The sequence below is a fragment of the Sorex araneus genome, chromosome 3 (assembly GCF_027595985.1).
Source record: "Sorex araneus isolate mSorAra2 chromosome 3, mSorAra2.pri, whole genome shotgun sequence".
NCBI classification, from domain to species: Eukaryota; Metazoa; Chordata; class Mammalia; order Eulipotyphla; family Soricidae; genus Sorex; species Sorex araneus.
Window position 1 is genome coordinate 221,234,301 of NC_073304.1, and position 57,915 is coordinate 221,292,215.

Sequence of the window (57,915 nt, forward strand, 5' to 3'; positions counted from 1 at the left end):
AGAGTTCCATCCCCAATGCCCCATCGCACATGCCCCAGCATGGACCCCCAGCAAGGTAACAGAGTGCGGTGTCTGGCTCACAGCCAGATGAGTGCGTGTACAGAAACTAAAGCCTGTACAACCCCTGCTGGGCGCCACGGCCAGGAGTGGGTCCCCAGGGGGCACTCACCTAAGCGCCAGAATGTGCGTACGGCCCCTGTGAGCACTGACACCCTTATGACGCTTGGATGCCCATGCTAGCTCTGGCCCTAAGGGTTGCAGGGTGCAGCCCTGGAGTGACAGCAACAGCAGCCACAGTAGGGAGAAAGGAGGAGCGGCAAGCGACACAGAGGCAGAAAGCACACGACCTTCCAAAGCCTCCTTTCCGAGAACTGGCCCAGGCGCCACGGCCTCGTCAGTGTCCCCCCGGTGCCCGGTCTATTCTGCAATGTCACGTGCTTAGCTCCATGACTTCTTTCTCCCACTTACTGGCACGCAGTGAAGTTCCCTGCGCGTATCCCCCTGCCTGGCTTGCTAGCTCATTTCTTTTTCGTGCTGAATAATAGCTCATTGTCTGCATGTATCACAATTTGCTTACTCGTTACCATGGAGATGGTAAAAGGATCAAGCGCTTGCCAGGGGCTTGGGGGGTGAGAAGGAGTGAACTGGCAGAGCCCGGGCTTCTGGGGACAGTGGGAGCACTCTGGGTGACACTGATGGATGTCTGCCGTGACACGTTTGACATTCCCAGAGAGCGTCCAGCGCTGAGCGTGAACCCCGTGTGAACTGTGGGGGTGATGACGTGCCTGTGTGGGTTCAGAGTCATGAAACGCCCCTCCTCTGGGGGCTGCTGATAACAGCGGCGGCTGTGCGTGTTGGGGGAGCGGGCGCGTGGGAAACCTCTACACAGCCTCTTTCACTTTGCTGGGAACCCAGAGCTGATCCTAAGCAACAATAAGTATTATATACATACATACATATATGTATATATATATACATATATATCACTATATCACTGTCATCCTGTTGTTCATCGATTTACTCGAGCGGGCACCAGTAACGTCTCTATTCCTCCCAGCCCTGAGATTTTAGCAATCTCTCCTTACTCGTTTTTCCCAACGATTGGAGGCTCTTTCAGGGTCAGGGGAATGAGTCCTATTGTTACTGTTTTTGGCAATATTGAATATGCCACGGGGAGCTTGCCAGACTCTGCTGTGTGGGTGAGATACTCTCGGTAGCTTGCTGGACTCTCCGAGAGGGACGGAGGAATCGAACCTGGGTCGGCCGCCTGCAAAGCAAACGCCCTACCCATTGTGCTATCGCTCCAGTCTTAAGTTTATATTTTTTAAAGTGTTCTTAAAAGATAAACACCAGGGAGGGGCTGAAGAAAGCACAGGGGGTCAGGTCTTGCCTTGCACATTGCCAGTGTGGGTTCGATCCCCAGCACCCTGTATATCCTCCCGAGCCTGAGGAGTGACCCTTGAGTGTAGAGTCCATGAGTCAGGGGCTGGAGCGATAGCACAAAGGGAAGGGTGTTCGCCTTGCATGGCCAACCCGGGGGTTTGATCTCCAGTATTCCATCTGGTCCCCGAGCACCGCCAGGAGTAGTTCCTGAGTGCAGAGCCAGAAGTAACCCCTGTGCATCGCTGGGTATGACCCCCCCCCAAAAAAAAAAAAAAAAAGCAAAAAAAAACAACAACAACAACAGAGTCTAGGAGTCAGCCCTGAGCACCTGAGCACTCCCAGGGGTGGAAAATAAAAAATGTTTTAAATGGGATTTCTGGGATTATTCTTTCCAGCGACAACCCTTCAACCAGCGGGGTCTCGTGAGACCTCCCACTGCTCCATGTCTCTGCTGGGCTTTGCACTGGTGACTGGCCCCTGCAGGGCCCCTGGATTCCCAGGCCCTCTGGCAGGGGCCCTGTGGGCAGAAGGTGGAAGAGAATCGCATCCTTCCCTGTCCTGGGTGGGGTCTAGAGGTGGTGGTGTATCTGCTGTGGTCCCAATGCTTTTCACCTGGCCAGGCCTCTGGCCACGGAGCCGCTGCTACCTCTCTTGTCTGCTGGGTTCCTCAGTACCTCACGACCTCAGTCCACTCTTTGGCTCTCCCATTCTCTGGGAATTCATTTCTTGCATGAAAGCCCATGTTCAGAACCCCAAGTGTGGAACAAGGAAGGTATTTTAGCAAATAGGGTGCTTGCCTTGCATGTGGCTGACCCAGGTTTGATCCCCAGCATCACATATGGTCCCTCAAGCACCTCCAGGTGTGGCCCTTAATGCAGAGCCGGGAGTAAGCCCCGAGCACTGCTGGGTGTGGTCCCCAAAGGAAACCAAACCAAACCCAGAGTGATCATTCACTCCAGTCTTTATGGGAAACAATACAATTTCTCCAAAAAGTAAGACTAGAGCTCTCATAGGATAGAGCAGTTGCACTTCTTGGCATCTCACCCCCACCCAAAAAAGAAAAAAGAAATACAAGCATTAATTCAAACACACACACACACACACACACACACACACACACACACACACACACACACCTATGTTCACGGCAGTGCTTGATATAATACCCAATGGTGCTCAGAGCTTATTCTTGGCCCCTATGCTCAGAGGACCATTCTGTGGTGCCTGGGATCTAACCTGGGTCGGCTGTGTGTAGAGTAAGCACCTAACCTACTGCACCATCTCTGGCCCCCTTAGCCATATTCTTCTCTGACTCCGAAACCTTCACAGGGAGCCCTGCATTAAGTCTCAGTCACTTCCTACCTCACCTCCCCACCAAGACTCTCTCCACACCATCCTCAACCAAGGTCCCATCAGCCCTGTCTCAGCCCAATACCCAACCTCACCTGTCCTTCACCTCCTCTTTTAGCTTCTTCCTCTCAAACTCCAAATAAGTCGAGTCCCTCCGACTGAAAACAGACAGATTTAGGGCTCGGTGAGAGCGACTTAGCAGAGAACCCCTCCCCCTACACCCCTGCCATTCCACCCTCTAACAGCCAGCTACAAATGTGATGCTCTGAGCATTGGCTCTGCGTGGGGCCGTGGGGAACCGCCAGACTAGACCCTGCCCTTGGGAGGATCCACTTCACAGGCAGGCATAGGAGACAACAGAGATGGACCGAAGACACTGATGGTGACAGGAATGAGGACAGGATGGAGTTCTGGGGTTGAGGCACGTCTTGTGGTGGGGGTCGTGCTCTGGTGGCAGTGCTCCCACAGTGGGACGGGCATCCACACTCGGGACTGTGAGTTTCTGGGATGGCACACTTCAACGTGTGACAGAGTCTACAGTGTCACAGGGTCACACGTGGCACGGGGGTGCTGGGAGAGAAGGGGCAGATTGTGTTCTGTGGGATTGAACCGCCAGATTTCTCAGCTGGGGATACTTTTGCTCGCCTAGGACAACTGGCAATGTTGGAAACACTTTTTTGTTGTCACAACTGGGCATATAGAGAGTGGGGTCACTGGCAGCTCGTGGGGAGAGACCAGAGTGCTCAGAAACATCCCATAATGCACGAGAGCCCCCACCACTAAGAATCATTCAACCCAAAGTGTCTGTAAGGGTCAAGTTGAGAAACCTTGGAATGCTCAGGAAGGTCACACATGTGAAGCACTTAGAAGCCTCTAGTTGTTTGTTCGTTTTTTAATTTCCTAAAGATTTGTTGATAGGTGGGTGCAGTTTAGGCCCCATCTAGCAGTGCACCAGGGCTACTCCTGGCAAGGATCACTCGCCACATGCAAGGCAAATGCCTAACCTCTACACTCTCTCTCTGGCCCCCACGAGGTCTCAAACAAGAAACAAACAAGCACAGAAGCACCCACCCCTGCTTGTGCAAAGCCGGTCCTTAGCTTCCACCTCCAGAGGCGAGCTGCCGGGATGGGTGCGGGAAGCCTCAGGTGCTGAGAACCTGGCTCCCAGGGCCAGGCGTGAGTCACCCTGTAAATGTCAGTTGGTTTCATAAAAAGCAGAACCAAGGCTGCTCACGTGACCCAGGGCTAGAAGTCGTCCCCCTATTGGGACTTAGCTGGCCTGGCAGAAGGAACTCATCGGACCTTGAAGTCCTCTTTCCAGAGGGGGGCGGAGGCAAGCCTTTTAAGGCTTGGAACCCAACATGCTTAGTGCAAGTGAGCCTTACAATCTCACCAGGAGCACCTGGAAAAAAGCTGAAACTTCCCAGCCTATCTCATTCCAAATCTCTCCCTCATGAGTTTGGGGTGGTTTGTTCCATCCTGACCCCCTGATGTGAAATTCCTTTTGGGGAGCCAGAGTTTTGGGTGAACTTAGTTCCCTGTCCCCCACCAGAACACATTGGCATCTGTGGGCAGATTTTAAGGTGGTTCATCTTGGGGGCCAGAGAGATAATAGAACAGGTAAGGTACTTGCCTTGGGCGCAGTTGACCTGGGATCTATCCCCAGCATCCCATATGGTCCCCCTGAGCACCACCAGAAATGATTCCTGAGAGCAGAGTCAGGGGTAACCTCAGATCACAGCCAGGTGTGGGTCCCCCAAAAAACAACTCCCAGAAAAAGACAGTTTTGATGAGTTGGAAGGGGGTCACACAAGGGGACCAAGAACAAGGCTTAAGTGTCAAGAGAAGCTGTGTCATATTCCTGGGCACTGGAGGAGGAATGGGGAGAGAGGGAGAAGCAAAGGCAAGGCCCAGAATGTCTGCAGGCACTGGGCCTGTGCCCACGTTTTTCCTGAGAAGTGCTGTGCCCAGAGGCACGCAGGTGGTGGGAGAGAGAAGACGGGCATCCAGGCTTGCTAATGCCAACCTGTTACCTACCACCGTGCCAAGCTCCACCTTCCTCTGAGTCACTGAACCAAAACCCCTGCTGCTGAACGATGTTTCAGGGGCCCCCCAGTTCCTTCCTGACCACCAGCCTCCAAGCTAGTCAACAGCCCAGCCAGGGATCATGTACCGGCCACTGAGCAGCACCAAGCAAGGCTTGATCTGTGCCATGATATCAAATGCTTCACGGGCTAGATGGCTTCAGATGACACTGTTTCACATAAGGTAACAGGTAGGGACTGAGGGGAACTGCAGGCTCTGTGCTCAGTCCTCTGAATTCAGATGTGAAAAATGGGTGCAGTCAGGCAAAAGAGAATGATAGCCAAAGCGAGTGAATTTGCCGCCTGCCTAAAGGATTGGTCCTCCCATAGCTCCCCCACCACCCCCCCACAAAAAAACCCAGAGAGATCTTTAGGGTACAGAGATAGACCCCCAGCTATCAAGGACCATCTAAAAAAAGGTTCTGGCCTTTGCTCAATCATTTTGGGAGATGTTGGTGCTCCTTCTCAGGACAGCCTTGGATGGGGTCAATATACCTCTCCCATGAACTGCATTGCTAACTTCTCTGTGACTGGGCCTGATGACAGTACAATCCCCAGGGTGGCAATGCATCTTCTTGTTTTGTTTTGTTTTGGGGCCACACCCAGTAATGCCCAGCGGTTACTCCTGGCTCTGCACTCAGGAATTACTCCTGACGGTACTCAGGGGACCATAAGAGGTGTCCTGTACTATCTCTCCAGCCCCTATGATGCAGACTTAAAAAAAAAAAAGCTGGATCAACCAGATAATACAGGAGCTCAAGGTCTGCCTTGAGCTGTACATAGCAGACCTAGGTTTAACTTCCCGAATTACACGAGTCCCCTGAGCACCAGCAGGAGTGACCCTGAGCACAGGGCCAGGAATAAGCCCCTGAGCACCGCTGGTGTGATTTTTGGGGTGCGATTCCCCCCCGGAAAAAAATTGAAATAAGGCTGGAGTCTTGTTACAAATAAGATACAGACGATTCTCACTGTAGAAACACTGGCAAATAAGCAAAAGTAAGAAAACTATCCATAGCCCTTGTCCCGCAGTTTAAAAAGCACTGTTGACACTTCAGTAGAATTCAAACTCGAAGGTCCTTCGTCTTCTCCCCCGCTCTGCAAACCGTGGGCCCAGCGAGAAGACGCTTTGCGGGTTGCTTACACACGTGACTTCTCAGCCAGGACAGCAGCACGTTTCCATGGGACATCGGTCTCCCCGCGGAGGCCTGGGCACCCGGAGCTTCTCCAGGGCAGCACGACAACGGTCCTACTCGTCCTCAGAGACCACCCTCCGCCCCCAGGGTTGGGCACCCAACAATATTCAATAAATAATGTTTCCTGCATTATTATCCGAGCAGGACCTGATTCCGGAGCTACAGCGCCTCGCGGTCTCCAAGGCAACGACGTCGACGGCACGCACGCGCACACTCGTCCTTCCTGACCCGACCCTCCCCCCCCCAAAAAAAAAACACGGGCCGGAGCGAACGAGCATGCGCGGCTCCATCCCCGCCCCGCCGCCTGCGTCCTGTCAGCCTGTCCGCCGGGCCTTCGCTTCCTCTAGAAACACCACCCGGAAGTGATGCCCATTTCTGGAAACGAGTTCCCCCGTTAACCAATCGCTGATATAGGGGAAAAAAATAGCGCCCAGACTCACTGCCTCATTGGTTAAAAAGGTTGGGTGGTGGGCGGGGCAGAGGGTGGAGGGCGTGGCCAGAGCAGGGAGGCGCGAAGCGAGACAAAGTTGCAGCCGCCGGGGGAGGCGTGGCCCCGGGGGCGGCCGGGCCGCGGGCAAGGGGGCGGGCCCGGGCCGGGGCGGGGCCTCGGCGGGCCCTGGGCGCCGCGACCCGCCGCCAACCGCGGGAGAGAGCGCGCGGGCGTGGGGAGCGCGACGCTGTGGCTGAACCGGTCGGCGCCTCGCCGGTAGGTGACGGGACCCCGGAGCGCGGACGTGGTGGGGAGCGGCCAGGGTGGGTCGCGCGCCCGCCGGGCTGAGCTGAGGCCTTGGCGGGCCATTGGCGGCGCGGGGCCGGGGGCCGGGGTGTTCGCCGCAATCGCCGTGGGCGCGGCCCGGGGTGCGCGCGAGGGCGCCCCGCTCCCAAACTCCCACCGCACCCAGTGCCTCCGCGCGCAGCGGCCCCGCCGCCAGGTCTGTGCCCGGGGGTGGACGCTTCTGCACAGGCGCCCCGTCCCGCCGGCGAGACCTTGGGGCCTTCCCTGGTGCGCGTGGCACACCCCGAGGCTGGGAGAAGGAGCGGAGCCGGCCCTTGGCACCGAAGGGGCAGTGCTGGACATGCAGGGTCGTCCCGCCACCCCCCCCCTCCAAGTCCTTCTTCCTCCTCCCCACAGGACTCTTTCTGGGCTCAGATACTGTATCCCCGTCTCGGAAGTTCTGCGGGGCTGCGCGCGCGTAGTGCCCGGGCACCCGCCAGGGAGGCCACCTGCCAGGGAGGCCACCTGTCCAGCGCAGAGTCCCTGCCTCCCCTCGGCCTCCCGGGTGATGCATAACTTGAGGAACTGCCCCGCTTCCCACTGGGATTTCATGTGTTGCCGCCAGACCCAAAGAGGGGCCCTGAGCAGTGAGGTGGGGAGGAAGGCGGAGAGCAGGAAAGGCATAGAACTAAGTGCAGAGCTGGAGCCATAGTACAGCGGCCAGGGCGCTTGACTTGTACGCGGGCGACCTGGGTTCGATTCCCGATATCCCACATGGTCCTCCGCCCTCCTCCCCAGCCTGCCAGGAGTGATTCCTGAGTGCAGAGCCAGAAATAACCCCAGAGCATGGCCCAAAAACAAACAGAAAGAAATCAGTGGTGTAGATGGTCAACCATGAATGTCAAGAACTTAAGGACCTTAAAAGCCAAGTGAAAGCGAATGATGGAAGAGGTGGGCCACTACAAAACTGGTAACTGAAGTTTGCTCCAGGGAAAAGGCTGAACCCAGAGCCAGAGAGAGCCAGAGAAATAGTACCGCAGGTAAAGTGCCTTACACTTAGCTTGCTCTTGGCTAACCTATGTTCAATCCCTGCACTGCACATGATCCCCTGAGCATTGGCAGTAGTGATAACTGAACACCACTGGGTGTGGCCCGAAAAACAAAACTTAAGAAAAGGTTGGACAGCCCCCCACACACACTAGAAATAGATAGGGTCTGTCTGAATTAGGAGATAATAATTAACCACCGTCTGTATTTTTACAGTGTCTGTATGTTGGGCCCCAAGAGATGATAGTACAGCAGGCGAAGTGTTTGCCTCACCTGCCACTGACCCAGGTTCTAGCCCTAACACCCAGGAGAGTTCCCCAAGCCCACCAGGAGTGATCCCTGAGCACGGAACCAGGAGTAAACTCTGAAGAGCCCTGGGTGTGGCCCCAAAACAAAAACATAAAAAGTTCTGCACGGCTCTAACCCTTTATCCCTCAGAAGTCTGGGTGTAATACTATTGGGGCAAGAGCAGAGGGACAGTGAGGAGGGCATGTGTCTTGCACAGTGTCAACCGAGTTCGATCCCCAGCACCCCACATGGTCCCCCGAGCCCCACCAGGAGTGATCCCTGAGTGCAGAGCCAGGATCAAGTCCTGATCATCGCCAGGTGTGGCAAAAAAAGAAAAAGATTCTGTGCTAGTGTCGTGTCCTGTTTTATAATGGGGCTCTGGAGTGCGGGTGGGGGGACTCTCTTCCTGATGGCCCAGGGCTAAGCTTGGGTAAGGAGCCGGCCTGGCATCTTCCTCGGGCTTCTGCGCTGGACCACCTCGTAGGTCTTGGCTGCAGGGAGGTGTGTTTGCACCTGGTGTGGGAGAGCTTTCGCTTGTCCCACTCGGGGCACGGTTGGATTTCCTCAGGACATTTCCTTACTGGTGTGAAAGTGCCATTCAGCAGTGCAAGGGTGCCAGACCTGAGCCGCCTGGAGGACCTTCTCCTCCTCCCTTTATTTTGAAGGGCGTGGTGAGCTTCTCAGAAAGTCTCAAAATAAAAGTAACAGTCGCCGGGTTTAATTTTAGAAAGAAGAACCCAGGTATCTGTTTCAGAGCTTCTGTGAAGTCAGACAGCAGTAGGTGGCCAAGCCCTCGGTCCTCTCGGGCTGTTTGCAGACCATAAGGAGCAGCCGGGAAGGGGGGTTTTTTGGCCCCTGGTCTTGTCTGTTAGAGCCTGTGGGAGCGGCCCCACAGCAGAGACCCTGCCAAAGAGCCTTTCCTAGGCAACAGAAATGTCTGCTTGGCCCTGGTGCCTCAACAGACGGAGGGTTGGTTCCTCATTTTAGTTCTCCTGTTGAACACTGGTTTCTTTGTGATCGGCCTGGCGTGTTGGGCTGTCATCTGAGGGTGGAAGAAGCAACCTTGCCCCTGACTGGTTGTCCAGTTCTAAACAACCATTGGTGATTTGGGGATGGGTCTGTGTGTGTGTGTGTGTGTGTGTATGTGTGTGTGTGTGTGTGTATAGTATGATAATTCCATCTCTGGCTGGAATCTGGGAGAGATCTGTAGAAATGAAGGAGTCCAACTGAAGGAGTCCGTGGTGTGTGTGTGTGTGTGTGTGTGTGTGTAGTATGATTCCATCTCTGGCTGGAATCTGGGAGTGATCTGTAGAACTGAAGGAGTCTGTGGTGTGTGTGTGTGTGTGTGTGTGTGTGTGTGTGTGTGTGTGTGTGTGTGTGTGTGTGTAGTATGATAATTCCATCTCTTGGCTGGAATCTGGGGGAGATCTGTAGAACTGAAGGAGTCCAACTGAAGGAGTCCGTGGTGTGTGTGTGTGTGTGTGTGTGTGTGTGTGTGTGTGTGTGTGTGTGTAGTATGATTCCATCTCTGGCTGGAATCTGGGAGTGATCTGTAGAACTGAAGGAGTCTGTGGTGTGTGTGTGTGTGTGTGTGTGTGTGTGTGTGTGTGTGTGTAGTATGATAATTCCATCTCTTGGCTGGAATCTGGGGGAGATCTGTAGAACTGAAGGAGTCCAACTGAAGGAGTCCGTGGGGTGTGTGTGTGTGTGTGTGTGTGTGTGTGTGTGTGTGTGTGTGTGTGTGTGTGTGTGTGTGTGTGTGTGTAGTATGATAATTCCATCTCTGGCTGGAATCTGGGGGAGATCTGTAAAACTGAAGGAGTCAGTCCGGAGTGTTTTCATTTTCATTGCTGGCCCCTTTCCTCAGAGCGCTCGAACATTTTGACCTGTGAAGTCACTTTGAATTTCCTCTTTTCTTTCCTGTCCCAGTGGCAGCGTGGCGAAGGGCTGACAGATTCATATGGGGCTTCTCTCTGGTTCTGAAACCATACGTCGCGCTGCAGGCCTGAATCAAAAGGGGCCGCCACATCGGCGCTTAAGGCTGCCACCATCACAGGCTTTTTTCTTTTTCCTGGCAAAAGGTTAAAATGCAACTAAAATTCTGCTTTCATGATTAATAAGTCACTACCGCAGTTGTGTCTGATGCTTCCTGTTTGCCCCATTTTAGTATTTCAGTTAAACTGGTAAACCTCGGCGTCGTAGGGGCCCTTTTGGTGGCACCAGCGTGAACGTGGCAGGAAGGGGGGGCTAATGTCGTGACCCTGCATTTGGGGAGCTTTAGGGACAGGCCAGCCCCTCTGGCCTCTGCATACCTAGAGCCCCCCCGGAGCAGAAGGCCTGGGGTTGAGTATTGGGGGTACTGCACTTGGGGAACTCAGCTCGGCTTGGGGGCGGGGGGAGGGGTGCTGGGAAAGCGGCAGGCAGAAGCACATGGCCACACGCGGGGCCACTGAGACGCGAGCATTGTTGGCCGAGGGTCTTCCCGTGTGACCTGGCCTTGGGTTTGAGTGACAGTGCAGAGAGAGTCATCTTTCCTCAGAGGCTGAAAGATCCTCTTTCCTTGCTGGCCTCCATCCTTTCACGCCTCACCGGCCTGGTCCGAGTAAAAGATGTGCCGGGCCAGTCATGGTCCTTTGCGGGCAGCTCTTGTGCCTTTTCACACAATTCCTCTACGGACAAGGACAGTCAGGAAAGTGGCGCCCCCGAAAGAGAAACAGAAGGGATGAGAGAACTCAGAAATCCGTGTCAGATCCAGATTCCTTTTTTGTTTGTTTGTTTGAGCGGGGGGCCTCCCGAGCAGAGCTTTGGGGCTCGGCCACCCCTCTGGGGATGCTCCCCTCGCCCCCCAGAGGTGCTGGCGGCCCCCAGGCCAGCCATGTGGTCTTGGCCACGGAACCCAGGAACTCAGCCTGAGCCTGCGAAGCTTGAGACCTGGAGCCCTTTGGGCTGACTCGGGGCCTCGGAACTCTTGTTTCCTGGCTGCTAGTTCAGTGTTTTCCTACTAACTTACCCATGATAGGATAAGTTAGTTGTTTTTTTTTTCCCTCCAAACCATGTCTGTTTTGAATGTAGCTAAACCAAGGGAGTTTCTTCCTCCTTCCTCCGGGAGTGATTAGTGGGTATTAATAAAGGTGAGCAGTTATGGGTGTGTATTGATTCATCACAGGAAGAAGAGACAAAAGGCCGAGTGTTGAGTAGCAATGCACTCTGGGCGCTCGCCCCCTTGACAGGTGCTGATGTGGAGGCAGAGGGGGTCAGGGGCTGCCCCGAGCAGAGATGGTCAGGGGCCGCCCCAAGCACGGAGCCTCTGTCTCAAAGGAGGGGGCTCGGCCCTCTCTGCCTTGGTGACCTCGGGCAGGTCACTGCCCCGAGCGCCAGTGCCTTCTGTAGCTGGTGTGAGAAATCTTCGCTGGGTGGTTTGGAGTGGAAAAGGAGAGGTCGAAGTAGGTGCCGAGCTCTGATGCCTGACCCCTGAGCGGGCGGCTGGGAGTGGCCTTGCTGGGTAATCGATGGTGGTAGCGGTGGTGGCGGGGAATTGCCGGTACCACATTGCTCAGGCCTGTTTTCTGTAAGGATGTTGGGGTCAGGCCACCAGGGTCGGGGGGAGGGGGGTTGGTAATGGGGTGGGGGGGCCCGTCATCTTCTCAGGAGGCTCTCCAGGGCACATAACAGCTGACTAGAGAGGTTTTAACTCTCGAGTTCTCCTTGTCTGATGATAAATGCAGCCTGCCTCACATCTGAATGGGTCCAAAATGCCTCCCCTCTACTCAGAGACCCAGAATTGGTCCTCCTACACCAGGGGTCCCCACTGCCCTCCCAGCCCTCTGAGCTAGAAAGAGCTGGTCTCCCTCCTGCCCCCTCCTTCCCAGCCTTAACTGTGGCTGCTGAAAAGGGAAGGTATTTGTAGGCTAGAAGTCAGCAAGGTGACTGCCCTTCATTGCTTGGTACCGTCGCATAAGCGTCTCCGCTAAGGCAGTGTCCTTCCCTCTCCTCCCCGCGTCCTCATCCGCTTCTCCCCAGCCCCTGGGAGGGAGCCTGGATCTACACTCAGAGACTCGCAGGTTTCCCTTTAAATCACCCCTGAGGGGGAACAAAGACAGTTTCATAATAGATTTTTAAATTCTTATTTCCCCTTCTTTGTACAAAACAAAAATATAGGCTCCCTCCCGGCTGACGGTTCCCTTTAAATAACATTTTGTTTTCTCTTGGGGAAGCTGTCTCGATGGCCTGAGAGTCATTTCTAAAGTGAACCTAGTTTTTAGAAAAAATAGATCACCGGATGTCAAGCCTCGTGTTCAGAAGAAAATGAAACCGGCATGCTGGAGGGGCCGCCTGGCTGCTGGAGTCTGGAGGGGAGGGCAGAACCCGCGGGCGGGTGGCTTTGTGACTGGCCGCAGGCCCCCGACGGCATTTGATCCGGGCCTTAGTCATTGGCGCGGCGGCTCTGCTTAGGTGAGAGGAGCACTTTCTCTGGAAGGTGAGTCACTGCGCAGGGGTGTGTGTGCCAGGAGAGTCAGCCCTCGGCGGGGCTGCAGAGGAAGACTTGAGCCGACCTTGGGGAGAAAACCTCTGCCAGAGCTCTGGCTCCTTCCCCACAAGGCCTCTGGAGGCAGCAGGAAGAAAGCAAACGGCTTTCCTGGAAGAGCTGGAGCCCGCCCCGGCACGGGGAGCAGGGCCGGGGAGCAGGGCCGCGCCGGCACCCCTGATTCCCACCTTGAGGGCGGGAAATGGCCCGCTGCCAGGGACAATCAGCAAAGAGGCAGGAGGGGCACGCCGGCGCGGGGAGCTGGGAAATCCCTTGGCAAAGAGCAGCAAGCTAGAGACCGTGCTTCAGGGTGAGAGCCCCCTGGGGGACCCTCTTCTGCCTCACGCCACCCAAGTGGGAGGCTCTGACGGTCAGTGTGATCGGAGACTTGGGAACACACGGCCCGCCACACCGGGAGGGCCAGCGTTTGGACTCCTAGGAAGCGGCTGTTCCAGCCCCTCGGTTTCTGGTTTCAGCTTCTCTCCAGAGCCCTGCCTAGGGTGTCCCTCAAGGCAGAGAGGTGAGCGCCGTTAGCACTGGTGGGCAGGGACATCTGTCCCCCGGCGAGCAGGAAAGAGCTCCTGTCACTATGTCAGGTGCCTTGGAGCCGGGGTTTGCCACACACCGCTGCCCAGACCCCCGCGCACACTCCCCCCAGCCCTCACCAGCCAGCGTTCTCTGCCGCCCGCCTGGCCTCACTGGACTTAGCAGCCATGACCATCGGCCAAAGCGGGGGTGACAGCCCCAGCCACCCATGTTCCCGGTGGAATCACAGTGCAGGCCCCGCTCCTCACCGAGGGACAGGGGAGTGGCCCCTGGAGCAGGAACTGAGCTTCGCTATGCCTCCTTTGTTCCCCCTCCTGGACCCCGGGCCTCTCAGCCTCCCCGAAGGCTCCGCCAGACCTGGGCAGGGTGGAGCCAGAGCCCACAGCTGCTCAGAGTAAAGTCAACAGAAAGTTGTTTATCCGACACTCTCCTGTACCATCAGGCCTGTGGAACCCAAAGGAGGTCAAGGTTGATAAGAAAATACAATTCTGGGCAGGGTTGCCCGGAAGTCTCAAAGGTGGCCTGTCCCCTCGGGCACCTTTCTACCTTGCCAAGCAGCGTCCTGCCCACAGTGGGTGTTCAAGACTCCTGATGACTGATGGCTTGCCACCGAAGGCTCCTCCACCTCTTTCCCTGGGAAGAGACCTTTGCCCAGCTCCTGCGGGTGGGCAGAGCACACCCCAGCCGCATCCGCCTCGCCCCTTAACGAAGAGAGCCAAGCTTGATGTCACGTCTGGACAGTGACTCCAGGGTGTGCAAAGACCTGTCTCTTCTGAGATACCCCTCTCCTGCCGACTCGGACGTGTCCTTCTGCTGGGACAGTCTCCTGGTCAGTACCGGGCTATGGGGGGGAGCTTGAAAGGAGAGCCCAGCCTTGCCAGTTTTCCACGAGGACTCGGCCATTGACAGGAGTGGACTCCTCTAGCACCAGACGTTACTTGGATGTGCCAGGCTCCTAGAGGCCCAGCATGGCCGTGGTGGCAGTCACATGCTCGGCTCTGAGAAGCAGGACTCGTTCCTCAGGGATGAGAGGAAGAGCAGGAGGTGTACCCCGCCTCCCACCTAGCACCTCCCTGCAGATCGGCTCCCCAGTGGATACTGTCCAGGGCTGAGATGGTTCATCGTTCAGCGTTCTCTGCCGCCCGCCTGGCCTCACTGGACTTAGCAGCCACGACCATTTGCAAAGAATTGGGTCTCTTAGGAGAGCATTTTTTTAAGAGGAGGTGGATGGGACTCAAGAGATAGAACAGCGGGTGAAACACTTGGCTTGCACGCGGCCAGCATGGGTTTGAGCTCCAGCTCCCCATGTGGTCCCCCACATCCCACCAGGAGTGAACCCTGAGTGCAGAGTCAGAAGTAAATCCTGAGCACCTCTGGGTAGGGCCCAAAGACCAAAAAAAAAAGGTGGTGGTGTTGAAATGATGCAGGCATGGAAAATGGAAATACTGTTAACAGTATTCTAAATCGTGGTGGGGGCCAGAGAGATGATAGGACCGCCGGCAGGGCACTTGTCTTGCACGCAGCTGACATCCCATCTGGTTCCCCGAGCACCACCAGGAGTAATTCCCAAGCACAGAGCCAGAAGTAACACCTGAGCATCACCAGATGTGGCCCCAAAACAAAAATAGGCAAAGAATATTCTGAGTCGCGATGTATCCATCAAAAACGAGAGGGGAGAGAAAGGGATAGAATGGAAGGCCAAGGACGCATCTCAAAGGGCGGGAGGCCTGGCCTTGCATGCAGAGCCCAGGAGTCCGTTTCCAGTGCCACATGGTCCCCCAAGCAGCAGGAACCCCGGGGAACCCTGAGCACTGCTTGGGGGACCCAGAACAAGAACGGGGGATGCCATGGGTGTCTCGGTGGCTCTCGCTGGGCATGTGCAGAAGGTAGCCGCCGTGCCTCAGTCCAGCATGCACCGCTCTGGCTCTGCCCCCTCCTGCTGGGCAGCCGGGAACTCACCTGCCAGTTCTGCCAGACGCTCGTGGGTCCCTTGCGCCCAGATGCTGGAGGGAGAGGCAAGACAGGTGCTGAATGGGGAAGCACCCTTGAGTTCAGCAGGGCTGGGGGGGGGGGCATTTGGGGCCATAGTCACCCCAGAATTCCTGGGGACGGTGGAGTCAGCTCTGAGCAGGCACACCCCAGTCTTTCTTACCCTGAGGTCCTGTACCCGCCCTCCCCCATCAACTTCCTGTAGGAGCTGGGGAGCCACGTGGGAACTCGGGCCATGGGAAAGGTGCCTCTCAGAGGTGGAGGCCTGGGCAGCGCCCCACGGGCACCCCCGGGGACTGGTCCTGGGAGACAGAAGCCAGACTGGGACTTCTTAGTCAGGCGCTCGGGGAGGCATCGGGTGAGATGGTGGGAGCCCCTTCTCCTGACCTTGTCCCGACCTCGCCTGTCCTGCACCCCCTTTCCCACTCCTCGGCACAGCACCTGCAGCCAGGGACCCCTGGCTAGCTGTCTACTCCCCCTGCCGGGACCGGCTGGCTGGAGGGCAAAGGAGCCCCCAAAGAAGAGGCCTGAGATCTCTGCAAATGTTCCTGTGCCCCTCTTTCCTTTGGGGGGCTGGGGGCAAGAGCAGGGCTCTTGGTTGTGCCTGGCCGCTCAACCCCCTCAAGCTGGTCCCTGGGGCAGTGCCTGTGAGGACGTCACCATCAGGGCCTGGGCTGGCAGCCTGCAGGGAGGCAGCTCTGGGCTGCTCGTTAGTTCTGCGTTTCCTCAAACCAGTTCCTCTGTTTCGGCCCCCGTCACCAGGGATGCTGTGATCTCCAGCCTCCTTCCTGCCAGGGAGCCCCGCTCTCTGCCCTGTCTTCCCTCGACACAGGCAGAGCCTGCTGAAAGCCGGGGCTGCCGTGACCAGCGCGGTGACAGGAAAGGAATGAGCATGGCTTTCTTTTCTTTTACAGGGGCGGGGGGGTGGGGGCTTTGACGCAGGCCAGTGTCCAGTCCAGAAGATGAGGGGGAGCTCCTTATCCCAAGCACGTCTGCTCGCAGAGACCACCCTTGGGCCTGCCTGCATCCCGCATGGCGCAGCAAGCCAAGGGGCGGGCACGGTTTCAGTTTCAGCGTCATCTCGGGAAGCTGTCTGTACGGAATGCTCTCCCCTTGCAGCCCCCACGTGCTCGGAGTCTGCAGGGATACAGAACGCCCCAACCTGCAGGCATCGGGGAGACCCGACTCCTGTTTTTCTTTTTGGTTTTGGTGCCACACCGAGTAGTGCCCAAAGCTTAACTCTTGGCTCTGCGCTCAGGGATCACTCCTGGCTCAAGGGTTGCCAGGGAGCAAACCTGAGTTGGCTGCGTACAAGATAAGCACCCCACCTGCTGGACTAATTCTCCAGTTGTCCCCGTCTCCCCTCCACCCCCCCCCCGCCCCTGCCCCTCACTGACTTTTACTTTTCATTTTGGGTTTTGGGCCATACCCAGCCGTGCTTGGAGATTGCTCCCTGCAGTTGTCAGTGGGGCAGGAAGTCCCAGGAGTCAAACCCGGGGCCCCACACATGCAAGGCTAAGAGCTCTCCTACTTTTTTTTTTTTTTTTTGGGTCACAGGGGTTACTCCTGGCTCTGCACTCAGAAATCATCTCTGGCAGTGCTCAGAGGACCATATGGGATGCTGGGAATCAAACCCGGGTGGGCCGAGTGCAAGGCAAATGCCCTACCCGCTGTGCTATTGCTCCAGCCCCGAGCTCTCCTACTCTTAAGCCAGGTGCCCCACCTGAGATTTGGCTTTTTTTAGGGCATAACACATTTAAAAATCCTCTGCTTACAGCAGAAGCATAAAGCACGCCTGCGGTTGGCTCTGATTCCGTCTCGGTTGCTGCCCATCACTCACGCCCCCGGCATCTTTTCCTTTTGCTCTTGGCTCTCGTAGTGCAAAAGATTCAGCTGAAATCTGGGCGTGGGTGGCCGATGCCCACAGCAGGTCCCCATCGGTCCAACTTGGAGGTTTGGCTCCTTTGCTGTTTTTAAAATTGCTTTTTCCAGAATTTAGGCAGAATTCAGGTTCTTGTTTCCTGATGAGGTGATCCCTCCTGGGTCAATGTCTAGGTTTCTCTCTAACAGACCTGGCATTTGTGGTAGCATCTGCATTTGGACCCCAGTTTTGAAACATAGGTCTTTTTTTGTATTTTTAACTTGGGTATACAGTATTTGGGGTTAAGGGTCTGGACTTTGGACATAAAAACATCCCATCTGCTAACCTTGACTTGCACTTGGACAAATAACTTGGCGTAGCGTGTCTCAGTTTCTTACTCTGTGTAATGGGACAATCCTAGGGCCTTGCTCACAGAATTACTTTGATGATTCAAGAAACAGGAGCCCCTTCTCATACCTGCAAGGTCTGTGCTTGTTCTGGTAAACAGAGGATCTTTGTTTAACACTGACTTGGCAAGTTGTAGTCCTCCCTGTAGTTCCGCTATAAGGCGTTTTGGACACCCAGATGAAGCAATAATGATTTATACATGTTGAAGATTAGAGGCACACCAGGCTGCTATGCCCTGGGTAGAAGACGGCGCCTGACTACAAAGAATAAAACAGGGTAGGGGCTGGAGGGATAGTACAGTGGGGAGGGTGCTTGCATTGACCCGGGTTCAATCCCCAGCATCTCCTATGATCCCTGGGGCATCGCCAGGAATAGTTCCTGAGTGCAGAGTTAAGGAACTCCCGGAGGTAAGCCCTGAGCATTGCCAGGTGTGGTGCCCCCTCCCTTACTCTCCTCCCCCTCCAAAAAATAAAAAATAAAATAGAAGAGGAGAGGAGGAAGGTAAGAAGGAGGGAGGGAGGGAGGGAAGGACACATAGGTACATCACCTAATACATAGTGAGCAATAATAACCCCCATTCATATTTTAATTGTCAGCGACACCTGGCTTGTAGTCACGTTTGAGCATATAGCAGCTTACATCTCCCAAGGAACCGGCTGCCTCTCGCTGAGGGGCTCAGGGTTCTGGTCGTGGACTGCGGCAGCTCATTCTCCAGGAGCTTGGAGTTGAGGCAGTGCCAGGGCTGGTGTGTGGGCCTGGAGCACTGCCCAGGGCAGCCTCCTGGGGAGCGGTCTTTCTGACTGAACCCTCCGCTTCCCCTCAGGGACCCCACCCTTGGTCCCATGGCATTGCCCACTCAGGCCACGGTGGGCCGTGGGTTTCAGCTCTGTAGAGGTGAGGATGGACGAGCAAGCAGCGGCACTCCAGCCCCGGTCAGGCCCCCTCTACCCTGGCTCTGCCAGTGTTGATCGGGCAGCGCTGGGTGCCAGGCACTCTCCGGCCGCCTCAGTTCTTTCCCTTGTACTTAGCTGCCGTGTGAAAGCCTGTGGTGTTGACCCAGGCTCGCTGTTTCCTTGATGACACACTCACTCGCAGATTCCGTGGCCTGCCCGCAGCCACTCACCACATTGTGGAGGCACTGGGATTTGAACTCTGATCTTTTGATCCCAGTGCCCACTTATCCCGCTGTCATAGATGAGTGGCTCGTCCTCAGTTATTAAGTGACACATTGCAATAAGTGTTCTCCAAGGACACTTCTGGTCCCAAGATCATGCTGTGAATCTTTTTATCGTTTGTCGATCATTCTCCCCAACGAGGTGGCGAGGCCCTGGAGGCCTAGGTTCTTTCTAGCACCCAGCCGCCGTGTGAGCGATCTCCCCCACCTGCTCTTGCCTGCCGGGTGCTGCTGCGATGAGAGCTGCCGGGAGGCCGAGCCCCAGATTGCCAGCTCCCGGGATTTACCACCGTAATTACTTGGGGACAGGCACGGCGAAGTGACCAAAGTTGATCGTTTTTTGCATTACCCCTCAGAAGAGTGAAAAATTGGAAACGGCTTGCAAGTCCGTGCCCAGATAGGTGGGGACGGGGGGTTGGGGGGGCCTCTCCGGTGCCCTGCGGTCTCATGGTAGCGCTCGGCTGAGGGAGAGGCACACGCACCGACACGGGGCCGCATGCGTGGCAGCTGGCTGAGTGAAAGGAGCAGTTGTGGAATAGGAAGAATGTATAGTCCCATGTTTATTTTTGAAAGCATCCCAATCCCGGCTTGGGGAGAAAACTTAAAGGGCCAGAGCACATGCTTTGTCTGTTCCAGTTCCAGCACCACAGGGGCCCCCAAGTACCGCTGAGGATGGCCCCCAAATAAGACATCCCAGACTCTGTGTCCATGTATGGTATTATGGAACTGGAAGGATCTTCACCAAACTTATGTGTTTCTTTCTTTCTTTTCTTTTTTTTTTTTTTTTTTTTTTTTTTTTTTTTTTTGCTTTTTGGGTCACACCCCGCGATGCACAGGAGTTACTCCTGGCTCTGCTCAGGGGACCATATGGGGTGCTGGGACTCGAACCCGGAAGTGTTTCTTACATAGCACAGAGGAGGTAACCACGCAGGAACTTTGCTTCCCTCCCTCCCTCCCTCCTTCCTTTCTTCCTCCCTTCCTCCTCTCCTCCTCTCCTCCCTCCCTGCCCTTTCTCCCTCCTCCCTCCACCCCTTGACTTCCTCCCTCCCTTTCTCCCGTCCTTGTTCCTCCCATTCTCCTCCCCTCTTATCGTCCCTCCTCCTTTCCTTCCATTTTTCTCCCTCCTTCCCTCACTCCTGTTCTCCTTCCCTCCTTCTCTCCTTCCTCCTTCCCTCCCTCCCCCACTTCCCTTTGTTGTGATGACACTGGGTTGTGGGGGTCCCCAGAGAACATGCTACAGTGCTTACACGAGCACATGCTCCCCAGAAACTGCTCCTTTAGCTGTGTTCACGCCTACGAGGTTGTCGTGCACAGGGGGTGACTTGTGTCCCCAGCAGGGAGCTGCCGTGCTCACGCGCCCCCAGATGGCTGAGTGAAGGCGACCCACCCAGGTGGTGCTGGGGGTCCCGGCCAGCAGAGCTGCAGAGACCTCTCTCTGGCTAAGGCGGGTGTCACCCGGGGGCTGGCCGGGAGGCCTGGTGACCAGAGAGGGGCCCGCTCGCCCCTCGGTCTTGATCTCGGCTGTCCTTTCCCTTGCCTGCCCCCCTGGGGACTGTGGTTTCGAGGCAGCTGAGTCAGGACAGGGGTGTGGGGAGGAGGGGAGGTCCTCCCAGATGACTGTCCGTGACCTCTGTGATGAGGCCTCACAGCTTCTTTTTTGTGATCGGCCAAGGACACGCATATGGTGCTACAGCCGGCGCTCGCGCTGGCGGTAAGAAAGGCAGAGGGTGGCGTGACAGGGCCCCAGACTCGGGGCGTCAGGGGACAGCCGGGGTTCCTTCCTCCTTCACTGCTTAAGTCTAGTGCTGGGATCTGAGGGCGGCCCCAATCCGGGAAGCCTAAACCAGGCGAGTTTTTCTGGCTCGTCGCTCCTACTCTCCTTATGTAATATCTGAGCAGCTCATCTTTATTTTCTTTCCAAATGCCAAAGTAATCCTTGTTCGCTCTCCCAATTTAAACCACATGCGCCTTCCGCTCAGCTGCCCCCCGGCCCCCGTTCCAGCCACCCTGCCCGAGTCCTTCAGGGCACGAGCTTCTCTCGGTTCTCTCTCCTTTATCAGCTCTGCTGAGGCTTCCGGTGAGGGGGGCGGGGAGAAGGAATGTAGGTCTTCAGCCCCACTGGCAAATGTGGACCAGATTCCTCTGAAACCCCCTACAAAGATTCCTGTATGAGTGAGGAGTTTTCGCTAAACCATAGTCGGTTGAGAAACCCCTGGCAGGTATGGTTTCAAACTGGTCACGGGGGTCCCCTCAGAGGTGTGGGGGAAGGCGACAAGGACGTGGACTTTTCACTGGATAACCTTGCCGTGTTCTTCTTAACCGCTTGGAAGTGTGGCCTGTTAAAGAAATGAAAACAGGGGCCGGGGCAATAGCACAGCGGGGAGGGCGTTTGCTTTGCATGCAGCCGACTCGAGCTCAATCCCCAGCATCCCATATGGCCCCCCAAGCACCGCCAGGAGTAATTCCTGAGTGCAGAGCCAGGAGTAACCCCAGAGCATCGCTGGGTGTGACCCAAAAAGCAAAAGAAGGAAGGAAGGAAGGAAGGAAGGAAGGAAGGAAGGAAGGAAGGAAGGAAGGAAGGAAGGAAGGAAGGAAGGAAGGCAGGCAGAGGACGCAGCTTGAGCAGTTGAGCGCCCACCTTGACTGTGTGAGGGTCCGAGCCCACCTGTGACAGACAGCCCAGAGGCGCAGGGAGGCCCTACAAGGTCAGGACATGCGGAGACCCACAGGGCTGAGTCAGCAGCAAGTGGTGAGATCAGACTGGCCAGAGCCCAGATCCAGCGTCCAGGGAAACAGTGGTCAGACGCCCAGGACCGCAGCGTCGGGGCTGGGCCCACAGGCAGCGCGGCCCAGCCGGAGGAGCCGGCGTTTGGAGATGAGCCTGGCAGCCGGTGGGCGGGAGGAACCGCAGTGAGGGTCGATGGGAGGCCAGCTGCCCTCAGCCTGCGAGGGGACCCGGAGGCGGCTGCGCCAGGCCGCCGTGGTGGCCCTTGGCGGCCAGTCACCAGTTGTCTTCCGTGCGTCTCACTCACCCCGCGGTCTGACCTGTGGACGGGGGTGGGGAGACTGAATTTTTGCGGGCAGGTGAGGGCTCTCTTCCATAATGGATCCGTGAGATTTTAGTGATCGATGCGCGCTCACATTTCACGTCCTCCTTAATGGGAAATGCTGAAACTGCTCCCCGGGGCCGCCGGCCGGGGGATGATGGTGAGCGAGGTGTCGAGACTGGCCCAGAGCCCTCGGGCTCTCGGCCTGGGGAAAGGCTGGCTCGGGCCTTCCAGAGGCCTTACCTGGAAAGAGTATCGCCACAGCAGGGCTCTCAACACCCACCCACATCCGCCCGGCTCCCAAGGGCTCCTCTGTTTGGGACGCCCCTTCGGGGATGTCTCCGGACCTCTCCCGTCCCCCTAGTCTGGGGCCAGAATTCTGCACAGCTTCTTCTCCCCAACTTAAGCTTTACCCAGCAGCACCTTGAAGCCAGCACAGACCCCTCCCTGGAGCACACGGGCCCCCCACCCGCCAGGCCCTCCCTTTTCTTGGCCCTCTCACCGGTCGCTCCACCCCAGCCCCCTGGCAGGCAGCCCCATCACCACCCTCGCCCCAAACCCTTCTCTGACACTGTCACCTCTGGGGTGGAATGTGAGCTCCTCAAGAGGCTGTGCCTTGGGCCTCCGAAGGGGCTGAAAAGAGGAAGCAGCCGGATGAGATTGGTTTTCGACTAATGTCTTATTCAGGAAGCTGAGTCAGTCCACTCTGCCGTGGGGCCCCCCTGGGAAGCCAGAGTAGACCCTTTCCACGCCCACGGGAGGCGGTCTGCTCTGGCCCCTCTCTGGACATGGTTTGGATGGCCCAAAGACTTTGAGTGGTTGCTGTTGCGTGGGGACCACACCTGGCGGTGCTCAGGGCTTCCTCCTGGCTCCGCGCTCCGGGCTTCCTCCGGGTGTGGCCAGGGATCGAATGCAGATGGGTTGCATGCCAGACAGTCGCGCTCCCCGCTCTTCTTCTCGCTCATTGCTGAGATGAAGGCCTGTGTTTCCCTGCTGGACCTGGAGCACCGCAGCGCAGAGGGGGAGGACTCGGTATAAGGCGCAGCCCTTTGGCTGCAGAGCTGAGATGCAGAAGTCTGTCCTCCCGTGGGTGGCACGGAGGGTTGCAGAAGGGCAAGGGAGCACACGTCCACATGGCATCTCAACCCAGCCAGCCGGACAGACGGCAATCCCTCTGCCCCATCCCGGAAGCTCAGAGAGGAACTTAGAGGAGGAAGCCGTGGATGCCGGGGCCACAGGGACGGCTCCCAGGGTTGAGGGTATGTTTTGTGTCCAGGAGGCCCAGTTTGAGTAGTCTGGTCACCCTGAGCATCGCCGGGAGTGACCCCCAGCAGGGGGCTGGAGTAGCTCCTAGCACTTCTGGGTATGACCCCAAAAAAACAAAACAAACAGAAAACTTGGAGACCCACCCCAGGATTCCCGGGCGGGCTCCCGGGACATCAGCTGGTGGCTCCTCAGCGCCCCATAGCTATAATGGTGTGAGTCTTGGAGAGTTTCTGGGTGTCTCTGAGCCTGTTTTCACATCTGAAAATGAGGTTTTCATGGGCAGAGTAGGGGTTGGGAAGAGAGGAGGCATTGGCTTTGCAGGCAGCCAACACCAGTTGCACCACTGGGTGTGGCCCTAAAGCAAAAAAATAAATCAATAAAATGATAAATTATTCGTAAACAGGATTGAAGTCCAGACTGGAGTAGTACTGATAAACCAGTTGTTTGGAGAACTGGAAAGAATCTCAAGAGATTTCCTGGACCAGAGGAAATGGCCCAAAGAGCACACGCTTTGCACATGGGAGCCCCAGGTGTGATCCCGTGGTCCTCTCCGCACTGCTGGGGATGGCCCCAGGCTCCCCTCCAAAAAAAGAAAAAAAAAATACAAAAGATTTCTGATTTCCTCATCCACTGGCTTTTGAACTCTCTTCCTTGGCGATTTAGGATTCTGTGGCGGCCTTGGGTGATGAAGGCAGGCAAGCCCTCCATCCCGAGCCCTGCCATTCTTCTAGCACTTTCATATAGATGGGGTGAGCTGGTCCTACTGCTGCCAGAGAGAGAGTACGACAGGTAGAGCACTGCATTGCATGCTAGACTCATTCCCGGCACCCCATAAGCTCCCCTGAGCAGTACCAGGAATGACTTCTGAAGCTCAGAGCACTGCCAGGTGTGACCCACAAACAAAACTAAACCAAAAATGGGCCTCCTAGGGCTGGAGAGAGAGAAAGTACAGTGGGTAGGGCCCTTGCCTTGTACCTGGCTGACCCAGGTTTGATCCCCAGCATCCCATATGGTCCCCTATATACCACCGGGAGAAATTTCTGAGTGTAGAGCCAGGAGTTACCCCTGAGTATCTCTGGGGTAAGAGATACTTGGCCCAAAGCCAAATTTTTTTTAAAAAATGGTCTTACCACTTCTATATGTGTGTATCACTGTAGCACTGTCATCCTGTTGTTTATCGATTTGCTCAAGCAGGCACCAGTGACATCTCCATTGTGAGACTTGTTACTGTTTTGGGTTATCAAATATGCCACGGGTAGCTTGCCAGGCTCTGCTGTGTGGACAGGATACACTCGGTAGCTTGCCAGGCTCTCCGGAAGGGACGGAGAAATCAAACCCGGGTTGGCCGTGTGCAGGGCAAACACCCTACCTGCTGTGCTATCACTCCAGTCCCACCATATAAACATTCGCCTTAATTCTGCTCCTTAATAATATTAGTCACTTTGTATGGACACAGTTAGAGATACATTAAGCTTATAGGATGGCTCTCCTGGGGGCATCTCGCTATAGATCCCAGATAAACATAGGAATGGGAGTGCGTCGGGAGCACTGTGATGGGTATTACTCAGTAAACCTAAGCTCCCTGCGGACAGGGAGAAAGGACGAACCTGTCTGTGTATATATTACATATATTATAGACCAGGCTGGAACCGATGTCTTCTGGTTCCATTATTTTTGTACCATCCAATTAGCTAGAACTTCATTTAGCCCTAACCCCATTCCTGTCCCAGAATCGCAGGCACAATAAGGTTCGGCCGTTGGAGAAAGCGTAGCTCTCCAAGACCAGCACGTCCTCCTTGTGCAGGCCGAGGACTCTGCCCGCCCAGTGTGATGTGCGTAACAGGAACTGTTTTGGATTGCTCACTTGATCTGAGCTGGTGTGAGAGTGCAGAGCCGCGCACAGCTAGTGGCTGCCATACCCGACCCTCGGCCTGAGGCCTAAGGCAGGGGCCAGATGGTGACCCCGGCCCCTTGGCCTCAGAGTCACCCGGAGACTGGGTTCCAAGGACAGAAACTGGCCCCCTGCCCAGCAGCGGCTTGAGTCGGTCCGGCTAACTCGAGAACTTCAAGAAGTCACTTGAGAGCTCGTCTGGTTTATCCGGACTGGCTGTCGGGATGGAATGTGCCGCATTATCGGGCTCTTCCTTCGTGGGTGAGAGTGGAACCAGGATCGGGCACTTGGCCTTGGCCTTGATCTTCGGGCCGTAGCAGTCCTCTGGGAAATGTCAGACCTTTCCTTTAGAGAATGTGGTGAAAGCTCAGGGCCTTGAACTGTCCAAGCCACGTGGAGCTCGGTGGGGGCTCGCCAGCCTCCCCAGAGTCGTCCTGGAACCCAGTCATTCCTCAGCCAGAGGGGCCAAACAGTAGTGCAGCAGGTAGGGCACTGGCCCTGCATGCGGCCGACCTGCATCCAATCCCCAGCATCCCATGTGGTTTCCCGCCCCCCCACCCCGACCCTGCCAGGAGTAACCCCAGAGCACTACCAGGTGTGGCCTGAGAACAAAAACAAACAAACCAAAAAAGCCTCATCGGGTCAGAGAGAACTCAGCGGAGTGAACTCACGCAAAGTGTGCCTTAATGCTCGGCACCGGTTCTATTCCCCAGCGGCGCCAGAAGTGAATGGAACCAGGGTATGGCCCCCGAACAAAGGCACACCTGGGACTTTGCCTGGGACTGGGATCTAGCCTAGCAGTCATGCACTTGCCTTACATGCGTGAGACCCCAGCACTGGGGGGTGGGGGGTGGGGCAGAAAAAAATTTCCTCAGCTGGGACCAAAAGTCTCTAACCAATGAGGGCGTCGGGTGTGAGTGTCAGGGCCCAAGATTGTTGTTCCGGGCTCAGAGCATGCGTACACAGCGGGGCGGGCACCTGCCTTGCTCACGGCCCACCAGGTTTGACCCCCATATGGCTCCTGAGCCCACCACCAGGAGAGCATCTGAGCCAAATGAACCCCTAAGCACTTCTGGGTGTGCCCTGTTTCCCCCTCCCCCCTCAAAAAAAAAGTGTTGTCCAGAGCAGGTGTTCAGGCAGGTAAGTCCAGGTCCTTCCAGGACCCTCCCTGCCATTCTAGCCCAGACTGCTCCGGGGAGAGACCCCCATCACGACAGAAGCCAGAGCACAGGCAGTGGACTCACTTCAGGCACCAGGACACACACATACACACACACACACACACACACACACACACACACAGAGGTCCACCCGCTCCTTTCCCTGTGCTTTCACACACACACATACACACACGTCCACCCGCTCCTTTCCCTGTGCTTACACACACACACACACACACACACACACACACACACACACACACACAGAGGTCCACCCCTTTCCCTGTGCTTTCACACACACACACACACACACACATCTACCCCCTCCTTTCCCTGTGCTTTCACATACACACACACACACACACACACACACACATACACACACACACACACACACACAGAGGTCTACCCCAGCTCCTTTCCCTGTGCTTTCACAAACACACACGTCCACCCCGCTCCTTTCCCTGTGCTTTCCCTCGGGGGAGCCAGGGCGCATGGGGGCTCCGCCTTGCCTTCAGAAAGGCACAGCCGATTCCCACACAGTCGTCACTCCCCCTACTCCAGGTCACAGGAGAGGAGGAACAAAGCCACGAGGCGACCAGCGGGGCTAACAGGCCCGGGACCAAGCCCAGACAGCATCCCAGACTTAAAGCAGAGCCTACAGAGACGGGAGGGGGCGGGGGCTCCTGCCAGCCCAGTGTCCCCAGAATAGCCCTTGGAAGTCCTTGAGGGGGTGAGTCACGGTCACGTGCCCAGCACAGCCCGTGTGGCACCTCTCCTGGTCAGGACGCATGGCCCCAGGAGGTGAGGGCCCCCCCTCTTCCCCGTGCCCTTCACGTGGCCAGGCTGGCTCCCCCGCAGCCTCCTAGGGGCTCTGCCCACGGCGGGCACTGTCACAGGGAGCTGGACGAGGCCCTGAGCCCGTGAGCCCAGTTGCCTGTGTGAGCGGGAGGGAGGCTGGGCCTGGCCTGCAGCCACTCAGCAACCAGATAAAAGGGTCACCCCGGGGTGCATGCCGGGCCTGCCCACAGCCTCTCAAGCAGGTGGAGGCCAGGGGAGGCCGAGCGGTGAGACCCCCCCCCCCGGCTCATCTCTGCCATTGACGGGACTCCCTCTTGTCCTGACCCTGGATTGCTCGAGCCTCGGCAGGTCATCCCCAGTTCCCTCCGCTGGCCGTGGCCCCCCGCAGCTCCCCAGGGGCTCTCCTCTCCACTCTGCTCCCCAGAGAGATGTGAGGTAGCAGCCTGGCCCAGCGGCCCCCAAAAACTGCAGGCGAATGGCCTTGGGTCTGTTTGTGTCTGTTTTGCTGGGGGTCCACACCCAGTGAGGTTCAGGCCTTCTTCCTGGTAGGTTCAAGGGACCCCGTGGGGTGCCAGGGGTCGGACCCAGGCAGGCCTGTTTGCTCGAGTGGCAATGAAGTGGTTACACCTCCCTGCCTCTGTCGGGAGGGCGGGACTCGGAGCCGGTTCCGCTCTCCAAGGGGCTGGACCGCTCTGGGAGGATGGAGGTTGTTCACTGGGGGCTTCCCTAAGAGCACCCCTTTCTAAGCCTCCAGATCAGCAGATTGACTAACCTGACAGCTGCTGATCCAAAGGTGGGGGCCCTTGAGGGCGGGGCTGGGAGACATCGTTGCAGTGACCCCCCCCCCACACACACACACAACCCTCATACCACCTCTGATCTCAGGGAGCTTCAGCCTGCTGCGTCCCAGCTCCCTGAGGCTCCGTGACCTGCCACTGTGCCCCCAGTGCAGAGGGGCCAGCCTGCCATCCTCCGGAGCCAGGGTCCCAGTGTCGGGGCCCGTCTGCACAGCGGCCCTCCTGGGGGTCGTCCAAAGCAAGTCATGCCTCAGAAGGTCCCCCGGGAGTCAGCCCCCGTGGAGATGGTGCCATGCTCTTGCCCGTGGATCTGGCCTCCTCACCCCCACCCCCACCTTTGGGCTTTATCCTGTCTTACGGGAGGTGGAGGTTGGTGTCAGAAACTCAGAAACGACACTGTTAGATGTTGCCTGTTAGGGGAAAAGAAGATGATGTCTAGAAATCTCCATCTAGGGGGGCTGGAGCGGGTAGGGTGTTTGCCTTGCACGCAGCCGACCCAGGTTCGATTCCCAGCTTGCCATATGGTCCCCCAGCACCACCAGGAGTAATTCCTGTCAAATGCCAGGTGTGACCCAAAAGGCTAAAAAAAAAACAAAAAAAAACCTCCATCATACATACATGACTCTGTCCATTCATGTTCACACACACACACACACACACACACACACACACACACACACACACGGATGTGTGGCCCCCTACTCCTACAAGGAAACGAAACCAAACCTGGTTGGAGAAAAGCCACAGGGGACAGTGTAGCCCAGTCCTCCAAGAAGGGAGGGTCGCCCCAAATCAGGGACAATCTCCAGGTTTGCATGTGGCCCGCCGCCCTGTTCATGCGACAAGCAGGAGATTGAGCCCCGGGAGCAGTGGCGGGGGCCTGGGCGTGGCGCTGTCCCCGAGGAGGCTCAGCGGGGCGTCCACGGAGGGGCCACCCCGACAGGGGGCCGGCAGTGACGCCCCGCCCGCCTCGCGCAGGTGAGCGTCGGCCCGGGAGATGGCAGTGATGGAGGTGGCCTGCCCGGGCACGCCGGGCTCGGCGGCGCAGCAGAAGGAGCTCGCCGGCGGCACCAAGGAGAAGACGCAGGCCCTGGGCAAGGACAGCGCCCTCAGCCCGCTGGAGGCGGTGAAGAGCCCCGTGTTCTGCGGGAAGTGGGAGATCCTGAACGACGTGATCACCAAAGGCACCGCCAAGGAGGGCTCCGCGGGGGGCCCGGCGGCCATCTCCATCATCGCCCAGGCCGAATGTGAGGCCCGGCACGGGCGGGCGGGCGCGGGGGCCCCGGGGAAGGGGCAGGGAGCCAAGATTCAGCCCGAGGTGGGGAGTTGGGGCTCAGGGGTGTGTCTGGGGAACTGACCCAACTCGCACCTCCTGCGGTGAGCGTGGGCATCTCCGGAGAGGTCGGGTCCCCCAGAAGACCCCCTGTGACGCCTGCCCCCCTTGAGTGCCTTCCACCTGGCTGTGGCCCCACCCCAGACCTGCCCCTGGGCCTCAAACCAGGCCGCTTCCGCTCAACAAACCCCAGCAGCCCCCAGAACCCGAGAAACATCCCCGCTCCACCCAGACCAGGCACGCACACGTGTTTACACAGGTGCACACGCGTGTACTCCTCGAGTGTTTGCTGTGCACCACTGTCCGATGCAGGGGTTGGTTCGCTTAAGTTCCCCGGGAGGGGATGAAGCGGGTGCCCTGCTGACCACGTAGCACCGTGACCCCCAGCCTTGGCCACGAAGCCAGAGTGGGAGGGGAGCTGGCCCGGGGGGCAGGGCTGGGCCCCGGGGGCTGAGGCACCCCCCTGAGCCCTGCCCTGCCTTCCCTTACTCAGGTGAGAACAGCCAGGAGTTCAGCCCCACCTTCTCGGAGCGGATCTTCATCGCAGGTTCCAAGCAGTACAGGTAAGCCCAGGCGCCCTGTACCGTGCCCCACCCCGCCAGCCGCTGGCCCCAGGGACTCTTGTGTCCCGGAGACCTCCTGTCCCATCAGGGGGAGGGTGCAGGCCATGGCGGTGCGCATGGGGAGGGGGCTTCTCCTGCAGTCGCACCCCAGGAGGCCAGAGGGGGACAGATGGGGTGGGGGGGAGCAGCTCAGGGTCCCGAGCCAGACTTCATCTCTCCCCAGGGCCCCCAGAGGCTCTGGCCACTGCAGCAGAAGCTGGGCGCAGTTCCCGCCTCCCGGGCACGCGGCCCTGGCTTCTCGGGGTTCGCAAACTGCTGGTGATAAGAAGGCGGGAGGGCCGGGGCCGCTGCCCTTGAGCCCAGACACTCCCGCAGCATTCCTGGCCTGCCTTTTGGCCCAGCATGGCTCCCTTCCTGGGACAGGCCCACAGGAGGCCCGCAGCGGCCCCCGCCCCCACACTGGGGCGAGTCTGCTTCCTTTGCGGGGGGGCAGACCATGAGACCCCCCCCGACGGTGACAGGGGCTGTGATCAGCCCTGAGAGATGTTCTTTGGCCTTGGCCGCCTCCAAAAGCTCCTGTGGCCGTTGATGCCTGGGGAGGGAGTGGGGGGCGCCCAAGAACCAACTCGGAGCCACAAGGACCCTGCCCAGCAGGTGGGGGTGTGGGGAGAGGCCCCCTCCCACCACCACCCCTCCTTCCCGGGGCCCCAGCCAAAGCTCGCTCCTTCCTGGGCTGACTAACAAGGGTTGGTCAGGGCAGACATGGCCTGCTCGGGGTCGTGACCCACCCAGTCCCGTGCTCCCCTAGGCCCCCTCCCAGGACACCCCACCGTGGAGAGCTGCAAGAATTGCTTGTCTTGGGCCTGGAGAGATAGTATAGCGGGTAGGGCACCCTGTTAGATCCCTGGCACCCATACAGCGCTCCCCTCCCAAGCCCACCAGGAGCGATCCCTGAGCACCAATGGGTGTGGCCCCAAAACCAAAAATAATTTAAAAGATTTGCTTGTCTACCCCCCACTCCAGAACCGCGGTGTGCCCCCCGGCCCGCCGGCACGGCTGTTGACTGCCAGCTTGTCTGTGGGCTCACTTCGCAGGGAGCTACTTCATGGTGGGCGTGCAGGGGGACTTCCAAGCAGTGCTCAGAGTCCTGGGGCCCCTCCCGGCAATTCTCAGCTAGCCGGCCACTGGGCCGATGCCAGAGCGGGAGGCTGGTGCTGCCCAGGCCCTGTGGAGCTGGGGCTTCCCCGGGCCTCCCCAGTGGTGCCAGGGACCCAACCGGAGTGAGCCACATGCAAGGCCCCTTCCTCCCGGGACTGTCTCTGCGGCCCCAGCACCGTCTTGTGGGAACCTCATGGCCACCTGCCTGCGGGAAATCCTGCGCCCACTGGGGCCAGAGGACGGTCACCCAGGTGCCCGCTCCGCTGGGACCTGACCTCAGCCCGTGCCCTGGCCCGCGGCGCCCTTCCTTGTTCCCTTTCCCGAGCCCCTCGTTCTCAACGCCCACCTGTCCGCCCCTTCCTCCTCCTCTAGCCAGCCCGAGGGCCCTGACCAGGTCCCCAACAATGTGGCTCATGCCACCGAGGGCAAGATGGCCCACGCGTGCCCGAGGCGGAAACGGCGCAGCAAAGCCCGGAAGAAGCGCCGGAAGAGGCGCCCCAAGCCGGCACCGGCCAGACCTCTCCCCCGGACCCCCGAGCAGGAGAGCTGCACAGTCCCCGTGCAGGTGACGCCCGCCCCCCGCCCCCACCCCACCCAGGGCACCTGCGCCCTCGCCTGTCTCCTAATGCCTCTGTCTTTCCTTCCCCCCCCAGGAAGACGAGTCCCCCCTCAGCGCCCCCTATGTCCGAAGTGCCCCACAGTTCACCAAGCCCCTACAGGAGCCCGACCTCGGCCAGCTCTGTTTTAAGAAGCTCGGGGAGGGCCTGCAGCCCGGACCGCCCCGGCCAGAACTGTACAAACTGATCAGCCCCTTGCAGTGTCTCAACCACATGCGGAAACTCCCCCACCCTCAGCATGCGGGCCCCCTGCCCCTGCCCGCACACCCCTTCCCCTGCAGCCGCCTGCCCCATCCCTTCCCCTTCCACCTGCAGCCCTGGAAGCCTCACCCGCTAGAGTCCTTCCTCCTGGGCAAACTGGCCCCCTCGGACAGGCAGAAACCCCTCCCGCCTCTGCCCCTGAGCCAGCTGGCCTGTATCGATGCGCAGAAACCCCTGCCCCGGCCCCCGGACCCCAGCCGCCCCCCACGGGGCCCGGGCGAGAAGTTCTCCATGGAGGAGTACCTGGTCCACGCTTTGCAGGGCAGCGTGAGTCCCGGCCAGGCCCACAGCCTGGCCAGCCTGGCCAAGACCTGGTCGACGGGGGGCTCCAGGCCCCGGGATCCCAGCCCCCAAACTGAGGACAGCGAGGGGGTCCTGCTTACTGAGGTAAGGGACCCCTAGGCGCACACACTTAGGCCGAGGCCAGCACTGTCTCGCACGCAGGAGCTGGGTGGGAACAGCCAGGGAGAAGGGGCGTCCCTGGGACCCCAGGGAGAAGGGGTGTCAGGCCTGCCCCGCAGGAGTGTTCTGTCAGTCAGCGCCTCCCAGCCAGGGGCCACACAGAAGGCCACGGGGGACAGTCACGTCAGGGGCCAACCTGACGGAAGGATGGGGAGCAGCCCTCGAAGGAATCAAGGTGGGACGGGCCACAGTCAGGCAAAGGCGTACGTGCTGGCGGGTGTCACCGGGCACCTGCGCCCTGCTCGCCTGGGGCTCACCTTTCAGCTTCCAGGTCTGTGCAGGTTTTGGGTTTGTCAGTTTGGGTTTTTGTTTGTTTGTTGGGGGGTGACAGGTGATGCTCAGGGCTGATACTCCTGGCTCTGTGCTCAGGAATCGCTCCTGAGGAGCTTGGGGGACCCTATGGGGTGCCCGGGAATGAACCTGGGGTTCACTCATGAACATGCGAGGCCAGCGCCCTCCCTGCTGCCCTTCCAGCTGTGCTGGCCTTCTGTCCTTCTAGACGGTCACCTCGGCCCTGAGGATGTGTGTGTTAGACGGTAGATCCTCGAAGCAGGCACAGCCCGTGTGACGACAGGGACAGCAGCTTCACACCCATTTTCCATCTTTCCCTTTCCCTCTTTTTCTCTTCCTGGGTAGCTCTGTAACTTTGTTTTTCTTTGTTTTTATTTGGGGGCCACACCCAATGCCCTGTGGGATGGGGGGCCGGGGCTTAAACCCAGGTCAGGGTCAGCCACAGCCACGTACAAGCCCTCCCCGTTGTACTGTTGTTCCGGCTGTTTTTAGTCTCTGTAACCTTACAGGATCTTCCCAAATTCAAATTTGGGGAGTGGTTGCTTTTGTTTGTTTTACTTTTTCATTTCTTGCTGAAGTCATCTTTCCCCTGCAGTGCCGGCACCGATCTGGCTCCAGATTTCTAGGTTTTACTCCATCTGCCGCCGGCTCTATCCTTGGGCCCCCGCCCCTCTTTAGCGTCTCCTGCTCTTGGTCCCCTAGTCCCCGTCGTGTTGTGGTCAGGGCTGTTGATGGCCCGTTTCTGTCCCACAACTCCAAGTCCAGGGGGTCTCTTCTGCCTCTCTTGGTCCCCAGCATCCCCCAGAGTCCGGCCTGACGGGGGCTGGAGCCACAGTGCCGCAGGCTGGGCATGTGCCCTGCACGCGGCAAACTGCAGCTCGGGCCCGGCACCACATAGCTCCCGCTGGCCCACCAGGGGGGAGTGACCCCTGGGTGCAGAGGCAGGAGTGAGCCCTGAGCGCAGCTGGGTGTGACTCCAAACCCACAGAAATGAACGAATCAATAAACACCATGCAGGAGGGCGTCGGGGGGCTTTGGTTGTGAGAGCACAGCCCAGCGCCTGGTGACCCAGCGCCCCCCACCGCCCTGGGCGCTGACACCGACCTCTCTCCTGCCCACCCCAGAAACTCAAGCCTGTGGATTACGAGTACCGAGAGGAGGTCCACTGGGCCGCGCAGCAGCCGTGCCTGGGCAGGGGCTCCTTCGGGGAGGTGCACAGGATGGAGGACAAGCAGACGGGCTTCCAGTGCGCCGTCAAGAAGGTAGGGGCCGGCGCCAGCGGCCTGTCTCCCACCCTGTCCAGGACTCACGGGCAGTCCCAGGCGCCCCTGTGGCTCCCGTCGGGGCCCATGTCCCCCCTCCCCCTCCGGGAGCTGCAGGGTGCCTGAATGTGGGAGAGACTGAGCGTGAGACCATGGGTGCAGCCTGGACCCCTCTGGGTGCCCTTCAGGGGGGAACCAGAAGATGGTTGGATTGTCAGGATGTTCCCATGAAGCTGACTCCCACCCCCAAAACGCACCCCAGGGCAGCCTGGCCCCCAGCCCGGTAGGTGGGGAGAAGCCCCCCACCAGGGGCTTGGAAGCTGACATCACGTGGAAGTGGGCTAGGCAGGAGAGCCAGGCCTGCTGGTGCCCACGTGGGGGGCTCTGATGCCTCCTGGGGAAGGGTGGACAGGAGCTAAGGGGGCCCGGGGACCCCATCTCCCACACCCTCTTCCCATCGAGGTCACAGCTGAGACCAGCTGGACAGGCCCAGCCCCCACCGCCCTCCCCTTCTCTGTTTCTCCCCTCAGCTGACTCAGCTCACTTTGTTCGGAGGCCCCAGACGCAGCCTCAGAGCTGACACCCAGACCCCAGGCACCAGAATTCAGAAGTGTTTCCCTGTACCTTTTCTGTGGCCCCCTGGGTGGGTGCAATAAGCTCACTCAGAGATGCACCTTGTTTTCAAGTGGCTGTACCGAGGACACTCCCGCCCCACTGGCCTGGGCAGCTGAGGCTTTAGCTGGAGTCCCGGAGTTTGAGCCCCAGGGGGGTGGGGCGGGAGGGGGACTCCCCACAGGTATTACCCCAAGCTGCGGACGGTCTGTCCAGCAGGGAAGCCCCCGCCCGTGGCCCAACTCTGCACCGAGCACCAGCTAAGTCCTGCCAGTCCTCTGCAGCGCCCCCTCCCTGGGCGGGGGGAGGGGGGTGGGAAAGACATGGCAGTCCCTTCCCCCCAGGAGAGGCCGAGGGCGGGCGGGAGGAGGGCGAGAGGGTGAAGGGGCCAGTGCTGGGCGCTTCGTCACTGGCCATCTCAGCTGTTCCCTGCTGCCCCAGGACTCCAGGCAACACAGTAAACAACCCAAATATAGTCGACAAGACAGACCCTCGCTCCTCGCCCCCTCCCGCCCCCGGCAGAGGGAGCGTCCAGACCCCCCCCCCCGCCCCTCAAGCACCCCAAGATTACCTCGGCCTGTTGGGCAGACACAGCCCCTCCTTCCGTTCCAGGGGAGGGGTGCGTGCGGGCTGTGCTGTCCTTGAAGGGTTCCAGCTGGAAGGTCTGAGAAGGTTCCCTGCCAGGCAGGGCGGGAGCGGGATGGGGTGACTGGGAGCAGGGGCGGCCATCAGGCCCAGCTAGCCTGGACTGTGGCCGCTTCAGACTCTCTGCCCCTCCCCCCAAAACTCCACGGCCTCAGGTCAAGTTAGCCCGGAGGTCACGGCTCAGGGTTAAATACAGAATATGGGTTTGTGGGCTGGAGCGATAGTACAGAGGGTGGGGCGTTTGCCTGGCCCGAAGCTGACCCGGGTTCGAGCCCCAGTGTCACGTAGGGTTCCCCAAGCACTGCCAGGAGTGATTCCTCAGTCGTGCTGGGTGTGGCCCAAAAGAAAAGGGGGGTAACATAATTCTTATTTGTTTGGGGGGATATTTTGGAGGTGCCTCCCACACAGTGCTCAGGGGGCCCAGGGTGCACTCCTGCCAGTGCTCAGTCAACTGGGCCAGATAGTTGAATACGCAGACTAGTGACCAGGGCTGCTGGTGGCCCCAGGCTGTGGCCACTCAGGGGTCATGCTCAGGGGTCATGCAGTGCTGGGGACTGAACTCAGGCCTTGCCTCACCTCTGGGCAATCGCTCCGCTTTATTTCATTTCATTGTTTTGGTGCTGGGACTTAAACTCCACCATTCCACGCATAGCCCTGCATCCACCAGCCATGCGCCCTAGCCCTCTCTGCCTTCTCTCCCTCTGGGATTGTTTGGTTGTTTGTTGTACGGTTTTGATTGGTGGGGGTGGGGGGATGCATAACCTGGTGGTGCTCAGGGATCACTCCTGACAGTGCTATGACGACTGTATATTTGGGGAATTTGAACTGGGGTCAGCCATGTGCAAGGCAAGCGTCTTAACTCCTGTACGATCTCTGGCCGTTGTTTGATCTTTTATTTATTTATTTATTGGCATCTTGGGTTGCACCTGGCGATGCTCAGGGGTTCCTCCTGGCTCTACACTCTCAGGGATCACTCCTGGCAGTGATTCCTGACCATATGGAATGTCGGGGATCAAACCGGGGTTGGGCGCGTGTAAGGCAAATGTCCTACCCGTTGTACTATCACTCCACCCTCTGATCTTTAAGGGATTAAAAAAAAATAGAGACCAAGATTCCATTCCTGGCACTACATAACCCCCAAGCGCCATCAGCAGTAACCCCCAAACACTGAACTGCACTAGCCCTCTAGCTATGGCCCCAAAACCCAAATAATAAAAACGTGATTGTTCCCCGGAGACTCTGCACACCCCAGGTATTCTCCTGGGCTACTCTGTGCTCGTCGACTTTGTTCTTAGCAGGGACCTTACTCTTATGGTCCCAGGGTCAGATGGTGTGCGTGCACACGTGTTTTGTTTTTTTTTTTATGACCAAAGCCCCATACCCTCTGCCAGATGTTCATGGGGTCTGCAGCCCAGAGAGCTCAAGAACCGTTCATTTGAGAGCATCTGGCCTGAGCACGGAGTCTCCTTTGGACCCAGCCCAGTGGGCTGGGAGAGGCCTCTGGCCCCAGGCGGGGTGGATACTTATGTGCCATGAAGCTGGGAGATGCCAGCCAGGTCCACAAGAGAGGTCCCCCTGGACAATGTTTAGGAGGAAAGTGTCTGAGATTTGAGAAAAGACTGTCTCCAGGGCAGCACGGAAGTAGAGGAACCGTGGTTTGTTTACCCTAGCGTGTTGCTCTTACCGGAGTTGCTGCCATGTTCATCACTGGTCATCCGTGCTATTTCCTGGCATCCCTGCAGGAACATGCAGAGGGGCAGTTATCCCCTTTTCACTGATGAAATGTAACAGATCAAAGTCCCAGAGAAATCAGGAAGGCAGGACTGAAGGAGGACGGTGTCCCAGGGCCACGCATGCAGGCGGCCGGGCGGGGGGGCATAGCTTGTGGATTTGGCCCGCTGACCTCACTCATACGCACCCCCACCCCGCCAAGGCTCGCCCCAACGTCTGTAAAATGCACAGCACGAGCTCCCAGGCCTACGTCGGCATCCGACTTCCCCACCTGATCCCAGTCGAGACACCCACCCCGAGCTCCCCAGTCTCGGAGTAGTGACCTGGGCAGGCGTCGGCCTCCTCTTGGCTGAGTGGGGAGGAGGATAACACCGCCAGCTGGGCTGGGCACAGACGTGGGCGTCTCAGCACCCAGCAGTCAGCAGAGCGTTGTCATGGTCGTCACTGCAGCGAGCCCCTGGCCCGTCCCGAGAGACACTCTGGGCTGGCCCTTTGTGCCCTCCGACTCCCAGTGCTCCGGGGGAGCTTGTCTCTTTGGTTTTAGTTTTGGGGGCCACACCCAGCGATGCTCAGGGCTTACTCCTGCCTCTGCACTCTGGGATCACTCCTGTTGGTGCTCAAGGGACCACACAGGATGCCAGGGATCGAGCCTGAGTTGGCCGTGTGCAAGGCAAGCGCCTGTTCCTCTAGCCGCCCTCGCCTGTTTTGAACGCGTCAGTCGTAGAGCAGGAGTGGGAATGTCCGGTCTGAGATTGTACGAGACCCGTCGGTCAGGGCGCTGGCCCTGGTGCAGGACGGGACCAGCCCCCCTCCCCTCTCCTCGGCTGCCACAGCCCACCTGCCTGTTCTACGTCGCCCAGAAATGCTGCTGCAAATCTCCAAACGGCCCCGGACCGAGGAAGCTTCCCCTCTCTGCTCTCAGGGAACTATGGATTGTGGTTTTTTTTCTTTTTGGGTCACACCTGGCGATGCTCAGGGGTTACTCCTGGCTCTGCACTGAGGAATTACCCCTGGCTGTGCTCAGGGGACCATATGGGATGCTGGGAATTGAACCCGGGTCAGCCTTGTGCAAAGCAAAGGCCCTACCCTCTGTGCTATCACTCCAGCCCCATTGTTGGTTTTTTTTTTTTACGAAGCATCCCAAACCTTCTGGGTTCATGGCTTTTCACGTCTCAGGAATTTTTTCGGGGCACCTCAGGCCATTGGAACAACAGTGCACCTGAGCTTGTAAACAATTTTTTCCTCTTGTTTCCTCTTGTTTTAAATGGGGGCTGGAGCGATAGCACAGCAGTTGGGCTTTCGCCTTTCACGAGGCCAACCCGAGTTCGATTCCTCCGCCCCTCTCGGAGAGCCCGGCAAGCTACCAAGAGTATCGAGGAGCCCGCACGGCAGAGCGTGGCAAGCTACCCGTGCGTATTGAATATGCCAAAAACAGTAACAATAAGTCTCTCAATGAGAGACGTTACTGGTGCCCCCTCGAACAAATCGATGAGCAATGGGATGACAGTGACAGTTTTGAACAGCGTGTCTACCTGGCCTCAATGCAGCTTCTCAAAACCTGGACTCACGTTGGACACCTTCAGTTCCTGCCCCTCGTCCCCCCACCAAGTGCTGTTTATGGCAGCAGCCCCCAGAAACCTCACTCCCAGGAGCTCCCTCGTGAGGCGTGCCACACGACCCGGCTCCCACGTGGCTCTGACATGGCCCTAACTGACTCTGGAGCGCCTGGTGTCGTCAGGGTCCTGCTGAGGTGCTCACGGCTGCTTCCCTGGGGACCAGCCCACACCCTGGGGACAATACGGCGAACCGCTGCCAGCTTGAGTCCCACTTTAGGTCACGCTCAGAGCTGGCTGGAATAAGTGACGAAGGTCCACGTGAGCTAGCTAAGCCGGCCAGATCGCGTTGAAATGACTAGAAGAGAGACGTTTTTCCACTGATGGGTCCAGAACCTCCACGGCATCAGGCCTGCCTCCCGCCCAGTCAGCAACTCTCAGAACTGAACTGCGGCTGGCGGGCTGCCGGGCGTGACTGGCGCCCCCTGGCGACACCTCCGTGCGCAGGAGAGAAGCCCCAGCAGCCAGAAAGGCGTCAGCCACCAGCTGCCCCCGCTGGCGGTGCAGGGAGGGGGCATGAAGCCAGGCTGCCGCCTCTCCTGGCCACTGGTCATCATCGCCCCCCCACCTCCCACCCGCCAGGGGCAGGGGCCTGCAGCTGGCAGATGGAAGCCGAGCGCCCTGGGAAGTGAGCTACCTGTGGAACAGTGGGCGAGTGTCCCGACATGGATGTTTGTGTCACGGGCCCGTTTCTTCCCGCCGCGTCAGGCTTTCCCCGGCTGGGGAGAGTGGGTGAGCCCCGCCGGACAGCCGCACAGCCCTGCCTTGGCCGAGCCCCTCCCAGAGGCCTCTCCGTGCCGGGCGCTGGGGAAACAGCTGCAAAGAGTCAACAAACACTGTCTCCTCGTCTCTGTGGACGTTGCAGCCCTGGCGGGGAAAGATAAATCATTCCTGAGAGCTGAGAAGGGCGCCGGGAAGCCAGAGTCTTGCCACGTTAGCTCTGGCCACCGGGAAGGCGAGAGCCCAGCCCACGCGGAGCAGGCGCGGGTGCTGAGCCACAGAGGAATCACGTCCGAGAAATGCTGCAGCTATTTGGGCCAGACTGGAAAATAATGTGGAGGGGCTGGAGCGATAGCACAGCGGGTAGGGTGTTGGCCTCGCACGCGGCCGACCCGAGTTCGATTCCCAGCATCCCATATGGTCCCCCGAGCACCGCCAGGAGTGATTCCAGAGTGCAGAGCCAGGACTGACCCCATTGCATCACCGGGTGTGACCCAAAAAGGAAAAAAAAAAAAGATGAGAAAAATAAGGGGGAGGGCCTGGAGCAGTAGTACAGCGGAGAGGGCACTGGCCTTGCCCATGGCCGACCCGGGTCTGATCCCTAGCACTCCATACCCCGAGCACCGCCAGGAGTAACCCCTGAGCGCCAGAGGGCTCGGACAGGGGTTCAGGTGTTGCCTTGCAGTCTCTAGCACCTGATGGCCTTTGGGCTCAGCCAGCTGCTGCTCTGGGGACCCCCAAGCACAGTTGGTGGAGGGCAGGTAATCCCCAGGACCCCAGCAGCAGCCAGTGCTCAGGCCCACGGGCCAGCTGGCCAAGAATGACAAAGGAAAGACTCTAGGAGGGTCCTGCTCGGGAGGCCCCGAATAAATACATTTAATCCGGGCCTGTGCTCGAGGGCGGGCAGGCTTGCAGACAGTGGCTCCCCTCTGACTCCCCAGTTGGCACCCTGCAGAGCTCGAGCCAAACCCACCTCTGAGCTGTGCTGGGCGTCTTCACGGGGGCACTTGATGCGGGCAATGGAGGGACTCATCATTGTTCCCGGGTCACTGGGGTCCTGCTTCTGTCCCACCTGTGTATGCAGAAGATTCCCTGCGCCCGAGGACAGGTGGGACACCCTCCGGTCTGTGGAGGCTCGGGACCCCTGCCCGGCCCTGACCCAGAGCCACCTCTGACACCCCTCACCCAGGTGCGCGTGGACATGTTCCGGGCAGAGGAGCTGACGGCCTGCGCGGGGCTGACGTCACCCAGGATCGTGCCTCTGTACGGAGCCGTGAAGGAGGGCCCTTGGGTCAACATCTTTATGGAACTGCTGGAAGGTAGGGGCCCCGCCCACTTCTCCCCGAGACTCACGGCCAGGTCTCCCTGAGTCTTCCCCAGTTGACCTTGGGCCCCAGACAATCCAATGTGTTTGTTTTGGGGCCACACCCGGCGGTGCTCAGGGCTGACTGACCCCTGGCTCTGCACTCAGGGATCACTCTTGGCGGGGCGTGGAGTGCCATCGGGGGTGCCAGGGATTGAACCCTGGTCATACCAGGCAAGAGCCCTACCCCCCCGTACTGTCTCTCCAGCTCCCACTGTCTGTTTCAGAACTCTGCAACCTTTTAACATGGGGCTGGAGAGAAAGAATCCAGTGGCCTGCCCCTCCAGGCCCTTTGCCCTGGCTCGCTCGGTGGCTGGGCGAGCACCGGGCAGACTGGCCGTTGGTTTCCTAGGTGGCTCCCTGGGCCAGCTGATAAAGCAGAAGGGCTGTCTGCCGGAGGACCGCGCCCTCTACTACCTGGGCCAGGCCCTGGAGGGGCTGGAGTTCCTGCACACTCACAGGGTCCTGCACGGAGATGTCAAAGGTGAGGCGGGCCCCCAGACTGGTCCCCAGTGGCCCCTGCCCCGTCCCCCTGCATTCCTGCCCCTTCTTGCTGGCCTGCCGTCACCTGCACTGGCAGGGACTGCTGAGTCAGGCCACCAGTGCCGGGAACGGGGCCCTGAGTGCCCACTGCCTGGTGCCCGTTTCCAGTGGCTGCCCCAGGGGAGAAAGTAGCAGCGGGGTGAAAGGGAGCCCCCCTGCTTCCGGCCTGCACTGCCAGCCCCCTTCCTCCCTCCATGACTGAGGGCCCCGGGCAGCAGCGGCCTTGGGGGTCAGCCAGCAGGTGGCGTCCCCAAAGTCCCCGCCCGGCTCACCTGTTCTTCGCCGGGGCCCTCACAGCTGACAACGTGCTCCTGTCCAGCGACGGGAGCCGCGCAGCCCTCTGCGACTTCGGCCACGCCGTGTGCCTGCAGCCCGATGGCCTGGGGAAGGCCCTGCTCACAGGTGAGCCCCCCACACCCCCCCGGCCCACGGCAACCACAGGCAGCAGCTGCCAGAGCAGCCGGCAGCACCTCTCACCGCTCTACCTTGCCCCTTGCCCCCGGTATTTCGGCGCCCACAGGTCGCTGCTGCCCTGTCTGGCTTGAATGCCGCTGTGTGTCAGGAGCTCGTCTCTGGGTGTCAGGAGCTCGTCTCTGGGTGTCAGGAGCTCATCTCTGGGTGTCAGGAGCTCGTCTCTGGGTGTCGGGAGCTCGTCTCTGAGTGTCAGGAGCTTGTCCGTGTGTGTGTCAGGAGCTCGTCTCTGGGTGTCGGGAGCTCGTCTCTGAGTGTCGGGAGCTTGTCCGTGTGTGTGTCAGGAGCTCGTCTCTGGGTGTCGGGAGCTCGTCTCTGAGTGTCAGGAGCTTGTCCGTGTGTGTGTCAGGAGCTTGTCTCTGGGTGTCAGGAGCTCGTCTCTGGGTGTCGGGAGCTCGTCTCTGAGTGTCGGGAGCTTGTCCGTGTGTGTGTCAGGAGCTCGTCTCTGGGTGTCGGGAGCTCGTCTCTGAGTGTCGGGAGCTTGTCCGTGTGTGTGTCAGGAGCTCATCTCTGGATGTCGGGGGCTTGTCTGTGTGTGTGTCAGGAGCTGTCTGTGAGTGTTGGGAGCTTGTCCGTGTGTGTGTCAGGAGCTCGTCTCTGAGTGTCGGGAGCTCGTCTCTGGGTGTCGGGAGCTTGTTCGTGTGTGTGTCAGGAGCTCGTCTGAGTGTCAAGAGCTCGTCTCTGAGAGTGTCAGGAGCTCATCTGTGAGTACCAGGAACTTGTCTGTGTGTGTCGAGTGTGTCAGGAGCTCGTCTGTGTGTGTCAGGAGCTTGTCTGTGTCAGGAGCTCGTCTGAGTGTCAGAAGCTCATCGGAGTGTATCAGGAGTTCACCTCTGAGTGTGTCAGGAACTTGTCTGTGTGTGTCAGGAATTCATCTCTGTGTCAAGAGCTCGTCTGTGTGTGTCAGGAGCTCATCTCTGAGTGTCAGGAGCTTGTCTGAGTGTGTCGGGAGTTCGTCTGTGTGTGTCAGGAGCTCATCTGAGTGTGTCAGGAGCTCATCTGTGTGTGTCAGGAGCCTGACTGTGTGTTTGTCAGGAGCTCATCTGTGTGTGTGTCAGAACCTCATCTGAGTGTGTCAAGAGCTTGTCTCTGTTTATAAGGAACTCATCTCTGTCAGGAGCTTGTCTTTGAGTGTGTCAGGAGCTCATCTGTGTGTGTTAGGAACTTGTCTGTGTGTGTCAGAAATTCATCTGAGTGTGTCAGGAGCTCGTCTGTGTGTCAGGAGTTCATATCTGTGTGTCAGGGGCTTGTCTGTATGTGTGTCAGAAGCTCATCAGAGTATGTCAGGAGCTTATCTCTGAGTGTGTCAGGAGCTCATCTCTGAGTGTGTCAGGAGCTTGTCAGAGTATGTCAGGAGTTGTCTGTGTATGTGTCAGGAGCTGGTCTCTGAGCTTCCTGCTGCACAGACATGAAAGCTGGGCCCCACCCTGGGGTCCATGTCTCCACCCCGGGTCTGACCTCCCAGTCTCACACAGGACCCTGGGAGGACACACCCAGGGGCTCGATCCTCTGCAGCTAGAGAAAACTTTAACGTACACCTCTTACAAGCTATTTGGCAACTACAGAGTCAAATGGTAGAAAAGAGCAGGGAATAAATATCCTCAGCAATTCACCAGTTCTCTTGCCCCAAGAGATAGTTGTAAATATTTAAGATCATTCCTTCCAGGTTGGTTTTCTTTTATTTGTTTTTTTAGGGTTTTTTGTTTTTTTATGTTTGTTTTTTTGTTTCTTGTGGGTTTTTTTGTTTGTTTGTTTGTTTGTTTTGCTTTTTGGATCATACCCGATGATGCACAGGGGTCACTCCTGGCTCTGCACTCAGGAATTACCCCTGGCGGTGCTCAGGGGACCATATAGGATGCTGGGAATTGAACCCGGGTTGGCTGCGTGCAAAGCTAACGCCCTACCCACTGTGCTATCGCTCCAGCCCCTGGTTTTCTTTTATATGTGTTGGTTTTCTTTTATATGTGTGCATAGATATGCATATGTGTATGTATGGCATTATAACACAAATTCGTGTTGGTTTTTTTTTCCATTTATGCCACTAAGCTTAATTTCATATTAAGCCAAGAAAAATAAATAACCGACAACAAGTAGGTAATTCTGCTTTCGGCTGTGTCGGAGCTGTCCCGTGAGCATGGAGACAGGCCACTTTTCGTGGATGTGGTTTTGTTCTGCCGTCCTGTGGGCCTCAGTCGTGCACCGGAGCTGCTCCCCAGCTGAGCCACATCCCAGCCCGACCTCCACTTCAAAATAACTTTAGTGGTTTTTTTGCTTATTGTGAATGTCTTTTTTTTTTTTCTTATTTCTTGCAGAAAGTAAAGCTAAGCAAACAAAAACTACAAATCACCAAGAAAAATCATTGATTAGTATCTGCTATCAATCTTTCAAATCTTATTCATATGCTGTTTTCTTTTTACTTACTGAAGTTTCAGGAACATGATAGCATGGTATAACTGAACATTTTTATGCCCAGATCCCTCCCCTCACCCTTTTTTTTTTTCTTCTTGGTGGGGAGACCCACACCCAGCAGTGCTCAGGACTTACTCCTGGCTCTGTGCTCCGGGATCATTTCTGACAGGTCTCATGGAACCCTATGTGGTTCTGGGGATCAAACCCAGGTTAGGCACATGCGAGCAAACGCCCCACCTGCTGTACTGTTGCCCCAGCTCCTTCTCCCCCTTCTTAAAAAGAACTAGAAGGGTTGAATCCAGAGAACAGAGCCGAGTCCCACATGTGACATTTATGCAGGTCTCAGCAGGGCTGCTGACCTCCTTCCCCTGCAAGTCTGACTTGGAGACTTTCTGTCTGAGTCTTTCCGAGCTCTGGTTAGAGCTCAAAGGTCTAGAGCACTTGCCTTGCATGCAGGAGCCCCGGCTTTCCCTCCAGCCCCACGGGGGCCCCTGAGCACTGACAGGAGCCCAACACAAGAGCCTCGTGTGGCAGAAAAAAAAAAAAAGCAAATCAGAATTAAAAAATTGTAATTCCTTGGGGCCTGAGAGATAGTACAGCGGGGAGGGTGGTTGCCTTGTACATAACTGACCCTGGTTCCATTCCCCCACACCACACACCTTGAGCCCCACCAGGACCATCCCTGAGCACAGACAGTTGTAGCCCCCCAAAAAAACAAAATTAATTTTAAAAATTAAAAGTTTTTTTCTTGGGGCTGGAGCAATAGCACAGAGGGTAGGGCGTTTGCCTTGCACAAGGCTGACCCGGGTTCAATTCCCAGCATCCCATATGGTCCCCTGAGCACCGCCAGGGGTAATTCCTGAGTGAAGAGCCAGGAGTAACCCCTGTGCATCGCCAGGTGTGACCCAAAAAAAAAAAAAAAAAAGTTTTTTTCTTTTGGGGGGGTCACACCTGGCAATGCTCAGGGGTTACTCCCGACTCTGCACTCAGGAATTGCTCCTGGTAGTGCTCTGGGGGGGACCATATGGGATGCCAAGGATCGAACCCGGGTCGGCTGCATGCAAGGCACACGCCCTCCCCGGTGTGCTATCTCTCAGCACCTCAAAGCAGGGTAGAGACCAGCACAGGGTCTCCCGGGAACTGTTGGGGGTCGCCCCTGCTGAGTCTCCTGCCCCTCCAAGTTCATGGCTGACCTTTCTCCCTGGCCCTCTCAGGGGACTACATTCCTGGCACCGAGACCCACATGGCCCCAGAGGTGGTGATGGGCAAGGCCTGCGACGCCAAGGTGGACATCTGGAGCAGCTGCTGCATGATGCTGCACATGCTCAACGGCGTCCACCCCTGGACCCAGTACTTCCCCGGCCGGCTCTACCTCAAGGTGTGCAGCCGCGGCCGGCCAGCAGGGGGCAGCAGCAGGGTGGCGCCTCCCGTCCATCGGGGCTGCTCGTCCACCGCCAGGGGGATGCAGATGGGGACAGTGTGCGAGCCCGACCAAGTCACTTGTCACCTACCTCCGAGGGACCCAACGGGAGGCCCGGGATGGGGGTCAGCGCTCCTCAGGAGAGTGCAGGCCTCCCTCTAGCCCAGGCCAGGCCCGTCCCTGGCTGGCACAGTGGGGAAGGGACAGGGGCAGGGCCAGGTCGGGGAGGCAGGCCTCCCATGCTGCTTTTGACCCCCCAGATTGCGCGCGAGCCCCCTCCGGTGCGGGAGATCCCCCCGTGCTGTGCCCCGCTGACGGCCCAGGCCATCCAGGAGGGCCTGAGGAAGGAGCCGGCCAACCGAGCGTCCGCCGCGGAGCTGGGGAGCAAGGTCAGCCTGGCGCTGCAGCACGGTACGAGCCCGCGCTAGCCGGGGCACGCCTGGACATCTGTGGGGAGCAGCGGGGTGCACCTGGTGTCCCTCCCGGGGGGTGTGGAGCAGCCAGGGTCGGGGTAGAAGCTCGGAGCTCACGGGGCCGCTGGGGTTGACCGGGGGGGGGGGGGGGGGGGGCGGTGGAGCCAGGAGAGGCCCCAGCACCCGTGTCTGCAAGTCGGGATTGGTTCTGTTCGGGGACCGCAGCCAGGGATGCTCAGGGCCAGTGCTCAGGGGTCACTCCTGGTGGGGCTGGGGGGCACTATGATGGGGTGTCGAGGGTCAGGTCCCCCGAACCCCACCACTGTGCACTCTCTCCAGCCCAAATAAGTCTAAAGCCGCACACCAGGTGACGGCCAGGGTGCAAGTGGGGCGGGGTGGAGGAAGGGAGTGCTCGAATGGCCCCCCAACAGCAAGGGGGTGGGCCCCATCCCAGATCTGGCACCCCCTGCCCCAAGTGGGTATCCCCTGAGCTGCCGTGGGCCCTGTGCTTCCTGAGGCAGAAAGGGGGGGCTGGCCTGTCCGTTCCCACGAGGCCCCTCCAGTGCCCCCGCCCCCAACACCTCTCCTGTGCTCTCTCTCCTAGTGGGGGGTCTGAGGAGCCCCTGGAGGGGTGAGTTTAAAGAACCGAGATGCCCGCCGCCACTGCCAGCCGGCCGGCCACCACCCCCGGACCCCTGTCACCAGCCCCCGCAGGCCTCTCCATCCGGGGAGCCCCTGCCAGGGGCGCCAGGATTGCAGCCCGCCGAGGACACACCGGACGGGGCCCCGAAGCTCCAGCCCCCTCTGCCCCCGGACCCCCCGGAGCAGAGCAGATCTCCAAGCCCTCTCTGGGGCAACCAGGGCAAGGAGGAGCCGGGCGCGTGGGACGCCCAGCCTCTGTCCTCCCTGGGCCCCGCGCCCCCCAGGACCCCCAGCTCGCCCGAGCGGAAACCCACCTTCCCAGAGCAGGAACTGCAGCAGCTGGAGCTCGGTAGGCCCCGCCCCGCCCACTCCACCCCTCCCCTGCACCCCTCCATCCCTGCAGCCGCTGGAGCTCAGTAGGCCCAGTCCCGCCTCACCCCTCCCCTACCTCTGCAACCCTCCATCCCTGCATCAACTGGAGCTCGGTAGGCCCCGTCTTGTTCACCCTGCCCCTACCCCTGCACCCCTCCATCCCTGCAGCAGCTGGAGCTCAGTAGGTCCAGTCCCGCCCCACCCCTCCCCTACCTCTGCACCTCTCCATCCCTGCAGCAGCTGGAGCTCGGTAGGCCCCGTCCTGCCCCACCCCTTCCCTACCCCTGCACCCCTCCATCCCCGCAGCAGCTGGAGTTCGGTAGGCCCAGTCCCACTCCACCCCACCCCTACCCCTGCACCCCTCCATCCCTGCAGCAGCTGGAGCTCGGTAGGCCCCGCCCCGACCCCCTCTACCCCACCCCTGCCCCCACAGCCCCACAGGGCACCGGGTCACGGCCGTCTCTCCCCGCAGAGCTGTTCCTCAGCAGCCTGTCGCAGCCCTTCTCTCTGGAGGAGCAGGAGCAGATCCTGTCCTGTCTCAGCATCGACAGCCTCTCCCTGTCCGATGACAACGAGGTGAGGCCTCCGCCCAGGGCGGCCGTCCAGCCTGGGGCGACCCCATGTCCCGTGCGCAAGGAGCAGCGGGGGGCGGGGCTAGGGGGGGCTCCCGGCTGGCCAGGGACCCTGAGCCGGCGGCAGTGCCCGAGCCCAGGGCAGCCCTTCCTCGCCCCTCGTCCCACTGGGAGCAAGGCTGGAGCGGCCACGACCCCCTGTCGTTTCAGAACCCCTCGAAAGCCTCGCAGAGCTCGCGGGACACCCTGAGCTCGGGCGTGCACTCGTGGGGCAGCCAGGCGGACGCGCGCAGCGCCAGCTGGAACATGGTGCTGGCCCGGAGCCGCCCCACCGACACCCCGAGCTACTTCAACGGTACAGCCCCGGCCCTGGCACGGGCGGGCGGGGCTGCTCAGCGAGCGGACGCTGTGGCCCCGGGTGCGGCAGGGGTAGCCCTAGCTGGGTCACGACACTGGGTGGGAATGTTCCCGAAGGGGGAGGGGAGCTCGGGATGCCTCAGGCCCCACCCTCCCAATCTGAAGTCAGAGTTGGACGAGGCCCCACTCCCTCGCCGAGCGCGGAGAGGCCGGACCAGGGCGTGGCTGATGCACCCGCTACGCGGCCAGCCAGCGTGCCTGGGCATGAGCCCCTCAGAGCACTGGGGCTGGGTTTGGGCCATGGCCCCCCACCAGCCGGCCCCGCTCACGACCCCTGCCTGCCCCCTAGGTGTCAGAGTCCAGATACAGTCTCTGAGCGGCGAACACCTGCACATCCGGGAATTCCACGGGGTCAAAGTGGGGGACATCGCCACGGGCATCAGCGGCCAGGTACGTGGCAGGGACGGGACTGAGCCCAGAGGCCAGGGGCTTGGCCCTGCTCAGCAGAGAAGAAATGGACCCCAGAGAATGCTGGCCTCAGGTGACCCCCAGGGTCTCCCGGTCAGGCCACCAGTATTGACCGGGGCGGGGGGGTCCCCAGAACCAGGGGGTCACAGGGAGCCCTCCCAAGGGACGCACAGGTGGGGAACCAAGACCCTGGGTGGTCTGCTGGGCCCGAGGGAGAGGCCCCCGGCCTGGCCCCTCAGTGCCCGTCTCAGAGCCGGGTTTGCTCCGCCCCCAGATCCCAGCCGCCGCCTTCAGCTTGGTGGCCAAGGACGGACAGCCCGTGAGCTACGACATGGAGGTGCCCGACTCGGGCATCGACCTGCGCTGCACCCTGGCGCCCGACAGCAGCTTCGCCTGGAGCTGGAGGGTCAAGCACGGGCAGCTGGAGAACAGGCCCTAGAACAGGCCTAGAACAGGCCCGCACGCCGCTCTCTCTCCGCCTGAGCAGAACTGCCTCCGGGCTCCAAGTGGACGGAGCGTGTGAAATCTGCAAGGGCTGTTTAGTGGGGTGCCCTTCCCACCGCCGCCCCCCAGCCCCCGTCACCGGGGTGCTTCCAGGCCCACCTCTGGGGACAGTCACGGGGGCAGTTGTCCTGGCATCCGGGGTGCCCCAGCTTGGTGGGGACACAGGTCCACACAGGCCGAGCCCCCGCTTCAGCCAGCGGCCAAGGCGGCATCAGTGAAACGGTTCTCAGAGCCCAGGCCTGAGAGCGAGGCTGCCCCTCCCCCTAGCCGACCCTCAGTGCCCGGACCCAGTGCTGGGTGACAGGCCGGCGGGCGCGGGAGGGCCCGGCAGACAGAGGTGCTCACCCCCACACACACACCAGCTTCCCGGCCCAGCCCTGCCCTGGCCACGGGCGCTGCCCACTGCACTTTACACCCCGATGACCTCAAAGCACTTTCACAGTCGCCCTCTGGGAGGGCGGGGGGCATTGTGTGAGCAGGACTGGGCCGGGAGACGGCGTGACGAGACCCGCTGCTCTCCGTACGTGACCCCTTGAGATGCCCCCCATGGCCTGCCCCCAGGTTGCCAGTCAGGACTCATTGTAGCATTAAATCAACTGTGAATTGTGGGGGGCCACAGGACTGTTTGTCTCGGTTTCTGGGGTGAGGGGCATCTCCTGGGAGTCCTCCCTGCAGAGTCCTCCTCCCCACACCTGGCCAGGATTGTTCCCGCCCAGCCACACTGACTCACGCAGACTTCAGCCAGTAGGAACTCAGACAAAAAGCCTGGGCTGGGGGCTGGAGCGATAGCACAGCGGGTAGGGCGTTTGCCTTGCACGCAGCCGACCCAGGTTTGATTCCCAGCATCCCATAGGGTCCCCTGAACACCGCCAGGAGTAATTCCTGAGTGCAAAGACAGGAGTAACCCCTGTGCATCGTCGGGTGTGACCCAAAAAGCAAAAAAAAAAAAAAAAAAAAAGACTGGGCTGATAACAGCTAGGCACACCCCAGCCACCCCCACCCGAGCCCCGGCCACCCCCACCTGAGCCCCGGCCATCCCCACTCTCACCTGGCTGCCGCCCGCCTCTGCCTTGATGGACGGAGTGTGTGAAATCCCCAAGGGCCATTTCCAGCCATGGTGGTGGGGTGGATGCCCTTCCCACCACACCCACACACACACCGGGGTGCTTCCAGGCCCACCTCCGGGCTGCCCGCTTTCCCTGGTTAGGCAAGAAAGCATGGTGGCCACAGGACAGCCCCTGGTCAGCACCCAGCTCAGGCCAAGGTGGAGGGGACAGCCGCGCCACAGCCTGGCCACTGACCAGGCACACAGGCCAGCTGCATGCCACAGCCCAGAACCAGTGTCCCATCCTCCCCCGTAACCCCCCAACACCAGCTCCTGTCCCCAAGACCTAAGCTCCTGCATGCGGGCGCTGACCCAGGCTGCTGGGGTGCAGGGCCTGGCGTGATGGGACCAGGCGCCAGGTCTGGTCTAGCCCGGCTTCTGCTGACGCTCTGTGCAAATACCTGTGTACCTTGGGGCTAAGACAGCAAAGCCAGTGGGTGCTGGGGTCCTCGGGGGCCCCGGCCGGCACCAGCACTCCGCAGTTCCTTGCCAATGGCTGCCAGTGGCGGGTTTCTCTAGCACAGCCCCCTGCCCTGAGCCGGCAGCGGGGGGGCTCTTGAGAGCAAGGCTCCAACTGCCTTCTCGCCTCAGGACCCCCACCAGCACAGGGACGGCAGCCCGGTGCCACCCCTGGGGAACTCGGGCCGGGGGGTGCATGCCTGCCGCCAGCTCTGTGCACTCTAGGCTGTGCCGACTCATGGATTCCAAACTTCAGGTCATTCCCGGTCGCATCCTACCGTCTCTGGTGGGTACTTGGAGCAACCTCGGGGAACAGCTGTCTGCTTCACAGACACTCTCCAGCACCTCCCCGGTACTTCTCGCCTTCCCCCGAGCAGGGATGTTTGCCCCGTAGAGGCAAACGTGGGGTCCTCTTCTCCAGACCCCCTCACCCCAGAGGCAAGAGCCAGCATCAAACACTAGCCATGAGTGGACCCCCCCCCCGAGCAGCTTCCCCCCTTTTTTACACATCCCTGGGGCCAGCAGACTCCTGCAGACACCTGCACCCTCCTGCGAGGCTCGGCGTGGCCCGTCCTGGCTGGGAAGAGCTAGAAGGGTGAACCCCGAGGTCTAGCCCAGAGAAGGGGACCGAGGAGGCAGAGGCGGGACTGGCCCGCGGGAATAGAGACTCCTGGGTCCAGGAAACGGCTCTGCAAGGACAATGAGCCCCAGAAGCTGGTGCCGTGCTCAGGGATAGCCAGGCTGCTCCAAGGCCTGGCTACAGGCTGGGACAGGCCCGTCAGGACAGACCAGGCGGGACCTTGAGGCCAGCACGTGGCCACATCTTGGAGGCAGGTGTGGGCCTGGGGGCTCAGGGGCTCCTGGAGACGCCCAGGCCAAGGGAGCTGGATTCCAGGGGCCCAGCCAGGCACACTCAGCCCTCGGTGCTTAGCTGGTACCAGGAAGACATCCTTGGAGATGGTGGCCTGGGGCCTCGGTACAGCCGGGAGGGCACTTGCCTTGCGCACCACTGACCTAGGTTCGATGCCCGGGTATCCCATAGGGCACAGCTCCAGCGTCGTCAGGAGTGATTCCTGAGTGCCGAGCCAGGAGTCACCGCTGAGCACCACCAGGTGTGGCCCTGGGGTTGGTCCGGGTCCCTTCCCCAGGCCCTTCCAGTAAGGCCCTGAGACCCCAGCAGGCAGCTCTTGTCACTGGGTCTGGGCACAAAACCACCAGGCCCACACCACAGGGCTGGCCCTGTAAAAGGCAGCAGAGGCTACACCCGAGCCTGGCAGGTGAGAGGGACACTCGAGAACCCATCTCCGCACGGACCCGAGGGGCCCCTTAAGCCAGACTGTCCCGAGGACCAGAGAGCCACGGCAAACTCCCCGCACGCCCGCCTTCCTCTGATTGAGGGCTGGCAGGGGCCTGCAGGAAGGGCCTCGAGCCCAGGGCCAAGGGCTGGAGTCCGGAAGGCCTCCAGGAAGAGGTGAGCCCTGAGCATTATCACAACAGGAAACAAGGAACATTCCAGAGCCAGGAGCACTCAGCCAAGACAGAGAATCTGAGTGTTTTGAGCAAGGTGAACTGAGGTCCCTCTAGGGAGAGGAGTGCAGTCGCTGATGGGAATTTCAGTCTGAACGTGAAGAGCAGGAAAAGAAACTGGGCGGGCTGGGATGTCACAGCAATAGGGCCCTGCCTGCTTGCCTGGCCTATGAGAGGTCCTGGGTTCGATCCCTACCCCCAGTCCCCCCTAAAAACAATAATAATAAGATTGGGGGCTAGGGGCTGGTGCGATACTACAGCAAGTAGGACACTTGTCTTGCACATGGCCACTCTGGGTTTGATCCCCGGCATCCCAAATGGTCCCCTGTGCACCGGGAATAGTTCCTGAGTATAGAACGAGGAGTACGCCCTGAGCACCGCCAGGTGTGGCTTAACTCAAACAAGAAGAGTAGGAGCTAGGGAGAGAGCTAAGAGCGGCCAGTGGAGGGCATACTGTGTGTGCAAGCCTGCTTCCCGTGTGTGTCTCAGTACCACCAGGCCCAAACACCAGGCTGAGAGCTGCGCCTCTGAGCCCTGCCGGGGGAACACCTGGGGAAGGAAAGACAGTGGAGGTGGATGGGTCAGTGGGGGGCCCTCAGCGGTAAGCACCCTGAGCTGGGCCACAGAAACGGGCGTCCAAGGATGAGCTAATGGTACCATCCCTGTCACGGCACTTCAGGGCCAGAGCGACACCACAGCAGGCAGGGCGTTGGCCTCACACGCAGCCGGCCAGGGTTGATCCCCGGCACCCCAGATGGTCCCCTGATCAGGAGTGATCCCTGAGTGCAGAGCCAGGAGTAAGCCCTGAGCACCACCAGGTGTGGCCCCAAAACTAATAAAACAGCTTCAGGGGCCAGAGACCGAGCCCAGCACTTGGGGCACTACCTTGTGCCTAGGCCCCCAAGCCCCGCCAGGAGTGAGCCCTGAGCATGGCTGGGTGTGGCAAAAAAAAATTTTTTTTAATTCAAACAGTTTTTTGGGGGGAGGATTCTCCCAAGCAGTGTTCAAGAGACCCCCATGGGTGATTCTCAGTTGATCAGACCAGTGATTCAGCGCGAGGACCCGAGGACACAACACCTGAAGCTCAGGCCTCGGGGTGTTGGACAGCCCCAGCACGGGGCTCAGGGCCCTCTGGGGGTCACTCCTGGAAGGCTGGAGTCGGGGAGCATGGGATCACCAGGGACCAATTCTGCTGCATGTAGACAAGCGCCTTGTCCTCTGGACCTTCCCTCCAGCCCCTCCTGAGTGTTTTTGCTTTTGGGGTCACACTGGTGGTGCACAGGGGTCACTCCTGGCTCTGCACTTAGGAATCACCCCCGGCAGTGCTTGGAGGACCATATAGGATGCTGGGAATCGAACTAGGTCGGCCGCATGCAAGGCAAACGCCCTACCCGCTGTGCTATGGCTCCAGGTGACCCCCTCCCCCCCCCCACCCCGCCCTGAGTGTTTTTGAAGGAGTGTTGACTGGATGCACTGCTCTCAGCTCCAAGGCGGCAGTGCTGGCCCGGCCCCGGGGCCTCAGCCTAGCCTGTGCCTGGCCTCCCGCCAGAACTCAGCAGCATCTTGTGGCTCTATCAAAGCAGCACCATGTGGTTAGAGCTGCGATGAGCTATGAGACACCAGGCACAGCCTCCCTGCTCACAGCGACCACATCAGTCTCATCTGAGCCGTTTCTCGGCAGCCACTTTTTTTTTTTTTAAATCTCTTGCGTGCTGAGGATGGAGCCCAGGGCCTCCCCAACTCGAGCTGAGAGCCACACCCCCAGCTCTTGTTGCTTTCTTAGCGCTCCAAGCTGCTTCTGCTCTAATGGCCCAGCCCGCCCCCCCTACTTCCCCCCAGCACTCTGCATCTGCTCCTGCCTTTGCTCATCACGTCTCCATTTCTCATTGCTGGTGCACTGCATCGCCTGGCACGCCCCTGTACTAGCTCTCCGGTCCTGATATTTGTATTCTTTTATTCTTCATTGTTTTTCTTGTTGGGTCACACCCAGCAATGCACTCCTGGCTTTGCACTCAGGAATTACTCCTGGCGGTGCTCGGGGGACCATATGAGATGCTGGGACTCAAACCCGCCGCGTGCAAGGCAAACGCCCTACCAGCTGTGCTATCGCTCCAGGCGCCCCCACCCTGTATTCTTCAACTATCAAGATTAGCATCATTTGCATGGTCCCATAATCACACCACCACCTTCCAAATTTCATCTCCACTGATTTCTACAAGTTAAAAGTCAATAGACAGGATTTGTGGAGCCAGAGCGACAGCACAGAGGGCAGGGTGCTGGCCTTGCATGCACCATAGGCACCTCATAGGGTCCCCTGAGCCCACTAGGGATGATCCCAGAGCACACAGTCAGGAGTGAGCCCTGAGCACCGGCGGGTGTGACTAAAAACACAAATTAAAATTAAAAAAAAAAAAAAAACAGAATTTGTAGTGACCAGATAACCACTGGTCTACCCAGTGCCACCGTTCCCCTCCTCACAAGCACCAGTGTCCTCTCTCCCTTGTCCTCGTTGGTTTTCTCACACCTGCATCTTGGCCGACCTCTCTGTTTCATGGCACCCTGCTGCCCCCCACCGTCCCGCCGGTACGGCTGCTGGTGTGGCCTCCAGACCACCAGCACTGCCACCAGCACTCCAGCACTCTGCTGCCTTCCTGGGTGGACCCTCCGCGATGGCTTCCTTCCTGGTTCTCTTATTTAGTTTCCCTCAAGTGGGATCGAGAGAGAGCAAGAGCGCGAGAGTAAACGTCCTAAGTCTCTCTCTGACATGGCAGGTGCCCGCAGAGACCCTAGGTGAAAGCACCTTTTTCCAGCCCCAGGAATACAGAAGAGAGGCTGCGGGTGTGTGAGGCCCTGGCTGTGCTCCCCGGCACTTCAGACTAAAACAAGGTCTTGGAGAGGTGGCTCAAAGGTTGGCGCACACACTGTGCGCTCCGGAGGCCCGGGATCCCCTGCACCTCAGGGTTCGCTGAGCACCACCGGGAGCAACCGCACACATGGAACCAGGAGTAGTTCCCAAGCACTACTAGGTTTGGCACAAAAATAAAAATTTAGGGGCTGGCGCGATAGCACAGCAGGTAGGGTGTTTGCCTTGCACGTGGCCGACCCAGGTTCGATTCCCAGAATCCCATATGGTCCCCTGAGCACCACCAGGGGTAATTCCTGAGTGCAGAGCCAGGAGTAACCTCTGAGCATCGCCGGGTGTGACCCAAAAAATAAATAAATAAATAAATAAATAAAAAATTAAAATTAAAAAAAAATGTTCTGGGGCTGGAGCGATAGCACAGCGGGTAGGGTGTTTGCCTTGCACGCGGCCGACCCGGGTTCGATTCCCAGCATCCCATATGGTCCCCTGAGCACCGCCAGGAGTGATTCCTGAGTGCAGAGCCAGGAGTAACCCCTGTGCATCGCCAGTTGTGACCCAAAAAGCCAAAAAAAAAAAATGTTTCTAGTTCTTTTTGTTATTTGTTTGAGGGTCACACCCAATGATGCTCAGGGCCTACTCCTGGCTATTGCTCAGGGATCACTCCTGGCAGGCTTGAGGGACTATATGGGGTGCTGGGGACCGAACCCAGGTCAGTTGTGTCCAAGGCAGGCTCCCCACCTGCTATATTATTGCTCCAGCCCGTCTAACTCCTTAAAATGTATCTTAGTCTTGTTTTATGGCTGCCATATGTGTTGGTGAACACTGTCATCTGCAGAAATCTGAAAATAGAAGTTTGGGGGGATTTCCCCCCAGTTCCCTTCATTGCTGTTGCAGTGACAGAATCACACAAGCTGGTCGGGGGTGTTTCCCTGGGGAAGCCCTAATGTTGGTGCTTGCCCATGTGCCCACCAGGGGGCGCCCCCTCGGGTGTGCTGTTTATGAATGTGGTTGGCATCTCACTGGGATTTGCTCTCGTGAGCCCTGAGCATCCCAGGGCGTGGCCCCAAAACAAAACTCAACAGATGTGCAAGTGCCACAGCGATAGATGTGAGTCCCAGTCATTGCAACCACAATGACAACAACAAAGGAAAAGAAATAGAGCAAATAGAGCAGTGCAAAAAAAAAAAAAAAAGGAGGGAGGGGTGCGGTGATAATACCGCCCTGAGCACAACCAGGTTGGCCCCCCCAAAAAATTGTAGATCAGAGGCCGGAGGTATAGTACAGTGAGCATGGCACTTGTCTTGCACCCGACTGACCTGGGTTCAATCCAATATGGTCCTCCGAGCACCACCAGGAATGATCCTTGAGTGCAGAACCCAGGAGTAAGCCCTGAGCACTGCAAGGTGTGTCCGAAAACTCAGATAAAAGAAAGGAAGTAGATCAGTGGAATAGCCCCACATCTATTTTTCAGATATGAATTTGTAATTAACGCATTCCCACGAGGAAACTCCAACCCCAGGTTCCTCCGTCTCCCTCATGAGTTCTACCAATCGCAGTTGAGGTGGATTCGCCTGGGCCTGGAGTTTCATGGGAAGCTTGTTAGTAAAAAATACCAACCTTAAGGGCCAGAATGATAGTGCAGTAGGTAGGGCACTTGCCTTGCTTGCAACTGACCTGGGTTCGATTCCCCAGCAACCCATGTGGTCCCCTGAGCATGGCCAGGGTGACCCTTGAGTTCAGGAGTGAGCCCTGCGTACTACCAGGGGAGACACAAAGGCAGTATTAAGTTTATTGATGCTCTGAGGAAACTGAGTGGCACTTCCCCACTTTTTTCTTTCTTCCTTCCTTCCTCTTCCTTCCTTCCTTCCTTCCTTCCTTCCTTCCTTCCTTTCTTTCTTTCTTTCTTTCTTTCTTTCTTTCTTTCTTTCTTTCTTTCTTTCTTTCTTTCTTTCTTTCTCTTTTGCTTTGTGGGTCACACTCAGCAATGCCCAGGGGTTACTCCTGGCTCTGCACTCAGGAATTACTCCTGGCAGTGCTCAGGGGACCATATGGGATACTGGGAATCAAACCCGGCTTTGCACTCAGGAATTACTCCTGGTGGTGCTCAGGGGACCATATGGGATGCTGGGAATCGAACCCGGGTTGTTCGCATACAAGACAAACGTTCTACCTGCTGTGCTATTGTTCCAGTCCCCAATTTTTTTTTTGCTTTTTTTTGGGGTCACACCTGGCAATGCACAGGGGTTCCTCCTGGCTCTGCACTCAGGAATTACTCTGGCAGTGCTCAGGGAACCATAAGGAATGCTGGGAATCAAACCCGGGTCAGCCATGTGCAAGGCAAATGCCCTACCCGCTGTGCTATCACTCCAGCCCCATTTCCCTGCATTTCTATGAGAACAGCACTGCCTACCCCAGACTTCTGAGATATCACAGCTGCCAATACACCTCGTGAACACATGAAAGCTCCTCCCCCCAAATGTAGGTGACCCAGGTGGACAGTGTATAAAGCCAACATATCATGATCAAATAAGATTTTATCATGCAAATAAGGTTTGATCTTGTACTAGGGTTGGGTTAACGTTTTTTTCTTTTTGGGTGACACCTGGCGATGCACAGGGGTCACTCCTGGCTCTGCATTCAGGAATCACCCCTGGTGATGCTCAGGGGACCATATGAGACGCTGGGAATTGAATCCAGGTCAGCAGCGTGCAAGGCAAATGCCCTACCCTCTGTGCTATCACTCCAGCCCCTGGGTTAACATTTTTAAAAGATTGCTGTCTTGAGAGAGCGTACAGAGGCTAATCACTTTTGACTCAGATTTGAATTCTTGGCACCACATAGGAGCCCCCAAAACACCCCCAGGAGTCAATTTCTTGAGCCAGGGAGATTGCACAAGTCAGGCTCGGGGAAAACCCCAGGGAAGGCCGGGAGAGCCAGCTAATGTGTGGGTGCTTGGAAGTAGGGAGAAAGGCCTGCCTCCTCACCCCCTCCTGCAAGCCGAGTCTGAAGAAGGTCCTGGGAGGGGAGATGGAGCAGACACATGTGCCCCCACTGCCGTAAGAAGCTGACACAGTGGGGCTGGAGCGATAGCACAGCGGGTAGGGCATTTGCCTTGCACACGGCTGACCCAGGTTTGATTCCCAGTATCCCATGTGGTCCCCTGAGCACCGCCAGGAGTAATTCCTGAGTGCATGAGCTAGGAGAAACCCCTATGCATTGCCGGGTGTGACCCCCCTCCGCAAAAAAAATTTTTTTTTTGCTTTTTGGATCACACCCAACAATGCTCAGGGGTTACCTCCTGGCTTTGCACTCAGGAATTACACCTGGCGGTGCTCAGGGGACCATATGGGATGCTGAGAATCGAACCCGGGTCGGCCATGTGCAAGGCAAACGTCCTACCACTGTGCTATTGTTCCAGCCCCCGCAAAATTTTTTTAATTAAAAAAAGAAAAAAGCTGACACGGGTCAGAGTACAGCAGGGAGGGCATTTGCCTTGCATGTGTCCGATCTGGGTTTGATCCCCAGCACCCCATATGGTCCCCTGAGCATGCCAGAAAGATCCCTGAGTGCAGAGCCAGGAGTAAGCCCTGAGCACTGCCAGGTGAGCGGGAGGAGGAGGAGGACGACGAGGCAG

General features: G+C 58.6%; 1 protein-coding gene across 1 annotated transcript; it reads left to right on the plus strand.

The window, feature by feature from the left end:
- The first annotated feature begins 6,568 nt into the window (after positions 1-6,568).
- Positions 6,569-48,935, plus strand: MAP3K14 (mitogen-activated protein kinase kinase kinase 14). Its single transcript, XM_004621018.2, has 16 exons — positions 6,569-6,716; positions 28,504-28,772; positions 29,352-29,421; positions 30,952-31,144; positions 31,233-31,844; positions 33,335-33,472; positions 39,983-40,112; positions 40,509-40,640; positions 40,997-41,101; positions 44,794-44,957; positions 45,260-45,410; positions 46,017-46,403; positions 46,899-47,002; positions 47,209-47,353; positions 47,705-47,805; positions 48,098-48,935. The coding sequence occupies exons 2-16, from the start codon at positions 28,523-28,525 to the stop codon at positions 48,260-48,262; spliced, it is 2,847 nt and encodes a 948-aa protein (XP_004621075.2). The 5' UTR covers positions 6,569-6,716; positions 28,504-28,522; the 3' UTR covers positions 48,263-48,935.
- The last annotated feature ends 8,980 nt before the right edge of the window (positions 48,936-57,915 follow it).

Bases quoted from the DNA above. Each gene is read 5' to 3' on its own strand.
- MAP3K14 (XM_004621018.2), top strand. From the start codon at position 28,523: ATGGCAGTGATGGAGGTGGCCTGCCCGGGCACGCCGGGCTCGGCGGCG. The intron at 47,003-47,208 runs GTGAGGCCTCCG...CTGTCGTTTCAG, and splicing joins CCCTGTCCGATGACAACGAG to AACCCCTCGAAAGCCTCGCA. The intron at 47,806-48,097 runs GTACGTGGCAGG...CTCCGCCCCCAG, and splicing joins CCACGGGCATCAGCGGCCAG to ATCCCAGCCGCCGCCTTCAG.